The sequence below is a fragment of the Rhineura floridana genome, chromosome 6, assembly GCF_030035675.1.
Source record: "Rhineura floridana isolate rRhiFlo1 chromosome 6, rRhiFlo1.hap2, whole genome shotgun sequence".
NCBI classification, from domain to species: domain Eukaryota; kingdom Metazoa; phylum Chordata; class Lepidosauria; order Squamata; family Rhineuridae; genus Rhineura; species Rhineura floridana.
In genome coordinates this window covers 3,984,698-4,055,049 of record NC_084485.1, presented here as the reverse complement: position 1 = coordinate 4,055,049, position 70,352 = coordinate 3,984,698, and the positions used below count along the sequence as shown (strand labels likewise).

Genomic DNA, 70,352 nt, shown 5'->3' with positions numbered 1-70,352 from the left:
AAAAAGGATCTCCACAGCCAAGAAAGCAACCACCACTTCTGCCATCAGCAAGAAGCTGGTGAACAGGTAACCCATGTAAGTACCAGTGGTCCCACTGTTTGTTTTTAAAAGCCAGAGGCCCAACTTCCCCCCCTACCAAGAGAGTAGAACATTGATTCACTTACTCTGAATGAGCCTTTCAGGCTGTCTAAATGAGGCATCCACACGAGGGGCTGTATTTTCTGGTTTGCTGAGACCATTGATTTGTAGATTGAATATACCACCCTCTCTCTTGAATATTAAGGACATTATTTTTTCTTTACAGTCAGTGAGACAAGTTGCACGAAGTTCTTCAAGTCACAGTTCAATGCTAATGAGTACCTTGTTGCAGTACTGGCACTTAATTGCCATGAGTGAAGAAAACCCACAAAGATATATATGATGAAGCAAAGGGCATCAACACTTTTACAGCAGCTTCAGACAAGTCCAGGCATTTATCTCTCACCTGCATCCAAAAACAGTTCTTTGCTGTGTTACAGCATTGCATTTTAAGTTAAACATCACTTGAGAAGTCTATCATACTTTCCTTCATTTGTAGCATTTTACATATAGAACAGGGGTGGCCAAACTTGCTTAACGTAAGAGCCACATACGATAAACTTCAGATGTTTGAGAGCCGCAAGACATGAACAAATATTACACGTTTTTATTGTTACATGCACATTTTGTTACAAAAATTTTATATAAATATTAAGAAATATATGTACGTAATAATATTTATTCATGCATGTAGTTTTCAAACTGTTAATTTGTATTAGTTTCAATAATCACAAAGTACACGTCATATATATACCAAATGTTTTCAAAATCCTGAATGATTATTGTTTTAATTGAGTATATTTAATACGGTAATGAACTACGGAAACATCTAAGAAAAATATGCAAATAAAAGGGGTAAAAACATATTTTAATGATATTTATTAGTCTTAGTAAATATCTGGTCAAAACATGGAGGAAAATATGTAAACCAATAAAATTAGAGATATTTTAATCAGATACCACCTTACAAAATTATAGTCTTATCATAATATTTTAATGACACAAACAGACATTGCTACAATTTTCAGGCTATTTACTGCTAGTAGAGGTCTTATGAGTCTCCATCTTGGCTGTGAGTCATTGAAAATCCAGCTGATATGTTGTCAAGGATGTATGAATTAGCTCCATCAGGTGTTGCTTGTAAGGATAGCACGATGCTTCGACCTCACAAACTTCATTACAGAGTACAGTGATTCACAGCGGTATGTTGTGCTGAAAATTGAGATGTGTTGCACACTGGTTTTCTTCAGTTCAGGATATTTTATTTCTGTAACTTGCTTCCAGAACTCAATTGTAGACTGGGATTTATGGATCATCTTTAGACCCAGGTCCTCTTGTAATTCTATTAGTTCCATTTCAACAGCAGATGATTCTGTAACCAGAGGTTCAAGAATTGGACAACCATCATTGATCACATCAACCATGAACGGATTTACAAAAAGGCTAAGCAGGGTTTCAGCTTCTGCAAGTCCTCAAACCTGTGTAGGAAATTATCAAGCAGTCCTTGTAATTTATCTTTGTATTCTTCCAGTTTGTGGTCTTTTATTTCAATATCAGGGAATGTATTTACTCTCCTTTTGAGAATGGGAAAGTAACTGAAGTTTCTTGACAATATGTCTCTTTGAAAAACTCTTATTTTACTCTGAAAGCTGAAAATTGTCTGAGTAAGATCAGAAACAATCTTATCCTTCCCCTGGAGTGCAAAGTTGAGAGTTTGTAGATGATTCATTATATCAGTAAGGAACATTAGATCTTGTATCCATTCATCATTTTCCAGTTGGGAATAGAATCTTTTCTTTTCTTCAAGAAAAGTAATAATAGGCTCCAACAGATCCACAAACCTACTCAAGACCTTGCTGGTTGACAGCCACCTCACAATGCAGTAGAAAGAGACATCACTGGGTTTATCTTCAAGCTCCAGTTCTTCAATAAAATTTTTGAACTGTTGGTGGGTCTTCCCATTTAAGCGTATGAAATTGACAATTTCAAGAACAGATTTCATAACATTTTCATACTTGAAGTATCTGGCTGCCAGGTGTTCACGATGAATAATGCAATGAAGAGGGAGAAACTCTGGAAAGCTGGGATCATTTTTCTTAAGTGCAATTAATCCTGCATTTTCCTCCACCATTGCAGGTGCTCCATCTGTTGCAACACTGACGAGTTTATCCAGTGGAATATCAGCATTTGTTAAGGCTCTGTCAAGTGCATTTTTAATGTCAACACCACGAGTTGTTTCTTTTAGTGCCACTAGGTCCAACATCTCTTCTTTCACAGTTACATCAGAGGAAACATAACAAACAAATACCGCCAGTTGTGGGTTGTTTTGTATGTCTGTAGATTCGTCAAGAGCTAAGCTGAATGCAAGGGAATTCTTTAAATCATTTTGCATTTTGCCTGCAACATCAGCACTGATCTGGGAGATACGCCTCTCTGTAGTGTGGCATAAAGCTGGTGTTTGTGCTATTAGTCGCTGAATTTTTGTGTTATTTGGATCTAACACTGCAACAACTTCAGCTAAATTCTTCTTAACAAATTCGCCATCAGAATATGGGCGTTTAGCACGAGCAATATTCCATGATATAACAAAACTAGCTTCAGTCGTTGTATCGGCTTCCTTACTGAACGTTGTCAACAGTGTCTGCTGGCTATTTAGTGATGATTTTAACACAGTTAACTTGTTTTTCCGTAATTCTGATTTAGGTGGATAATCAGACGAAAAGTTTTTGTGATTTGTTTCATAGTGGCGTTTCAAGTTACTGGCTTTGTAATGACTGAGTGACACATTGCAGATAACACAAAGGTTTACCTCCTTTAACGGTGAATGCAAAATCTTCCTCCCACTCTAGGTTAAAATTTCTGCTTTCTTCTTCATACTTTCGCTTCCTACAATTTGATGATGCCACCCTCCTTCACAAAATTTTCACAGACACTTCTAAAAAAATTATATGTCAAAGCGCACATTATATGTCAAAGAGCCACATGTGGCTCGTGAGCCGCGGTTTGGCCACCCCTGATATAGAAGAACCAGAATGTCTGTCTACAAGAGAAAGTGAATTTGTCATTATTGTCCTTTATGATCTTTTTTGTGTGTGCATGTTACTCTAGTATTTCCCACTTAGATTTCTTGTCCCAAAGAATCTTATTTTTACTGTGAAGGATGTCTTTAATTTGTAAGATTAGCACTTTAGATTCGTAACCTCTATTCCCACTGAGTGTTTGCAAGATCTGGATTAGAACTATTTGTCAAAATCTACAGAATATACAATAAAATTCCATGATTGTGCTTCTTTATAAGGATCTGTTTTTTATTTTTTAAATGTATATTATTGAAATAAACATACAAAGAACACAACTTAAAACATAAATAAAATTCACTTCCACAGACTGACAGGCATGAATCACTATTAAATTCAGAATAAATGTCACCATTTTTACTGTTACTAGAGCATAAACAAAAGACTTGGTTCCATAAAGCAGTGAACTGAGGTTGCACAATTTCATCATTAGTTTTTTTATTCACGTACTTTGCAAAATCAAACCATTCTGATCCAAAACTATCCTTGTTAGCTCCTCTGGCCAATTTTCATTTATTTGTCAACTTTTCAACCAAAATTATATCCCAAGCCTTTTTTACACCAGTATTCTTTTGTAGTTCCTTATAGATCCTTATAGATTGCTGCCATTAAAATATGATATATCAACACTTTAATTGTCAAATTCTTGTTTGAGAAAAATGTTTAATAAAGCTAAAAACAATTTGGCTCTACATGTTCTATAGTTACATTCTCAATTTCATGAAAGGCTAAATTCCAGAAATACTGTGCCTTTGAACATTCACACCGCATAGGATGATATATTCCTCTCGCCATACAACCATGCCAACAATCTGGAAAAAGGTTCTTGGTTAATTACAGTATTGAAAGGTGGTATGTTACCCATTAAAACTATGTGCAAGTTTCTTTCATGGGCTGAAATTTATTTCAGAACTGGCCATACTTGAACTGAATTCGAGTCCTCATCATTAATTGCCATACCACCATCAGTCTTCCAGATAATCTTTAGACTCTTCATTGTGCCCCACAGCCAAGTCTAGAAAAATGCTGTGTAAGTTAGAAATCAAACCCTTTTCACTATTTTTACATCTACATAAAAGATCCTCAAAAGGAGTCAGTTCTCAAAACAAAATAAATCATAGCTACATATCAAATGATGGGGAAGGGAAAATATATAAGATGGATTTTCTTGTTGATTGTATTTGGGGGGGGCTTCCATCTTTAACTGGTTGTTAAATAGTTTTAAACTTTAATCTTCAGCTGAGGTGGAATCAGGCAACCAAAGAGTTAAATTTCCAATGTATCAAGCTTGTCAGTACCATAGCAACGAAAATGGCCAATTAGGGCCCATAAAAGATGGAAGCTTCCAAACCTCAGCTGTAAGAAATTTGTTTTATAAACTGGGCATTTTTGGCCTTGGTTCACAGGTGGTTTTATCAGACTCATAATTTAAAAGCCAGGAATTGCAAGTCACTGTTTGCCGGCATGGTCTAATCAGCATGTACACTATAAAACTCTGAAAGGGATTTTTACTCTGTTTCATCAGAGCTACTTTAAACAAGATGGAGTCGGGCAGGCTAAGTGTTCTTGACATGCTCCTCCCCCAAAATAGTTTGAACCCCATGATTATGACAAACTTTCAAGGACTCCTGCCATCTGGTAAGGAATTAACCTAATAGCTACAGCTACCCTTAACTCAAATATAGAAGCCCAGGGAGCAGCAGGTGAGCGAGCCCGAGGACATGGAGAGGGAGACAACACTGAAGCAACAAACAGCTTCGCTGTAATAAATGCCTGTCGCCCTTCTGCCTCTTGAGAACTGCCGCCTCCGCTAACACCACCTCCTCTTTCTGGCGGTGCAAATAATGATAATGTTTCTATTTAATTTAATTTTTGTATATTGTATTGTTTATATTGTATATTATTGTATTTTTATACCTGTGTTTATTTTTCTTGTAAGCTGCCTTGAGGGCCTTTTGCCAAAAGGCGGGGTATAAATAAACTTAATAATAATAATAATAATAAAAATTCTAAGACCACCACCATTTAAAAATACTGCAACTTAAAATGCCCTAAAACCACTATGAAATATATAAAAGTGAATCTACAATGCTATTTTAATGAGATAAGATATGCAGAACAATGCCTAAAACATAAGTATAATCATACATCAAAATAGAAGGTCAAAGCCATAAAACAATCTAATTGCAAAACAAATGCAAAAGCAATACAAAAATGGCTATAAACTGGCAGATACTGACAGAAACATACCTGAATCACATAACAAAGATTGGTTTAATCAGCAACATGGGCTCTTGACAGAGCATCAGCAGCAACATTATCTTGGTCCTTAATATGGGAAACTGAAAAATCAAAATCTTGCGAGACCTACACACCACCATAGGGGCTTTGGGTTGGAGTTTTTCATTTTCGCCAGTCAACACAATGGTAAATGGTTGGTTTGGAGTTCAAATGTTCTGCCTAACAGATAAGGGCACAATTTCACAATAGACAAACATTCCTTGCCAATAGTGGTCTAATTATTTTCATAGGACAAGGCTTCCTACTCCAATAGACAATAGGGTGCAATTCATTATCAGTACCCTTTGAAGCAACTCAGCTGCCAGACCCACTTCTGAGACATCTGTCTGTAAGACCAAATTGTTGTCAAATTGAAGGGTTTGCAGTATTGGCTGACTCATCAAGCAGGCCTTAAGGGCCTGAAAAGCTTGTTGATATGACATTAGAAATATATTGTCTTCCTGGTACATAACATCTTGGATGTATAACTCTGATGAAGTCCAGGAAAATCTCATTTTCAACAGTAGAATACAGAAGCATGGCTCTTAATGTGTACTCTATAAGAGTTCAGTTCTTTGCAGAACCATTACACTTTTCGGCAATTTTGTGAAAGTTGACAAACGTGTCAGTGGAGAGCTGTGTGTGATTCAGTGCTTGTCTGATCTTGTCTGAACCTTGTGGATTGTTGTTACTGGTGGATAATATGCTATGGTTTTGTATGTGAGCCAGCTTCCTTGGTTGCAAGAGTTCCATCTTACTACTTGGAACACATGATTTCAGAGTGCTCGAACTGTCTGCTTTGGGGGATAATGAATTTTAATATGCCTTCATTTTACCAAGGTCCCAACCCACGTTCCTTGTTTCTCAAGCCTCACTTTCATAAAGCGTTTTCTACATACAACAACAAACTTCTCTTCTTCATCATGGGTGAAGGATTTTCACACGTAAGATTTTTGATGCATTGTTCAATCCTGTTTTGTCACTGTGGTCTGGCCAAGGCTGCTACCATTCAAGGGTTGCATAAGTGGCATATTAGATCCTTCACACTGATTTTGTGAAGCATCCTTCAAAGTTTGAACAGCAGGTATAATTTGAATGTCTGTTTGCTGATATTGAACACCACCATGTGAGATTTATGGGTGTACATCTGCAGACCTGTTACAGAGCTGTTGTATTTGAATATGTGTGTGTTGTTGATGAGGATCAGTTATCGTCTGTGATTTGCAGTTTGGTGTGTTTGTTAACTCCTCCTCTGCATCCGAGGTACAAATCTTATCCTTTGTCATTGAGTAAATGCTGTTATTTGCTCCTGACATATCATCGACAAACTCAAATGTGCATTGTTGAACCTCAAAACCAACAGGACTAGCAGCCTGGCAAATATTTGTAGAGGTGGTGGGTTTATCATTATGGACATGGTGTATGATATCCTTTGAGAAATCCAGTCTTACTTCTGTCAAGAATAGCTAACTTTGGTCAAGCTGAAATGGGTCAACCAGAGAGAATTCTGGGAGTCTGTGGTTCCATAGGACACCCTACTGAGATCTGTGGCTTAGTGTCAGACAGACAATTTGCAACCTTGCAAGAAGATGCAACTGAACCTTAGCTGTTATCCCTTATCAGCTTCCTGAGATCAAAAGTCAGGAAGAGGGGGTGTTGTAGATCAGGACCCCTGGGTGAGGCTTTCTAGCCCCTTATCTTCAAAGGCTTCAAAGAAGTGGATCACGGCAGGGGCGGAATATGGCTATTTGCCTCCCCCCTCCTTGTCGACCGATAAACTCCATAAAAATGAAGGATGCTCCTTCAGTCTTTGTTCCCTATTTCCATCTACTCGACTCGCTTGAAGTTTTATAGAAAAAAAAAGCCATTGGGAAACCAGGCTATTCTACTGTAAGTATAGGACCTTAGTTTAGCTAGATCTTTGTTATATTCTTTGTCTGTATTGAACCTCTCACCTTTGTTACCAATGTACCTCGTGTAGCCCGGCTGAGGGTGATTAGCTTTAAGGAAACAATTGCTGCTCTCTTTTGAATATACCGTTCTATTTCTTTTAAATAAACTACTCTTTTATAGATGGTGTGTGTTGGCTTGAAACGAATGATTCTAAATCTAGTCTTTGACCGCTGGATGCTACTGATTACTGTTGATTAATGTGGGTTAATACTCTTAGGACTCACATAGGTCTCCGAGATCCCCTCTCTCAGAGAAAGTAACCAGGAAGAGGGGTGGTGGCAGAACTACCGGGAGTTTGGGTCTGAAAGGGAGAAGGATTTGCCTGGGAAGCAGAGACCCAAAGGAGTTGGGACTGTTCTCAGAAGCAAAGAACCTGCTTGGGGTGCTGAGGGCAAAGGACCCCAGGGGGACAATTCTTTGACAACTTCTACTTCAGTGTTTTTATGCTTGCATGGCAACAGTCTGGTTGTTTTGGCTGACCTCGTAACGGTTCTCTGTGCAGCAGGCTTCTTTCTGCAATCTTTGTTACTAATCCATGGTGGAGCATTCTTGTGGCATAGATGATGACAATCCTGCCATGTGGGTTTGTTTCTGTGCGGGGCATTTTTGCATCTATGACATGTTTCATCTTTTAGTTCTTAAAGTCCATGTATTTCTTGTTGAGGGATTTCCTGTATGCTCTTGATAACAGCAGAAGCCATTGTAGAAAATAATGAACAAGAAATAATGCTTATTTGGCTTTTGTAGAATTTGCTTGGCTTAAGGAAAATAAAGACAATACCGGTGACTTAGTGAACATTCCATAGGCACGTACTTTGCTGTTTACATAAGCTGGCCTGGCTATCTCTTTCTTTGTGTAAACTACCTTGGCTTGCAAAACCGGTTTTGCAAGTGCTTCAAATGGCACCGAGTGAAGAGACAACGCCTGTCTCAGGAATGTGGCCAAGAGCCAAAAAGACCTTATATGGAAAAGATCGGGAATAAGGAAGTAGGCTGAGCAGGCAGTTAATGTATGCATGATGTATGTGGTGCCAAGGGTATAAGACCTGGCTGCGACCAGGGAGGGGCAGACTCGGCTTTGTTCGTTTCTCCACTTGCAAGTGCTTCAATAAAACTCTGGCTTTACTTTTAAGACCGTTTCATCGTTCCTTGAGTAATATTGAAACCTTGTACTTGGGAGCGGATCCTTGCCTAACAATAAAACGAATATTGTGGGCGTTTGTTACAAGTGGCGACCACGAAGGGACAGGCAATTGAGCGCCCCACGGCGTTCCGGGGCGACGTGGCCGAGCGGAAAGAGCGCTCCGGGCCCCGTTGAGGCCTGTTCCGCGTGGCTGACGGGCGTGCCGGGGCGCCGGGGTAAGCGCCAAGCCTCTCCATAGAAATCGAAACGAGTAAAGCCAGACTTCGGAAGGGGTAAGTCGCCCGGAACAGGGCCGAAGAAATTTGTGAATGTAAGAGTGTGTATGAGGTGTGCATGAGACGGGACGAATCCTAATGGTTATCCCGAAGCGAGAGCGGACCGGCCAGTAGTGCGTTTTCTGCGTCCTCGCGAGAGGCCGGGCCACGACAGCAGGGAAGCGCAAGTTGTCTGTCCTTTCTGTTTTCGTCCGTAAGTCCTTGTCTGTGTTCTGAGAAAGAAAGAAGGGGAACCAGGGACCGAAAAAGGGTCACTTGACAAGGGAAACGGGGACCGGGAGGGTCACCTGATAGTTACAGACAGACAGGGTGGGTTTTTAGCACCTGAAGGACGAGCGTTTCGTATTAGACACCAAAATACCCCAAGCATGGGACAAGATGCATCGAAAGCCGTTGCCAAAGGGACAGCCCAGAAGACGAAGCGGAGGGGTGGGCAGCCTTTAAAGGGAAAACCGGGTAAAACACCGCTTGAATGTGTATTGAGTGATTTCTTGAGCTTCAAAATTGGGGTTGTTTCGGCGGGGGGTCCGGTACCAACACCGGAGAAATTAGAACAGTTTTGTCTTATTGATTGGGTGGAATTGGGAATTTCGTGGCCACCGGGTGGGACTTGGGACAGTAAGAAAATCAGTCGCCTAATATCCACTCTGTATGATGCCTTACCAGAGACGGCCGACTCTTGGCATTATGCAGAGGGGTGGAGGACAGTAAGCCGTAATCCGCCAACAGAATGTGCGCTGGAAATGGTCATGACTCAGTCCAAAGGGGAAAAACCTGTCCTGCCGGACAGCGATGATTTTAATGATCTGGCCATTAGGAGGAGGGTCGTGGCACCACCGGCACCACCTGAGGGTGCAGGTGAGGGCCCGGCTCTAGCTCTGCCCCACCCCCCACAACAAATAGTGCCCCCTCCGCAGCCACCACCAGGGAACCCGCCTCCCTATGCTGACCAGGCAGGGGCTTCACCACCAACTGCCCCGCCTGAGCACCCCGACCAAGCGGAAAGAGTGCGGGAGGAGTTGGCTCGGTCCCGACAGTTACGGGAGGAGTTGGCTCAGACCGAAAGGGAACGTGACGCGGCACATGAGAACATGTTAAGACTCTATGAGAAATTGGCAGAGAGGGAACGGGAGGAGTTACCCGTGGCTACTGCAAAGAAAAGACAAGAGCTGATAAATGCTATAAAGACAATGGAGGATCCCATGACATTAAGAGGGGGAAAGCAATACGGGAGGAATAGATCCAACTCAGTTTCGGAAATAAATTTTGTGGCACCAATGAGGGAGGTGTTGGATGCAAATGCCCAGGTCGCGTTTGTGCATGCCCCATTTTCCACTTCAGATTTATTTAATTGGAAAAACCAAATGCCAGGGTTACGGGAGGACCCAGATAAACATTACCAAATGTGGGACTCCATTTTTGCCAATCACAACCCCACTTGGGTGGATATACAGACACTTTTGAATATGCTGTTGACACAAGAGGAAAAGAGCCTCGTTCTTTCCCAGGCAAGGGCGGAGGCAGCCCGAAACCAAAGGACAGGAAATAATGCCACTGATCTGGCACCTGAAGTGGTCCTCCCTATAGCAGATCCTCGATGGGTACCTACCCCCGGTGAGGCACACCCACTGTTAACCAATTACAAGAGACTCATTCTTTATGGGGTGAGAAATGCCATACCGAAGCCAATGAATATGGCCAAATTATACCAGGTGCAGCAGGAACCAAAAGAGTCACCCTCTGTGTTTTTGGAAAGATTAACCACCACAATGCGGAAATATATGGCCTTAGACCCAGATTCGGAAGACAATCAGAGATTGCTGATTACTCTATTTATTGGTCAAAGTTGCTCGGATATTAGAAAGAAGCTACAGAAGATAGAGGGAGTGATGGGCATGCGTATGGGACAGATAGTAGAGATTGCTTACAAGGTATATGTGAATAGGGAGGAGCAAGTGAAGAAGGGAAGGTTAGGAAGAAAGAATACGGTATGATGGCAGCCGCAATTGTGGAGGGAGTTACCCACGCCACTCAAGGTACGAGAGGGGGGTATGGAACCCCGAGACACGTCAGTCAGCGGGGAGCCAGGGACCGCCCCACACTACAGAAAGACCAATGCGTCCGGTGTTTCAAAAGGGGCCATTGGGCTTGGGATTGTAAAGTAAGGACTACGGAGAATCGGGAACGGGGAGCTGACCACCAGTTATGGCAGGAAGGCAAGAGGGCAGAACAGCCAATGCGGAAAGGCCCACCCAAGGAAATGGCGCAATTTACAGAAGAGTATGATTCTGAATGAAGGTGGACGGGATACAAGGGGGGTCCGCAGGCAGAGCCAATGCTAAAGTTAACAATCGATGGAAACCCTTTACAAGGGCTGGTTGATACGGGCGCCTCTTTCTCAATGATGCCCTGGACCTGTTCCCGTCAAAAGATACCCCTTACGTCTCAAGTTGCCACCGTGATGGGAATAGAAGGCAACAAGCAGAAGATACCCGTCTCACAACTCCTAGCCGTCAGGTTCCATGATAAAGGAACAGAGTTTAATCATCAATTTTTGATATCATCTGAATGCCCACTCCCCATTTTTGGACGAGACATTCTAAGTAAGCTGCAAGTCCGCATCACGTTCCAAGACAATGAATTACACGTACAGGTCCCCAAGCGGAACAAATGTGCCTTCCAAATGGCACTTGCAGGGATAAAGGAAAAGAATGTCCAACAGGAGCCTCTCATGATTCCCAATGTACACCCAGACGTATGGGCAAGAAAAGACAATCCGGCCAGGGCAAAGAACGCTACTCCGGTCCAAGTACGATTGAAGCCCAGATCCGCCCCAACGCCAGTAAAGCAGTTTTCCCTAAGGGCTGAGGTCCGACAAAGTCTACATAAAATGATCGTTTTGTTTTTGGAATATGGATGGATACACCAGACCACTAGCCCACACAACACCCCGATATTCGGAGTCCCCAAGGAACGACGGCCGGGCCAGTATAGGCTAGTCCAAGAGAATTGAGAATTATCAACGAAAAAGTTCTGGAAGATGTGCCTGTTGTACCGAATCCACACACACTGTTGTCATATGTCTCCTCTCCCCCCCACAATGATAATAAAAAATGTCCCGTGAAGAAACCAGATTTCCCCCCCCCATCCTTATGATGCTACCATACATTTTTAGGGGGAGTTTGCCACCAAGAATCTCCTATCCTTTCCCAGCCCACAATAAATAGGAACAAGTCTGGCCTATGAAGAAGCCAACTCTGCTCCACCCCCATGCCAGCCAAACATGCTTTTGGGGTAGTTTAACATCATGCCTCTCACTGAAATGGCTAAATATATCTGAGCATGCTCAGAACCAATGTATGATGCTAATATACACTATCATGGGGCTGTTCTTGATGCAGCCTACACTCCTCGTTGACTCCTCCCTAATTTGCTACAGTAGCTGAGTTAGAGAGGCCTTCTATGAACAGACAGCAGGCACCTTCCTAGAATGGTTGATAAACAAGCCAACCAAGCAGAGGGACCTCTTTGCCATAGCTACTTTTGGATTGGCTATAAGTGGTGCAGAGAGCTGATTCCCCAGAGAACAGTGAATTGACAGAAATGTTTGCAGTGCTTCTCCTAGCTAAAATAGAAATATAAAGTATGTGCAAACTAAGAAATGTGTGCCTTGGAGATTTTGTGCGGATTTTTTTTAAAAAAAATTGCAGAACATTCTCGTTCTAAGGCCTATTCTCTGCTAGCCACAACACACCAGCTTTCAGTGATTACAGGGAAAATTTCAAGCAGGAAGCTAAAGATGCTCCTGGTCCCTTATAATTTGTGTAAGGAAAGGAGCTCACTTGTCCCCTTCTTGGAAGTAATCCAAACAAATGGCCAGCAAACAAACTAAACCGTATGATGTTTCTCTGCAGGAAGGTTTTTTTCCTGTGTGGTATACTGATTAATCATCTTTTTATGAAGGGGGCAGCTAAAACTGGATTTGGGGATGGATACGCATGGTTATGATTGCACTATAAGCTATTTATATGGCACGCTGCTCAACTAATGCTTCCTATCAGCACAAGGATTTCCACTTGTGCTGCAGACTTTCCCCTGCGCTCTCCCCAGATCTCCAGAGGGCTGAGGTAAAACCAATAACAGATTTATGTGAGCAGGGAGGGGAAGAGAGAGGAAATGTAGTGCTATCATCAATTCCACACATGGACACTTTGCCCCCACACCCAAAAAAAGACGTGGGAAACACATATTGGAAGAAAGGTTATATTTATTAAAATATAACACATGGAGGAACTTCACTCCAACTAAAACCAATTAACCAATTAACCTACATCAGAAAGTACGGGCAGGTGAGTATTTCTATTAACTCTGGTATGAAAAGTCTCTTCAGATCCCCAGGCATCTGTTGCAGATACTAGCTGTAGGTTCCCAGCCAAGGAAGTGGTATAATGAGTCCCCCAATTGCTAGGTAACTCTTGGGTATGTAGTATGTACCAAACATGCACACCAAGGCCCCACTGTAAACACTTGCATGTTTACATGCAGGTGTGCATGTCAGCTTGAAAGGGGCACACCCACCCACAACCCCCAAGGCATAAAGCACAGGGGTACCATTAAGAGATGCCCTTCCCCAAGAATACTTCAGTATAGCTAATACATAATTCTTCCCACTTACTTCACCTGCCCATAAGCCATGCCTCGTGGGCCAACTGAAACCACACCTCTCCACTAAGGCCAGATTAACCCCTGCAGTATGGTGAAGTAGGCGAAAAAGGATTGGATCAAATCAAGGACCCAACCAAAAAGATCCTACATAGTCCCTTCAACAGGTGACTGGCCAAGCCCACACTACTTATGGGAGGGAGGGAGGGAGGGTGGGTGCATCAAAAGCAAAAGAAGAGGATGTGGGGGGGAAGAGCTGGCTTATAAGCAGCTCAGGGCCCCCTCCTATTGGCCTACCACCCAGCATGTTCCTGACCACCACCCCTCCCTTTAGGAGAAAGCAACCTCCTGAACCCTTTTCTGAAGGTGAGGGGTGAGAGCAAACCTGCATCCCCTCAGACACAGGGAACATAATTGGCCCCACACCCAAAATAAGAGTCAGAAGCTGCGTATTGGAAGAGAGGTTATAGTAATTAAAATATAACACATGGAGGAACTTCATTCCAACTAAAACCAATTAACCTACATCAGAAAATACAGACGGGAGAGTATTTCTACTGTCCCTGGTATGGAAAAGTCCCTCCAGACATCTGGGCATGTATTCCAGCAATTGCTGTGGATTCCCAGTCAAGGATGAGGAATAACTGAAGCCCTCCTTGCTAGTAACCCTTGGGTAGGTACCCAACATGTGCACCAAGGCGCCACTGTAAAGTTTTCACCAAGATGTAAATGTCAGGTTGAAAGGGGCAACCCCCCAGGTACTCCCAAAGCATAAAACACTGGGATATCACTAAGGGGTGCCCTTCCCCCAATAATGCCTTAGTATTCATAGTCACCTCCCTGTACCCCATGCCATAAGAGGCGAACAGCGCCAGTTTATTCACCTCATCCCACCAAACGAAAGAGGTCATGCAGACCCATCTGCAAGTCCTCCAAAAACAAATCACAGCCCACAGGGGAGAGATGCACACCATCATCTCTGTACAGCTGCAGGGAATCATGGTGAAGCTGGTCATGAGGTAAATAAGCCCATCCCATTGCTAACACCATCTTACGAACCATTCGATTCACCCCCCACCTTGCCCTGTCAATCTTATTAGGATGAATAGTTCCCCTCCAATATCTGCGCTCCAACATGGCAGACCAGACCACAAGCAGATTGCGCTTAATCCACTGGAGGTCATGTGTCACCCTGTGCAGGAGATCCAACTCCGTCCGCTGGACAAAGTCTTTCTCCCGCAGATGAATAAGCAAAACATGGGGTAGGCCATTATTACATGAAACCCTGCACAAAGTAGGAATAAGTTCACCCCATAACATACCACGCTTTTCCTCCCAGGAGACCACTGCTCTGCCAGAGAGACCCAGCTGCACCCCTACTGTTGTTGCACTGGCCCTCTGGCATGCCCAGAACAGTATGGAATGTCCACACAGCACAACTGATGCCGGGTTTGGAAGCTGACCTATGCTTGCAAAGAGAAAACCAAAAATTAGGGAAACAAACGCAACATTATAACCTAACATGGGCCTTGAACACTACAGATTGTCATCTGCCAATGTAATGTTGTGGAGGTAAGCCCACAAGGACTGCAGCATTAACTGCTCCTATTCAAAGCAAGGATAAACCATAAACAATCAGATCATGCGCAATATCCAGCAAGGGTCTCTTATGTATAGCCAAAACAGGAACTGTGTCAGGCCAGACCTGTCTTGGTGGAGGAACAAATAACCCTGGCCTAGATGGTGACTACTATCTACCCTATCTTCTCCCACTGGCCTTATAGGGGTAATGCATCAAAGCCACAAGCCCGGATGCTCTTTACCCCAGTGCATAGCTGGACCCTGCAAGGATAAGCTTGATTCATGACCCCACATACACTGGGTTGACCCAGTTAGGACAAATGAAATCCAGTTTTTTCATTCTACTTGCTTCTTTATACTTGGTCTCTCCTGCTCCTTTGTCTTCACCTCACTTTCACAGAATAAAAAGGTGAAGATGTCCACACACTCTACCCTCCAGATTTTTTCCTCGGTAGGCTGCAGGAAATGCAGAGTAGGGTCATCTCCCTGGGTGTACACCCCAGAAGGGAGTGGCAGTGATGCTGACTGGGCCACGGCCGCTGGCAGAGGGCCACTGACCACCATAGTGTCACCATGGCAGACGGCCAAGTCAGCTGAGACTGCAAGGGTCCCAGAGCACACCTGCCGTGTAAATAAATTGGGAGTAGTTACCAGCAGATCCCAACCCCCCTGGGCTGCATTCAGTGCTGGAGTTGCCCTGCCCATCTACATGACTGCTAGCAGCACTGCTGCAATTGTTCTTGGCAACTCACGTGTGCATGTTGTGGGAGAGATCAGCAACATAGGATCTTGCACAGCTGGAATCACCGGGAAGATGGGAGGGACTACTGTAGCCTGAGCAGTGGGAAGCGTTGTCACCTGAAGCACATCTGCAGGAAGTGGTATAGTTGATACAGTGGAAAGCTTGGGGGTCCCCTCCTTCTGCATCTGCTTCCAAAGCAGTAACCCTGGCAACCAGATCTTGCAACACATTAGGCTTGAACTTTTTCATTGGCCTTACCTTGCTAGATCCCGCCCCTGGGTCAGAGGACCCCCTCCTATCCTTTTCCAAAGCCTCTACCCGCACTGTCAGTGCCCTTACAGCAGCCAGCTGTTGAGGAGGTTGCCGATTAGAGAGCTGCCTCACCACCTTTATACCCTTCTTCTGTGTGGCCTTCCTAGAGAGCATGCTTGGAACTACAGAGCACCACAACACACAGGAAAATCAATAAATGGGAGAAAGAACAGCAGGGACAGCACCCCCACCCCAAGGAAGAGAACTAAAACACCTATGAGCCTTGACCAAGCACTTGACACCAAATGATCACCCCAGGACTGGTTAGGCAGGACCCAGGAGAATAAAAAGGGGTAGACAAAGCCTTACCAAACCCTGTAGGTTGCAGCACTGTTAAAATTAACCGGGGGGGGGGAGAGAAATGAAGCCTACTATCCTGATTCACACACACCAATGGGATCCCCTAATCCAGGGAGCATACCCCAAAGTGTCCACCCACTATGCGAGGAAAAGTGAACTGGCGTGCAACTGCAAAAGGCATTGATCTTTATATTTACTTTTAAAAAGATAACAACAGCCTTCTTCCTCTCTCTCCCTTTTTAACAACACAGAATCCTATAGCGCTCTTAAGGGTTACCAAATGTATTTGGGCAGGTATGAGCAGATCTATGGAAACTAACCTAAAGTGGGAGGAAGGACTGAAGGCTGCGATGTTGTGCACACCATTTACCTAGGAGCAAGCCCAGTATCATACATTGGAAGGAGTCAGAACAGACTGTGAAAGGAAGGAAGGAAGGAAGAAGACCGAAAGAAACAAAACAGCAGGGCTCAGAGTGGGCTATAAAGCCTGTTTGGGGCTTTTTAACATTGGCGTAAGCGTTGGCCCCGGGATTGGAGGGGGTGAATTTCAAATACTGGACTGCCCCTTCTGAGGAGAGATATTTTGCCAAGTGCTCAACCCACACATCACTGCGGCTGCTGGATGATTGTCTCTTTCCCCTCTGCGCAGCAGAGGCCGGTCCCTTTAGCCATTGAGTGACCTTGCATTGGTTTGACCTGTCTCCCCAGTGCAGACCACCTGCGGCTTTTCTGAGCCTAAAGACCGACAAAGAAACTCTAGGCAGGGCAGCAAAGGAGCCTTGGCAAGGATTCAGCAGCAGTGGCGAAAACAAAGCAGCTGCTGAGCGGGCGGCTTGGAGGCCCTGGAGGCTTCTTGGCCATACCATTGTCCGAGATGGAGAGAGGGATGCCCCGCTGGTGGAGCGAACCATATCCATTTTCCAGTTCAGCTTGGTTGATGCGATAAACAAAGGGACCGATTTTTAAGTCAGAGATTGCAGACAATTTAAGAGCATAAAACCTTGGGACCATGGGCTTTGCTCGGCTCCGGATCTCCCCCCCCCTCTCTCACACACACACTCACACACACTCACACACACACACACACTCTTTTAAAATTTAAAATCGTAAATTTTTAAAACTTTGCTTACAGGACAACTCAGAAATCATACATTTTGATGGCTTCCATGTAATCGCATTTTCTTTACTCAAATGCTTCCTTGAGCTTCTGGGCAGTTAGAACGCGGGAAGGGGATGGGGAGGGTGAGGAAAAAGAAAGAACTCCTGGTTTCAACTGCGCTTGCGTAACGTTATCATTCACTGTAATGCATTTTTAATCAATTAATTAAAAATAAGCCATGCTGTTTTTTTATACTTTAAACGTACTGAAGATTAAGCTCTGTGTTTAGGGCAAGCTCAGGGATTTGATGGAGATACTTTACAGTCATCTCTGATTTTTAATGAATGTCAACAGATTATGAGAACTTCTGAAGAAAAAAGTCCAAACTGCTTCTTGTTTTTCTCTCTCCCGATTTTCACTTTAACTTGTGAATTCTCCGTGGGGGGGTTGTGTATCACCAAGAACACTTTCAGGGTTGTAGAGCAAGCGATTCTGAATCCAACAGTATAAGACTTGTAAGATTTTGTTTTGAATTGGGACTATACAAAGCACCAGAAAGGTGTGGGGGGTATTTTCATTTAACATGGTAGAACATGAAAAATCCCTACTGGCTATAGTATACAGCCACTCTTGTGGCTGTATAATAAATTACAATTACTGTTACATGACCCCAAAAAGGAATAAATAACCATTACAATTACAATTGTTCTGAAAGGAATTGATTACTGCTACTCAAAAGTAATCACTACAATTACACTTTAAAAAACCTAGAGTGTCTACAAGGTGCTGCTCTTGGCTGCTGCACACCTAATTTGCCTAAAACAACATTAAAAATAAACACACACACACACAGAGGTTGTAGAATAATTTTTTTTATCCATAAGATAGCAGTGGTGGTCTCTCTGCTGGGAAGGGAGGCAGGAAGGGAGGCAAAGGCCACTACTCAGACCTTTGCACATCAAGCTAAGTGCAACCTACACACGCACACTCTCAGCCAGCAAGCATAATCTCTCTCACTTAACCACCTCCCAGACCCTGCCCTGCCACCAACTAAGGGACACTCACCCAAGCAAACATTTTCCCCTGAGATGCAAAAAAGTTAAAACACTGCAAATGCAGCAAATTAGCCAGGGAGGGCAGCAGAGGCCGCTTTGTGTGCCAAGTGCAAATATAGTATTCAAACACACACACACACTCACACACTGTCATCTTTCATCTCCACAGTTCTTTATCTGCATTCTGCTGCCGCCTCCTTCTCCTTAATCCATGTTCTTGCCCTCTGGCTCCTTTCTCCCTCCACTCCATTCTTCTCCACTACCATCCATTTTTTTAAAAAAACATTGTTTTCTCCACTCCACCCCGTCTCGCTCTTCAGCTCCTCCCTCGCCGCCTCCTACCCACCCACCGAGCACGAGGGAAAAAAGATGCTGCACAGAAGCCCAGTTTGAGGCACATGATTTTCATCCACAAATCAGAGGAGCAGAAGACTTCCCCTGCTCCCCCCCCACGTAATGCCCCAAATGCTGGAAACATTACAATTACTCCTCAATAGTAATAAAATTACTCCTCACTCTATTACATTCAAAATGTAATGGAATTGCCCACTAATTCTTAAAAGAAATAATGAATTACAAGTAATTTTTTTATATAACTAAATACTTCCAAGCTCTGGTAATACTATCAGAAATTGCATACTTACTTCTCATGCCGTTGCTGATGTCATCAATGGAAATGCAGCACTGATTTGTGAAGTACCTTGTGATTCAGATTACTGCTATGGTTGTGTTTGCAAGCCTACATCTATGCTATAATGTCGAGGCCTCCTGACCTTTGAGAGTACTGCAGCAAAAGCCATAAAATGAAAAAGTAGTAAAGCTGGACATCATCATGGGGGCAAGTCCTAAATTGTTACAGATGTAACCTACTTTCACATAAAATAATTTTAAATTCTTTTTGCTCATATCTACCTTTCATTAGATATGAACTGAAGCAGATCCAAGGCAGGGGGAAATCGTACTTAAGTTTCACACTGAGTTCATCGTTAACGAGTTCTCAGTCTTGTTGCTTTTATCTGACTAAAATTCCTTTCAAGTTGGGGACAGCAATCTTTAAGATGTCGTTCTCCTTATATAATACATCTCTCTACTATGTTTTATTTAAAAGGCACCAGAAAGATTTGTGAGACTTTTGAATGCCAGCATATCTTAATTTGAAATTCTAATCCTTTCCAAATGATCTCTCTCTCTCTCTCTCTCTCTCTCTCTGTGTGTGTGTGTGTGTGTGTGTGAGAGAGAGAGAGAAAAGCTCTCTGTGACATAATCAGTTGATATGTGTTCCTTCCATAATCTCCAGTAATCGTGAAAGGGATTGAGATTGGTATTCAATTATTATAAATTGATAACTTTTTCAGTTAATTAGTTATTTGTAACCATCTGTTTATTTATTGATTGATTGCACTTGTATACCGCCCCATAGCTGAAGCTCTCTGGGCATTTTACAGCAATCATATTATGCCATGAATTTGCTTTCTAGATGTTTCATTAAATAAATGTTTTTTGCTTTCTAGATGTTTTATAAAATAACATGAATACTTCCATTTAAAAAATATAAAATGTAAGCCAGCTAGAGCTAAAATACTGCATCTACTGAGAATATATTATCAACCTCTAATGCTTACACAACACTGAAGAACAGACCAGTTGTTAGTAAAAGGGTAATTTTCCAGCATTGTTCATCTTCTAGATGGGCTCCTGCTGGGAGGAAGGGCGGGATAGAAATCAAATAATAAATAAATAAATAAGTGGCAAATAACAAAATAAGTATTGGGAGTGGGATAAAGGAAGAGAAATGACATGAATAATTATATATAATTTCATATTGCCATGTTTAAAAAGGATGCAGTATTTTTTTAAATTAGTGAGTAACATATATACAATACTAAATATGCAAAATATACAAAATAATATTTACAAAAATGTGTACATATATATAGAGAAAAAAATTAAAGTACAAAAGGGAAAAAAAGAAATGAACCATAAGTTATAATTAAAAATGTATTTGTTTACTTAGCAATGAGAGAATCTTCTATATTCCCCTACACACACACACACACACACACACATATCTCCAGTATGCTATGTGGTTGTATATTATCTTGAACTTCGTTACATCAATACATTACAAAGGAACTGCATCTTTCAAAAAAATGATGATCTTGTTGCCTGCCTTCTCTGACTCCTTTCAAATTTGTTGGCTTTACCATGTCTCAGAGTTTTATTATCTACTCAACAATTTTTGAAGTTCTGACTTTTTTCCAATTCAGTGAAATGACCATCCAAGTTACTGGCAAGGGGTGAATAATAATTTCTTTATCATTAGGAAGTAGCAGATCTTTAACATCACAAAATAATAAGATCAGAGGATCCTAGGGGTAATCTATAGTCAGTGATTTTCTATTTCAGTAATTATCTCCATCCGGTATTTCTTTATTTTACTGCAAGTCCAGAAAATAGGTCATGTCCACATTTATGCTCTTACACCTCCAACAGGAATTATCAGTGTTAGTATGTATTTGAGCAAGTCTTGTTGGGACTAAGTACCAGTGGGAGATAAATTTATAAAAAAAATTATTTTAGTGTAACTCTAACTGTTGAGGGACATTTTGCCAAATCCAGCTCCAGGCATTAGACTATATTTATTGTCTAATTCCCATCTAGATTTTTCAATATTAATTGAAGTATCTAGATTTAAAGTAGTTTTGTATAAATGACTCAGCAATTTTTTTAAAAAAAATTGAACCATAAGTTCCTCAAAAGCACGATTTCCCCCCAGATAGGCCCATATTCATCCTAACTTTTCAAACTTAAATGTTTTAGTTGACAATACTAGAATATAGAAGGTCGGGATTGTTGCATTAAGACTTTTATTTCATTTTATATTTTAAAAACAAACTCATTAAAAACTTTTGTATCTCAATAAAACCATGTTTTTTCCATAATGAAATTCCCCAGAAAGGTCTCATTCTCTAGCTCCTCATTATCTACTATTGTTGTTAATGGAAATAATTTAATTTTATCTTTGAAAATGGACTGCCTTCAAGTCGATTCTGACTTATGGCAACCCTATGAACAGGGTTTTCATGGTAAGCGGTATTCAGAGGGGGTTTACCATTGCCTTCCTCTGAGGCTAAGAGGCAGTGACTGGCCCAAGGTCACCCAGTGAGCTTCATGGTTGTGTGGGGATTCGAACCCTGGTCTCCCAGGTTGTAGACCAACACCTTAACCACTACACCACACTGGCTCTTAATTTTATCTTTAGCTTAGACTAATTATCAAAAAGGTTCTTTGTGCAAGGGTTTGGTTTTATTATTTCCCTGTCAGGCCTAGTACAGTACCATAATGTATTTTCTGGACTTGTCAAGATAAATGACACGAATAATCATATACAATTTCATGTTGCTGTAACAAACGCCCACAATATTTGTTTTTATTGTTAGGCGATGATCCGCTCCCAAGTACAAGGTTTCAATATTACTCAAGGAACGACAAAACGGTCTTAAAAGTAAAGCCAGAGTTTTATTGAAGCACTTGCAAGTGGAGAAACGAACAAAGCCGAGTCTGCCCCTCCCTGGATGCAGCCAGGTTTTTATACTCTCGGCCCCATATACATCATGCATACATTAACCGTTTGCTCAGCCTACTTCCTTATTCCCGATCTTTTCCATATAAGGTCTTTTTGGCTCTTGGCCACATTCCTGAGACAGGCGTTGTCTCTTCACTCGGTGCCATTTGAAGCACTTGCAAAACCGGTTTTGCAGGCCAAGGTAGTTTACACAACAGGCCAAGGTAGTTTACACAACAGCGAGATAGCCAGCCCAGCTTACATAAACAGTAACGTACGTGACTATAGAATGTTCACTGAATCACCAGTATTGTCCGTGTTTCTTACAGCCAAGCATTTTTACAAAAGCCAAGTAAGCATTATTTTCTTACAGCCTCCTTTTTCCTACATTGCCATGTGTAAAACGGTGTGTGATGTTCCTGTATTAGTGTATATATGGTAAGTGCTGTTTGAATAGAAGATACATGGTAAGTGGAGTGAAAGAGGAGGGGGAGTGAATGGGCAGTAGAATGCTGGATGATTGGCTGAGTGTTTGGATGGCTGAGAGTATAAATGGAAGGATGACAGTTGAATCTGGGTGGATGTTAGTGGGTTGTTTTGGTGGGTTTTTGAGAGGAGATTGTGTGGAGAGTTGGTGGATGTGAGGAGAGTGTGGAGTTCAGATTAATACTAAGACCAGTACCTCAGGAATAGATGAAACCATATGCTTAAGTACCATTAGAAAAGTAATCTTGTTATCTCTGTTATTTAATAAATATATTTGGTTTACCAAAGGCCTGATCCTTGGCTGGGGTTCCACAAACCAGAAGGGAGGGTAAGGTAAATACCAAGGCTGAAGGGTAACAAATGGTGGCAGCGGTGAAGAGAATAACACCACAAGTATTCAGAGCAAACCAGATTATCTGCATTGATACAAAGGGATTGGGACATCTTAAGCACGCAGTCACAGAGGTAACCTGATAGAGAGACTCAGGCAGAGTCTCTGGGAATACGGGTTATAGGACGTGACTGGTGGTGCTGCCTAGCAGGGGGATCTGGTGAGGACTATGCTAGAGCGGGGAGAGAAACCATAAAAAAGGACAGTCCGGACTGGTGGAGTCCCTGGTGGTGCCTAGTGACAGGCAGTAACCACGAGCAGGTAGGAACCTGACAGGGAGAGCCAGGGAAGGGCGTCACATGGTGCAGTATTATTTTGAGTTTATTTATATTTTGAGTTTATTTAACTCATGTTTCCTTATGTGCTAGAGAAACAATCATGAACACTTTTAGCTATAAGAGTAAAAGAAATAACTAATTTTGGACCAAGTTCCACCCACCAAATTTGTGAAATTGTTGTTTTTCTGCTGCTTTTGGGGGCTGGAGAATTTTGGTGAGGTTTTCTGGATAAGGTGCTGCTTACCTTAATAGCAGGTAAATTAGGTATTGGGGAGTTCCTGTCTGGACTATTGTAATGTGCTGTATGTGGGGCTGCCCTTGAAGATTGTCCAGAGGCTGTGGCTAGTGCAGAATGTGGCTGCTAGACTGGTAAGTGGAGCAGCCTGAGGGACCATGTGACACTGGTCTTGAAAGCATTGCACTGGCTGCCAGTGAGCAACTGAGCCCAACTCAAGGTGTTAGTACTAGCCTAAAGCCCTAAATTGCTTGCAACTCTCCAGTACCTAAAATAACACCTTCCCCAGTAACAACCATTGTAGACCCTATGATCAGCAGGTAAGTGGTGCTGCCACCAGCAGTTGCTACTGACCCATGACAGGGCCTTTTCAGTGGTGGCTCCCCATTTGTGGAATGCCCTCCCCAGTGAGCCACGTCTGTCTCCATCATTATTGACTTTTAGGAGGCATTTAAAAGCATTCCTGTTTATTCAGGCATTTGATGACTGAAGGGACTGTTCTGGCAACCCAGAGATCACTAGATGGAAGAATGTTTTTATCTGCAATTATTTTTAATATGTTTTATTGTTAAAATGTTTTGTTGTAAATATGTTTGCCACCGTGGGCTCCTTTAGGAGGAAGGGTGGGATATAAATTTAACAAATAATAATAATAACATTATATGCAACTGAGGGATGTTATTCCTTTTTAATGTTTTTTTAACCTGCATGCCGCTCCCTGGCATCTTCCTACAAAGGAGTAGGTGTCTCAAGAAGCTGGAAAAAAGGTGGATTTTATTTTCAAAATAGCACAATGTGTTTTGTATTATTATTGTTTTAAGGCCTTCTTCAGGGGCTATAAAAAAGACACTACATAAGTACTCAATATTTAAAAACAAACTAAGTTGATTATATATAATAAATGCCTATGTATGCTTACTTAAATTGAAATCGGCAGAGATCTCTGTTAGATATGTCCCCCATTCACATTAACTGGTGATTATTACCTTAATAATATTAAGAGGTTACATTAAAAATATAACATTTTAAACTTTTTTTTTTTAAAAAAAACACCTGCATGCCACTCTCTCGCATCTTCCCTAATTTGAATCATGAGCCACTGGACCCCTTTCTCCCTCTCCCTCCCCCCCCCCTTACATACACACACCATTTTTGTTACCCACCCCTGGTCAATAGCTGTCCCTATTTTGCCTTTTGTGAATATGCTGACGATTCTTTTAATGTTGGCACTATCTGCACAAAATTTGCACAAGAATGAGTCAGGTTGCACCCAGGGCTCTTCCAGGCAACCTGTTCATTCAGCATTCATCCTGATTTGCTTGCATAGAGCTTACACAGTGGTTCACCTACACTGGGTCTTTATTGAGCATTGGTTCTGATTCACGGTCCGGAAACTACAACTGGTGCAGAATGCGGCGGCTCGTTTACTTACAAACAGCCGCCGCCGTGATCACATCACGCCAGTGCTATTTCATCCATATTGGCTTCCAGTTGTTTTCCGGGCCCAATTCAAGGTGTTGGTATTAACCTTTAAAGCCCTATACGGTCTTGGCCCAGTTTACCTGAAGGAGCACCTCCAGCACCACCAATTAAGCCACCCGACTAGATCAGCCACGCAGGGCCTTCTCTCAGTCCCACCAACAAAAACAGCTAGGTTGGTGGGGACTAGAGGGCTTTTTCAGTGGCGGCCCCCACTCTCTGGAACTCCCTGTCAGCTCTACACTGCGTCAGCAGTGCCGGTGGGGGCTGGAAATTCCTGGGTGGTTGGCAGGGAAGCAAAGTCCTTAGCCGGCAGGCTGGCCATAAATCTGCCAGGTCTAGGAGGAGGGGAGCTGATAAGGGCCAGGCTTGTCCGAAGCGTACTTGCTGAGTCAGGAGTCCAGAAGCGAGGTCAGTAGAGGTCCAGGATCAAGTGCCAAGGGGTCAGTCCAAAAGAGGTTGCACGGAAACTAGGAACACACAAGCCACGCCTGACGTTACAGTCAGCAACAAGCTGCAGCCAAGGTGTGCCTTATAAAGAGCAGGGTTGACAGCAGGTGTGAGCCCTCAGTGTTTGGGCCTTAAGGAGACAGGCCTGCCTCTCTTCTGCCTGACCTTCTGCTGTCTACGTTCTGCAGGTGAGGGGGGAGTATCCTGTGCACTGTCTGTGTCTGGCTGCAGGGCCTCTGCTGTATCTGGGGTGCTCTGCAGCTGAGGGGGAGAAGGAGCTGGATTCTCAGGAGGCTCCTCCGTGTCTCCTTCTGAGTCTGCTGCTCCTGGGTCTGCTGCTGTTACTCCCGAGTCGTCCTCATCTGAGGAGTCCTCTGATGGGGCCATGACACTCCCTCCCGTTCGATCTCCGCCATGCCCCTTCCCTAGATACATTTCGCCGAGCCTTAAAAACTTGGCTCTTTGGACAGGCTTTCGGGACCTCCGGGGTGGGCTAATTTTTTATGAGTGTTAATTGTTTATTGATTGCCCTACATTGTCTTATACTGCCGCTATTTTAAAATGATCGTTCTTGACTGCATTATATTTTATTTTGTATTGTATTGTATTTTATTGAATTTTAATGTGTACGTCACCTAGAGTGGCTTCGGCCAGATAGGCGACACAAAAATTAAATTTTATTATTATTATTTATTATTATTATTATTATTATTATTATTATTAAGGGCCCATTCATACCAGCCCCATCCAATCCCCCACAAAGTGTTAAAGCCTCTTTGACATGCTCTGGGCAGCTACTAAAACTAGAGTTAAATATTTATACGCATATATACATAGAATTGCTTACTCTGCATTTATTGATATATTCCCCATGCCCCCACCCATGCAATTGCTCATAAATTATGATACTTACAGCAAAGCTGAGCTGGAAGTTGCCTTATGAAAAGCCCTGTTCTCATGAATGCAAATCTCTTTTGCAGCTTCTGAACACCAAAGTCAGGATCATTCAGACCATGGTATTCCCGATCTCTATGTATGGATGTGAAAGTTGGACAGTGAAAAAAGCGGATAAGAGAAAAATCAACTGATTGGAAAAGAGGAAGGCCAAACAAGAGATGGATTGATTCTGACTTCCGGGAAGGGTGACTTAGCCTGTGCCTGCTTTTGAGACGGGCTCCTGCCTCAAAAGAAGCTTATTCAGATATATCAGTCAGTTTTTTCTTTTTTTTTTGACTGATTAAACTTCTCCCGGGTAGGGAGAAACGAAGAGATTAACCTCAAAGCCTATTTTTGTTGGGACGACCAGATCTCATTAATTTATGGGACGAGGTCCAGCCGACGAAGGTGGGACGGATTTTCAACAGCAAGCTCTATCTGTTAAAGCGAACGTTCATCTTATCTTCTAAGAGAGAACGCACTAACAGGCAAGCACCCTTCTTTCTATATTTTTCTTTTACTTGACTTAAATTGTTGCTGTTTAAAAGAGATTTGCCAGATTGATCGGTTTTTGACATCTCACTGGGGAGCCGTAACTTCTCTCTGCTACGCACTAATTAATAGCTTATCTCTGTTTTTGTTGCAAAAAGCTGTCCTGGATTTGCATTCTAAAGATACACACAGAAGAGGGATTTCTATTCCAGATTTTTATTTTGAAAAATATTATACTGTTTTGAGACTACTCTCTTTTTGGTCTATTTTATTTTGACGAATCTGTTTCTTGACGATTGCCATTAATTGCTTCGATCCTGGGAACTGCATTTTGTTTACTTAACTATTGGAGAGATAAGGCTGTCTGCTCTGTTTATACTGTGATGTCACCAAGTTTGGAGTATTAACCCAATTGTTGCTGAAATAAGAAGTGGTTTTCCTATATTTTTCTTTTAAAATGGCAATTAAGAAAGTGGCTGAGAATCTGGAAATAACTATGTTTCAGAGAATAATGAATGAGATTGAGATAACGAAAATTGAATTGAGTAAAATGAAGCAGGAGATTAAAGATATAAGGGTCCCTGTGAGAGAGGTGACCCTGGAAGGGGTCCCTGTGAGAGAGGAGACCCCGGAGATTGGAATAGGGGTCCCTGTGAGAGAGGAGACCCTGGAGACTGGAATAGGGGTCCCTGTGAGAGAGGAGATCCCGGAGATTGGAACAAACGTGGAACAGGAACAAGATTTGGAGTCTATGGACTTTAGAAATAAAATCTATTGTTTGGAACTCAATGTTATCTCTGAAGAAATTAATGAAGACTCTAGAGATAAAGTTATCAATGGCATGGATTATCTTCTGGACTGGAATGATGTGATGGAGCCCAATATAGAGAAAATCTATGGAATTAACTGCAGCCATGTGACAATGGAAAAACTTTTAAGAGATGACCCAGTGTATTTTGAAAAAAAGAACAGAGATATGATTTTACAGCAGTATTTCAGCAACTTATTCAGAATGGATGGCAAGAAAATATTTGGGATAGAGGTAATTCCCATCAGACTCTTATTATATGACTATGGCTTTGACAGCAAGATTATTATGGAATACTGATAATGGAAGATTGGATATTGAAATTACTGGACTTAACAAGACTACTGAAGATGGAAGATGGAAAATGGAACTAATAGAGATAATAGAACAATGGCTACTGAAATTACTGAACCTAACAGATTCTGATGTGATGGATTAATTGAAATGTTTATTTTGACTATGGTTATGACAATAAGATTATCATAATTAGTAATGAGATGGATTAATCGATATGCTTATCTGGAAAAAAAAAATTGATAGATATATTTCTTAAAGAATTGAAACCTCTCTTTGACTTTTTGTGGAAAGAATAAAGTAATGTTTATGAGATTTGATGACTAAGTAAGATAACTACTGGAGGAAAGTGATTTTATAATATGACTTAAGAGACAGGATTGCTATATATTATAGACTTATAACTGATTTGATCTTTGACAAATGGGAAGTCAATATTTTACTCTTTATTTTTTATTTTTTTTTTTTCTTCTTTTCTTTTTTTCTTTTTGTTTAACTATTTTTGATTTTGTTTTTTGTCTTTGAATGTTTTATGATTTTGTCTTGTATGTTTTATGAAAATTTGAATAAAAATTATTGAAAAAAAAAAAAAAAAGAGATGGATTGATTCTATAAAGGAAGTCACAGACCTGAACTTACAAGATCTGAACAGGGTGATTCTTGACAGATGCTCTTGGAGGACACTGATTCACAGGGTCGCCATAAGTCGTAGTCGACTTGAAGGCACATAACAACAACAGAATTGTTTGCATTCACACCATTGATTAGATACTTATTCCTGCCTCCAATCACCACCTTGAGGAGGAAGAAACAAGGGCCCATTATATATCACAGCTTTTTTTGTAGTCTGATGTGACAGTACATAGGCAAGTAAAGTACTTGGCATGTGCCAAAATGAAGGATTTCAGAATATACTGGTCTATTTACAGTTCTGTTAAAAGATATAAAATACTTAGAAACTCATGGAATCCATCAGTAGCTCACCTGCCTTGTGACTGTTACCTCGTCATGCTTCTCAAATCCTAGGGGACTCTGCTTCTTCTCAAAATTATCAAAGGTGATTGATACAGTAGCCTCAGTAATCCCAGCGTGGCTATTTTTGTAAACAAGATCTTGCAAGTTGGAAGCTCGCACCTGAAACGTATTAAAAGACCAATAAATTCCTGTATTTATTGCAGTGGAAAACGAATGGTCATGCTTGAGCTATAGGGCTGTGTCTAATGGTAACTTTATTAACATGCTATGATTCTACATGCATGCAGGCTTCAAAGCAGTACACACTTACCTGGAAGTAAGTCCCATTGAACCCAGTGGAGCTTACTTCTGAGTAGACATGAACTGGATTGCAGCTTTAGTTGGGAGTTGAATGTTTTGCCCATCAGTCACCATGTTTTACAAGCATGATGAGAAAAATACATTTTTAAGAGGTATGTGAGATGGATGACAATAAAAGTTAAAACGAGAATTATTGGCAGCAAAGACTTAGAAGGAAGGAGGGGGGAAGCCCTTTCCAGTTGCTCACAGAGAGCAGGGCCTCATGGTGAAGAACGAAACTTCCGCCTACCCGAGAGAATCCTACCCGGGTCCCTTTCGCGACGTCCTTCTCCTCCTTCCTTCACTTCAACTTTGGCGCGAGCGAGGAGGTCCCCAATGCTTCACTCAAAGCTGCCCTGCTCACTGCCTGCCTTTTTTCGGTATTGGAAGAAAGCGATCGAGAGAGTAACGGGGCGGAGACTAAGGCCTCTGACGTCAGCAGTGCTCCGCGTTTGCTATAAAGTGCTGCGGCCCAAAGAGAAGCGTCTCGGTCAGTAGGTGGCGATGATAGGTGTGCTGCTGATGTTGATTCGGCATTAAACGCCAAACGAAGCAGCAGCGTCTCTTTTACTTGAGGGAAATGGGGTGCTGTGGTTGGAGGCTTATATTAGCACAGACACAGATAATATATAATATGTGGGATTTTCTTTATGTGAGGCTGAATGGGATTTGTTTCTGAATAAACACGCCTGGCGCTGCGCTGTTAGTGGGGTGCACGTTTTCGTGGCCTAGTCCATGCTGTCATTCAAACACACTCAGTGCTCACTCTCTTCTATTATTATTTGCTAAAGCTGTCTAACATTTCTAACATTCAAAGCGCTTCACTTGCGTTACTGTAATTCTTGGAACAATCCTGTATATTAGATTAGCGTTGTTGATTGTCAGTTATCAAACCGAGGTTGTGACCCTAGTTATTGATGCTTATCCAGTAGAGGTCTCCAGTGAAAATCTTGTGACAATAAATACAGGTAGTTAAGAGGACATTTATTCCATTTTCTTTTAGTGTTACATGTTAGGTGATTGTTGTGAGACTGCCTGTCAGGTTCCTATATTGCCACCTTGGAAACACAATGAGGAATATTTCTGTACCACCTGTTATACAATCCTATTCTTAACAGTTTCATCAGGGATGTGAGAGTACCTTACGTTGTGAAGTTAGAACAAGTTTACTTTCTAATGATTTCAAAAGTGTCGCTTATGTTGAGTCTGCATGCTGCCTTTCCTCTCAGGTGTACAGATAGAGTTACCCTATCTATTTTCACAATAATCCTGTGCGATTTCATCTGAGGTGTGTTTTTTAAAAAACATATTTAAAGCATTTATATATAATTCTTCAGTTCAAAACACCACTGGAAATATATATTGGATGTTAAAAGCTTGGGAAAACAAAAAGGCCTTTGCCCAGCTCCTAAATGACATTAACCTAGGTGACAAGTAAGCTGCTCTGGGGAGAGGAGGCTGTGCGTTTTTCAGTGTTAAATAGCAATATTAAAGTTTCTGCCGTAGTTCTGATGTATTACCCAATATGTGTAAAAACTTCACATATTGTTATTCTTGCCCCTTAAGAAGCTCACCTGGTCATGATTGATCTCATCCACCCACGCATTGTTCCTGCAGTTCGAACGTTTGGAAGTAATTTTTGGCTGCTGGTCTTGTTTCCCACCACAGCTGTTTAAATGTTTACAAAGTTCTGTTGTCATGTTTTAATGTAGTTGGCACAGCGCAACAAGGCCCTTTTTTGTACGTTGGTTCTTGTATGGATGCCTTCATGTGGTTTCCCGCCCTGCACAATGTGGGGCATACCTACAATCTCCTTCCAACGCAGAAGAAGCGAAGGAGGGTTTCAGTTAGAGTGCACTTTCATAATAAACTTTGTTCTAACAAAGAAGAACTTGTGCTCTTCTCGTTGAATGCATAGCATTCCAACACCCGAAAGAGAGGGGAAGGAGGGGGGGAATGTTGGCAACTGGCCCTCTGCACTAACACAAACGTTTGACCACGCAATGGTGGCCGAGGGAGGGGTGCTCGGCAATGACACAACAGTTAGGCAATGGAATGGTGCCACAAATGATGTGAAACCAGGCCTCGGCAATAAGGCAGCACTTCTGGTCAGAGCTTGGAAAAGTTACTTTTTTACACTGCAACTCCCAGCAGCCCCGGCCAGCATAGCCACTTGATTGGGGCGATGGGAGCCATAGTTCAAAAAAGCAACTGGTCCAAGCTCTGGTTATGCTATTCAGCGGGTACCGAGGGAGGGGTCCCAAATGAGTTTTAAACGTTACTCAGCTATAATGCAACATTTTGGCAATGGAATGGGGTCCCAGGAAGTAGAGGGGTCCCAAATGACTTGAAACTAGGCCTCGGCAATAAGGCAGCAGTTATGCTCACAGCTTGGAAAACTTGCTTTTTAAAACAGCAACTCCCACCAGCCCCAGCAAGCATTGCCACTGGATTGGGCCTGTGGGACCTGTAGTTCAAAAGAGTAACTGTTCAGGGCTGTGGTTATGCCATTGAGTGGGTGCCGAGGGAGGGGTCCAAAATGAGTTGTGAACGTTACTATGTCATAACACAACAGTTAGGCTATGGAATGGGGACTGAGGGGGGCCCCACAGACTTGTTTTAACTGTTTAACTGGGTGGGAAGGGGAGCTGTGCCAAATACTAGCGCCACTTAGAGTACATTGGACCCCAAATTCTGCACTTGGAAGCTTACAGGCTATTGGTCCCCCCCCCTGCGGAAGCGTCCTGATCCTTCTTGAATCCCCCCCTTGAAATCATTAGGACCCGATCCTCGGTGCGTTTACTTGGAAGTAAGTCCTGAGTCCAATGGGGCTTCCTCCCTCCAAAGGAAGTGTGCCTATGGCTGCAGCCTAAGAAGGGCTTAGCTTTGGCTGGATCGGCGCCCTTGGGGATTTTTTTTTTTAACGCGATCCCGTGCATGTCTAGTCAGAAGGGAGTCTCTCACAGTTCAATGGGACTTACTCGCTAGAGCTAGCAAGATTGCAATGCAAAGTGGCTGGAGCGTTTGGCACAGGTAACCTCTGCAATCCTTACAACAAACCTGCAAGGTAGGCCACTATGGAGGATAGGGAGGCAGAGAAAATAATCGTTTCTCTGAGCAGCACCCCCAACCCAGGAGCCGGTGGCTGTGCTAAGCCCTTAAACCCTAACCACTGGCTCACGGAGTCTCCGATTCTCAACAGAGCACCAGCCCTAGGAGACATGCTCAGAGGCTTCTATTTTAAATGCTCAGCCCTTGTGAAAGCAGGTTTGGGACTGACCCCTTGCGTTAAAGTCTACTATTCCCATTTTGCGGATGTGGAGGGGGATTTAGGAAGGAGTGCGTTTCCCAAGGTCCAGGCTCTGTGTCTATAGAAAAGACAGGATTCGAACCCAGGACTCCTTTTAACTCAGTCTTCTATCCGCCCCTCCGCCCTTGTTGGCCTTGTAGAAGGTAGTTTAATTCAGTTCCACCCCACCACACCCCTGGTAAAACCAGGCAGCTCCAGATCGCTGCTTTTCTCGAAAGTCCTGGATTCCGACTTCAACCTCTGTTAAGAACGCAACTTTTCTTTGTTCGGGCGAAAGGTCTACAAATCAAAAGGGAAACGCGTGGGGAGGGGAGGGGGGCGTCTAAAGGGTGCCGCTCTGTCTGTCCCAGGGTCCTGGAAGAAAGCTTACCTGGACAGCTCAACCCTCCTAAATCTGCTCTCCCCTCCGCTGAACCCCCCCCCCCCAAACTTTGCATTCAGCCCAGCTGTGAATTATTAATACCTAGCGCTGGGAATATTTCTGACAGTGCGCTGGAAAATGATTTTAGGATAATTACGGTCCTTTCTCTGGCTATATATGCAAGAAAACTAGCCTAAGGAGAGGGAAGAATGAACTATCCTCTATTTGGAACTTCTCTCTCTCTCTCTGTGTGTGTGTATATATATATATCAATATAGATATATTGATATATATTGATATCTGCCCCACCCAAAAAGAAATCTGTGTTGCCATTGATACTGTATACAGTTTGGTTCTGGACATCCATAGGTACTTCCCCTCTTTAAAATAAAAGGTGCTTTGGGGATTGTTTTCCCCCCAACAGGCACTTGTAGTGGCTGGGTCCCTAGAATCATCCCTCTCTCGGTGCCCTCCCAGGAAACACTCATTTCAAGACCTCTTCCCCAGTAGTGCAGTGGCAAATTCAGAAGTGCAGGGTCCCTTCATGTTAGTCACAGCCATACCCCCTCCCACCTCTTTTGCTGTTGGGTTGAGAATGAGATCCTTGTTAATGCCTTCTCCCTCAACAACAGACATCCCTAGGAGCCAATAAGCATGAAAAGGGAGAGTGTTAGCTATCGAGAAAAGTCTTCTCGGTGGCTAACTCACCTCCTTTCACTCTGATTGGCTCCAATCAGCAGGAAAGGACAAGGAAGCATGTTAGAAGACTCTTCTCAGCAGCTAACATACTCCCCTTGTATGCTTATTGGCTCATATGACACTGGAGACATAGGGACCCTGCTCCCAAAAAGGTAACGGTCTAAGACACCCACAGTACAGGACAAGGAATGGGCTCAAGTTACAGGAAGCCAGATGTCAACTGAACACCAGTAAAAACTTCCTAACTGTTAGAGCGATAGGACAATGGAACCAATGACTTCAGGAGGCGGTGGGCTCTGCAGCACTGGAGGCATTCAAGAGGCAGTTGAACCTGTTGGGTATGCTTAAATTTGGATTCCTGCACGGAGCAGGAGGTTCGACTCGATGGCCCCTTCCAACTCTATGATTCTATGATTGTACAATTCCATGAACCCCTGCTCTAGAGTAACTTCATTAAAAGCAACAGGGCTGCTTAACAATGTCAAAAGTGTGGATCACCTTCCGACCAGGGGTGTAGTCATCCTGGGTCTCAGGGGGGGTCCTAGACCCTTTACTTTTTTGGAAGCAGGGTCCCAATGTCTCCTATGTCTCCTGTGTCCTATGAGACAATCAGCATGAAAGGGGAGTGTGTTAGCCACTGAGAAGAGTCTTCTAACATGCTTCCTTGTTAGACAATGGAGTTGGGACTGAGGGAGGGTTCCAGAAAGCAATGCTGGGCTGCAGGACCCACTGAACGCATGCAAGTTTGGGGACATAGCACATGGGCCCTTAGCTACTGGGCGCATAGCAAGCCAGCTTTGCTCACAACGCCCTATTTTTATGGCAGCAGCCTCCATGTGGCATCAACAGCTGTAAGTACATTGTAAGTTTTTGCACTGTCCTGCAGGTGTCTGGGCGCTAACCATTATTCTTCCGGACCTACCTTCCGGGATTTCCTCCAACACCTCTTCCTCTCCTGAGGATAGCGGGTCTGCTGTTGTGGGACGCACTGTGGGTGGAGAAGGTAATTGTGAAATCACAGCCAAATGCTCATCGGCATGACCGGACAAGCAGTGCGTTGTGCACCACCTTGTTTTCAGGAAGCCTGCAGGCAACACATTCATTACTGGCAATAGTGGGTCAATTCTCACATTCCCCTTGCCCACACATGAGGTGAAGTCTGAGGCATGCACTGTGGCCCCAACACAGGGCAGTGTGCACAAGTGCAAAGTGGAGCGCAAGCAGTACACATTCCCTGCAAAAACAATTAACATTGGGTTAACACCTTGGATCCGTGTGCTTGCCATCAGGCCGCCGATGCTCCCATGAAGGACGCCCCCCTCCTTCCACAAGCTGTACAGTTCCTTGAAATACTGCGGTCTCTTGTGGGGGGGGCTCCTCTCGATGCCTCCCTGGCATTAAAAAAGTCGGCGTTCAGCTGCTTGAACCGGGAACAGACTGAAGTGTGAAGGGCTTGTTCAACCATTTCGGATTAGCACAATAACGCTATTCCATGAAAGCACAGTGTAAAGGGCTAGCCGTTTTGGATTACCACAATAACGCTATTCCATGAAAGCACAGTTGAGGAAAAAAATAGAACCAAGGATGCAGTTGTAGGGGAAAAATTTAATTCGTGGCAGGCTATAACAAACTGACATCCTAGAAACATCGGAACAGACTGGTAGACCTGCTGGGCTAATATGGTGCTGTAGTGGCGGATACCATTTAGCGCAGGTGTTTTTTGTGTGGGACGAGAAGCCTGGCTGCAGCGGGTTTGTTTCCCGCCAAAACCATGCATCCCCGCTCGTCGGTTACAAGTTCTGGGGAACTTCTCGCTCCCTGGCCGCGTCCCGCCGAAGGTTTTCCCCTCCCCGTTCACTAGTGGTGAAGAGGCGTGCGCTTCAGCCTTTTTGGCGGGCTTTGAAAGCCACGCATGATTGCTTTCCTTTTGCTGCCTGCCGCCCGTTCACCAGCTGCGACAGACAGCACTTGCCGGCGTATTGAGGGCGGTGGCGTAGAAATAGTGAAAGAATGTGGGGGCCACTAACGATGCTTTTGCCGAGGGCGCCGCATGGGCCACTTGCGGGCCAGCACCCCCCCCCACTTCCCAAACCACAGATAATAAAACAGACGTGTGTGTGCATATCGGTGACGTTTATTTGGGAAGTGCTGGAATCAACACAGCTAAAGGTTGCTCTCTATTATATACCGAGCAATGGCAGCTCTAACAGCATTCCCCCAGGATACATTTGAGTTGTCACTTCGCCGGGACTGCTCCTCATATGCAGGTAGTTCCAATTGGTCAGACACGTCAATTTCCTTGTGGAGAATGTGTCCGCGGCTCTCGCAGATGTTGTGCAGCACAACGCAGGAAGTGACAACACTAACATAATTTTCTTCAGCCACAGGGAGCCGAGCAGTGAGACGTCTCCATCTTGACTTTAAACGCCCAAAACTTCTTTCCACCACATTTCTGCAGCGGTTGAACACCCGGTTGAAACCCATCTGGAAATTGTCTAGATGGCCCCCATAGGGCTTCATGAGCCAACGGTGCATTGGGTAGGGGGCATCAGCAAGGATGAGGGGAGGAACCAGGACACCCCGGATAGTTATGCTGGGATTGCCAGGAACGAACAGTCCGGCATCCATCGCTTGGAAGATGGCAGAATTGTGGAAAACAAAAGAATCGTGATTCCGGCCACTCCAACCCACCTCGATGTTAATGAAACGACCAGTATGGTCACAAGTCCCTTGCAGTAAAATGGAGTAAAAACCCTTGCGGTTGATATATTCCTCTCCCTGTCCCGCTGGAGCCATTATCGGAATGTGACATCCATCGACCACCCCAACCACCTGCGGGAAACCCATTTTCAGGAAGCCATTCATAATCTGGAAGAAAAAGGGGTGCAAGCTTCAGTGTGGTGCCGCTTTTCCGATTTCGCACTACTCCAATCACCATAACAGTGATACTACATGCCAAAAGTAATTGCAGGCAAACTTACCTCCTGAGGATTTCCAATATTGACAGTTCTGGACAGAAGAACATGCTCTATCGCAAGGCAGACCTCCACGACAATCTCCCCAATGGTAGACTTTCCCAGTCCGAAGTTCACCGCCACCTCCCAGTAACACTCCATTGTTGCCAGCCACCACACAGCAACAGCCAGCCTCTTCTCTACTGGGATGGCACTACGCATGTTGGTTCCTTGTCTTTCAAGATGGGGACGAAGGAGATCAGCCGTTTCGTACAAGGTAGCCCGAGTCATACGGAAGTTGGCCAGCCAAAGGTCGTCGTCCCAGTGTTGCAAGACTTCGGTCTCCCACCATGATCTTGCACAATCACGAACCCAAACCCCTCGAGGGATATTTCCACCCAAGGCGTGTTGGGCCATGGCCGCAAAAGTTTTCAAAGAGGATCTCCCACGTTTATTGCGGTCCTGAAGCTGCTTGCAGCTTTTCTTCCATATTTTATGAAGCAGCTGGAAATCCTCCGCCTCCCGTTCTTGCTCCACCGAGCGGAACTGAAGGAAAGCATCCCTCAGCTGGACAAGGCACAAACTTAAAAGTCGTACGTGGAGCTGGACTAGAGCCAAAAACACCGTGACCTCCATTCCAGTCAAATTCAAACTTCCGCGCTTCTGTGTTCAACTGATGAAGCGCATGCGCACAACTGATAGACTTGCTAGGGATAGAGGAGGTAGCCACCGCGACCGGAAATCGGCAGTTTACTTCACTTCCGGATAAGCGCACTTGCGCCATTGTCCTGTGTGCAAAGGGTGTTAGTGCACGTGTTCACCGAGTTCGGTCCCTCGCTTTACGTTCCTGTGGTTCGCCTGGCGGTGAGTTCCGTTTTGCATACCCGCTATCCCAATGCCCCTCGCCGCAGCCAACCTTCGCTCCAAGAAGCACATGTGGGGTTCCTTGCCGGGAGCACCGCCTCGAGGCAGGCCATCGCATCGCGCCCAACCGCTTTGCACGTGTCCCATCCTTCTGCATGCCTATTTTGTGGACCTCCTGGGTATAGTGGATCAGGGCCGTTAGCAATCCTTCTGGTTTCTGAATATATAAGCTTAACGCACAGTCGCAGAAACTTAAGGAGGAAATGATAGTCAAGAGGGTTACGGTTAGGGTTAGGAATTTGGAATATCCCAGCTGTTTGAAAAAACCTCCCAGAACAGTAGCCATCTTAGGACCACTCCAGGCTAGTGTTTTATTGGGAGTGTATCCTGCAACTTGTGCTTGACACGGTAATAGTGCATTAGTGGTGGATTTATTCTACTTCAGTTTGTTCTGAGACACTTCTCCAATGCTACCCCATTATTGCTGTCCAGAGGGGCTACAGCACAACAAAAATGGGGCAAAAATAAACTGGAACATCTGTGGTATGAAAAGTTACAGGATTTCAGCAGGAAATTACAGGGAAAAAAGAGGCATCAATAATTAAGTACTTAATGGATGCAATGCACATTTTGGCTGGTTAGGAAGAAATAGGACTGGGTATATACAGTATAAGGGATACAGTACAGAGCAGTGAAGAAATGAAAGGCCTCTGCTTTGAGGTGCCTACAGCAGAGAACAGGGAGGAAGATTGGGGCAAAGAGAGGCAGGGAAAGAATATACTTTCAATCCTGTTATACTTATGCTTTGAATCAGTAGAGGACGAGAACTACAGGATTGTGCCAAAGAGGTACAGAGGTATGGGTGCAGGATGCTCAGATGTATAAGATGGGCTCCTGCTGGGAGGAATGGCGGGATATAAACCGAATAATGATAACAAATAAATCATGAAAGCCCCTGCTGCATCAGGCCAAAGGCCCATCTAGTCCAGCATTCTAGAGCACAAGAGCACTCTCCCCTCCTGGGGTTTCCAGCAATTGGTATTTGGAAGTAGAGCATAGTCATCATGGCTAGTAGCCATTGACAGCCTTATTCTCCATGAATTTGTTTAATCCTTTTTAAAGCTGTCCAAAACAATTCCTCCATCTACTTTTGTTTGCATGCCACGTGCCATGTTTAAGTGAAGGCGAACATATAGTAGGGAAGGCTGCCACCCCCGCTTCCATCTGCAACCAAGCCCAGTCCAGAGGCAGGACACGTTGCCGCCAGTGGACACAGAAATAACACTGCAGAACAGCAGGATGCAACAGCCAGGCCTCTTCTCGCCACATGCTGCGGTCAAGGAACATGTGGGTGTCACTGTGCAGCAACATGAGGAGGAAGAAGAGGCACGCCAAAGCATTGGTAAGTGATCAGGGGGGGCTAGGTTCATTTGAGTATGTACTACAATGGCAGGACCATCTTCTGGGCGGCATCGCATCCTGCAGTGCTTGCAATTGCTTCGGACACTACCGCTAACCTGGCATGTCACTCAATTCACAGATCCCGTCGTGCACCGGGTCAAAGTGCTGCACTCATCGGCAGTACGTAGTGCACACCGAAGGAGAAAGAAGCGAAAAACATCACGTTCTGCACTGATTCTCCAGTCCATACTGGAGCAGCACAAAGAGGCATCTCGGCAGCAGGAGATAGTGGAAGCAGCCCGACACGAGGACCTCATGATGCTCATGAGGGAAAACAATGACCTTGTACGCCAGCGCATGTATGACATGGACATTCGAGCGGCTGAGGGGAGGCATGGCATAAACCTAGTTTTTGAGAAGGTGGATGTCATCTTCTCCTCTGTGGCGGGGATAGCGTCTAATTTGAATGCACTGTCGAACGCCCAGCGGTAAGTTACCAGTGGTGACTCACTGTTGCATCAGTGTAACTAACAACCGGTTCACCTCGTCTTTCCACCAAGTTAGGATGTGTTGGTTTTGGGTTGTTCAAGGGAAGTATGTATGGGAAGTTCCCATGATGTGATGCTGTGTGTCACGTTCATTGCACTGGTTATGTTATTGTTATGCACTTTAAAATAAAACTTCACATATTTCACCACCTGCTTTACTTTAAATGTCTGAAACCGCTATTCAATAGGGATAGGTATGGTAGACTCAGAGCTGTTGTGGTTCCCTTACATGGCATACACACACCCAGCTAAGCAGCCCTGTAACTGTCTAGACTGTAAAGCAGCATTAACAGTGCAATAAATACGCTGTTATGGTTACCATTAAAAAGTCCACACTGGTGGTGGTTGTTTTAAGAATTTTAATGGAAACCTTAAACATAACTAAATAATACTTTTATTAAGAGGGCAGGCAAAGCGGAGAGACTGATGGGGAGCACCCCGCTCCTCACTGCTCCAACATTCCAGGCGGTGGCACGTCAGCTGGACGAGGCTGGGTTCCCACGCACACACCCTTGAGTGGTGTTGTGCCTGTAAGAGAAAAAAAAAAACAAATATCCACATAAGGAAGGTGCTGGAGCAAGTGGACTCGGCCCTATATGTCAGCCTGCCAGTTTGCCTTAAATAGGCTGCATTTCCCCAACACAGACATTTGCAATTCACACTGGCACTTTGCATGCAACTGAAACGCTTAAATCACAGAACAAATGCATAATCAGTCTGGATGAAAATGCAGGCAAATTCACATTCTTTTCTTTCTATGAGATAAGAAACACCAGCGGCATGTTCAGCACACCTGTAAATGACTGCTTGATCACCACAGCGCTAGGTGTGGATCAGAAAAGATGAAGGGCAAGCAAAAGATTTTCACAAAAGCAACAAACAAGGTACATAAGATCCTATTGGGGACTACACATGCAACATTTAAAATGATATCTTGATCCCCTGTTCCATCTCCCCCACATTTAGGGAAGACACCCTTTCAAGATAGACAGAAATTAAATTTCCATTCGTTCCAGTTAACCAGCAGTAACCCTAACCCCAACACAAATCGCACAACCAGTGTAACTGCAAAAGGGGAACGGTGGAAGGGGTGCAAAACTTGCAAAGACAGATTGGGCTACTTACAAATCACACGCTAGCGCTGGTCCGGAGCCTGGCCTGTCAACTTTGAGGCGCCCTGTTCTGCCTCCACAACACGCAATCTGTGGTGCAGACCAGGAATCCACAACGTCTCCATCTTTGTGATGGTGTTCTGTGTGGACTTCCGATGCTCCTCAAACTGCTGACCTATAAATGCAGAGGAACAATAGGCATTGTTTGTTGTAGCCACGTGCACATTGCGTATTGTTCACATTACAAGGCAGAGCATGTTTGCACACATTAGACGATGACCAAAAAACCCAATGATTTGGGCCAAACACATGCATGTAATCATAAGAACATAAGAAGAGCCTGCTGGTTCAGGACAGTGGCCCATCTAGTCCAGCATCCTGTTCTCACATTGGCCAACCAGGTGCCTGGGGGAAGCCCGCATGCAGGACCCAAGTGCAAGAACACCTCACCTTGGGTGTTGATTTTGCTATCCATGATTTCCATCATGGCCATTAAATCCTCCAGACTGGTTGTCTGGGTGGACTGGGGCAGCATGGTGGTCTGCGTGGCGACGTGCGCGACGCGGGGCAGCATGGTGGTCTGCGTGGTGACGTGCACAACACGGATGGGTTCATCTTGCAGCGGTAGCGGTCTGGGTGGTTCTGCCACGGAGGGCCCGGCTGTTATGAAGAAAACGGAGAAAGCATCATTGGTAGACATTTCCCACCACCAACTGCCATGCTGCCCATGCCATGACTTGACATCATCCCTGGTGCGTTGTTGGATACCCTTGAGAAAAGTGCAAGGGATGGGATGGTGAGATGCATTAGCCTCCAAGCAAGTCACCTAACCCATAACCGTCATAGGGACCATTTTAGAACTGTCCTGCATGCAGCTGGCCATGAACCAGTGTGATTGGTGACCTACCTTCTGGCTCTTCCTCCACCACATTGTCCTCTTGTTGGATGCCCTGTGCGTGAAGGGAATTGTTAAATCACAGAATAATTATCATTGACCTAACATGACATTCAGTGAATTCCCAACCACCTTGTTTGGAGGAAGGCAACAGGAAAGACACACACTGCTAACTGGCGACATTGATTGTATTTTCTGTTACGTATAGAATGTATTATCTGGCCAGATGTCCAGCCACTCTGGGCGACATACACAATAGGAATAAATCTAAAATTAAAAATCTAAAAAACAATGAGGATAACATCTAGCCCACCCCAAAAGCCTGTCTGAAGAGCAAGGTGGGAAACTCATAGGGCACTGCTGCCATCCCAGTTGTCCACACATGTGGAGAGGTCAGAGGCATGCACTGTGGCTCCCCACATCTGATCCACTCAGCAAGCGGACATACCTGGACAGTGGGCATGACAACAAAGCGGCACCCAAACTGTACACAGTCCCATCAAACTCAATAAACATAACACCTTCCCCACAGGAATGTTTGAGACCATAACTTACCAGCAGGCCGGCGATCCTCCCACGAGGGACGCCCCCCCTCCTTCCACAAGCCGTATAGTTCCTTAAAATACGGCGGCCGCTTATGGGGGGGAACCCCTTGGGATGCCTCCATGGCATTGAAGAAAGCAGCCTTTAGCCGCTTGAAGCGCGAGCGCACCTGCGCCGTGGTGCGTGGGAACCCAGCCTCGTCCAGCTGACGTGCCACCGCCTGGAATGTTGGAGCAGTGAGGAGCGGGGTGCTCCCCATCAGTCTCTCCGCTTTGCCCGCCCTCTTAATAAAAGTTAGGAGCAAGCGCAGCTCCTCCCTGCGCCAATAGCGGCCTTTGGTCGGTCTCCCCGCTGCCATTATTGCCGCGTGAGGATCCCGCTCCTGTAGGCCGCAAACACGCTGTCACGAGGAAGAGAAAGCGCTCCACATGCGTGTTCCACAACAATAGAGGCCGGCACTCTGACCTCCTAGAGAGCCCGGCGCACACTAATTGTGTGAAGGGAACCTTTCCAAAGTATATGGGAATTGAGACGTTCGTGTATATAAAATGGAGTGTAACAGGGCTGTTTAACCGTTTTGGATTAACGTGATTGCAGAAATGCAAGAAAGCATATTTGTGAAAGCAGCAGAAGGAAGGGGAAACTGGTAGGGGAAACACAAATCACTTTTGTGCCCCAATTATGATGTACTTGCTGGGGCCTATAATGGCTGCAATAGGGAGTGTTTGGCAAGCCGAAAAGGGAAATATCCAAGAAGCCGCTTGCTAAATGGAGTAACTTTTCTGCTTTACCACGAATGCACATTTCTGCGAAACTTGCCAAGCAGCTGCTATAGGTGCTTTGTCACAGAGCTATAGCCTTTTCCCAATAGCAACGGAATTAGCTGCGATCCTGAGTTATGGCTGACTTTAACCAGAGGGAGTGTTTGGCAAGCCGAAAAGGGAAATATCCAAGAAGCCGCTTGCTAACTGGAGTAACTATTCTGGTTTACCACGAATGCGCAGTTCTGCAAGACTTGCCAAGCAGACATGGTGTTGTAAAGTGGGGGACACCGTAACCATAGGTGTTGTTTGTGTGCAATGAGAAGCTGGGTGGGCTGTGGTGTGTTTTTCTCCTTTGTAGCCGTGCAGCCTCGTAAGCCGCTTCCCGCTCTTGGGGCACCCCCCCATCCCCAGAAGAGTGGCTGGACAGCTTCCCCCCTCTCTGCTCATCAGCTGTCAATCGGGTTTGTGTGAGGTATTTTGGCGGGAGGTTTGAATCCCCTGAGTGAATTCCTTGTGCTGCCCGATTCCGGCTCATCAGCTGTGAAGCAGGTGTGCTCACGGCTTTTAGGGGGGAGGTGCGAATCCCCTGCCTGAGTGGGTTCTTTGTGCTGCCCGCCACCCTTTCATCAGCCACCTATGATTTTGCCCAGGGCCTCACAGGCTACGGGAGGACTCGTGGCTCCCTCCTCCAAATTTGATTTGGGCCATGACCGCCAGCTTATGCAAACGGGAGCCCCCTCACCTCCGCTAACTCCATTGCGCCCACAGGAAATTCAAACTTCCGCGCTTCCGCGTTCAAGCACGCATGCGCAGAACTGATAGCAGTGGAAGGGGAGGGGGGAGCAGACGTCATATTTTCCCAATGAATCGGATGTGTCATGGGCATGGATAGGAAAAAAGCGAGAAGATGCCGCATGTTCGGGGCTGCGTGTGCGGCCGGTAAAAAAGCGTGTTTTTCATATCAGCAAAAAGCGGGAAAGGAGCGGGAAAAGGGGCAAGTGAGGACTCTCAGCTGACAGAGTGGGTATGGAACACCTGGATTATCCCGCTCTGTCTGGATGAGCCCGTGGACCGGGTGTTGGACTGAGGAGAGGGTGGATCTCTGGACACACTCCTGGATGGTGCTTTGTCCTCCGTGCCATTGGCATGGTGGTGGGGATGGTGATGATGGTGCCGGTGGGAAGCTGGTAGCAGGCGTTTCCAGGGATGTAGCGGAACCCTGCCGAGGGTTCTCTTGGGCAGATGTGCCTCTGGGAGGTGTGCGGGTTGTGTTGCATGTTTGGTTGGGGTTTTCGTTTTCCTTTCAAATGCTGCTTGTGAGTGTCACAAGTCTTAGTGGAGTGGGGTAGTGGCTGAGGCCCACCACTCTTTTGTAGGATAGTGTCTAGAATAATACAATTATTCAACCTAAAAAAAAATTATTCATCCTAACCCTAACCCTTTCAGTAGATTCAGTTAAATCCAGCAATCAAATATATATATATATATACTCACTCGCTTAGAAAGCAGAGGAGTCTTTGGAGACGCAGCGGCTTTGAGGGATGCACACCACACACAACTCTGAAAAGGAAAAAACAGAGGTGGGGAAGGGAGTTTTGATTGGCTGCCAGCATTTGTGGTTTACTGCTCTGCAGATAGGCGGGTGGCAAGGCCACCTCACAGGGCTGGACAGTAGTTACGTACACATTTCATGGACAAGCTGGACTGAACAATAATAATAATCATTTTAATTTATTACTCAGCGCGTAGTTAAACTATGGAATTTGCTCCCACAAGATGCAGAAATGGCCACCAGCTTGGACGGCTTTAAAAGAAGATTAGACAAATTCATGGAGGACAGGGCTATCAATGGCTACTAGCTGTGATGGCTGTGCTCTGCCACCCTAGTCAGAGGCAGCATGCTTCTGAAAACCAGTTGCCGGAAGCCTCAGGAGGGGAGAGTGTTCTTGCACTCGGGTTCTTGCTCAGGGAGTGGCAGATGAATAGGGCAGTGGCAAACAAGCTTGGGATCAACACCTGGGCCTGCTGAGGCCCACCGGGAGCTGACACTAGTCACTGCAGCATCCTTCTTATTTTTAAAAGCATTTAATAGACATGGGGTGGCTGGCTGGGCATGTACATGGTTACAGATCTTCATTTTTTTTTTTTTTAACCTTAAGATATATGTTATCATTTTTCTTCAACAAAATGGGGCTTTACCCCCAATAAATGTGTTTAGCACCAGGGCACCAGAAATAAACTCCCATTTTATTCCCAGACTTTAGAACGTTGGTATTTGACAAAGAGGGCCTTGCCGTTGTGAAGAATTTTGTTCAGGTTGTGACGACGGAGCAAGCGGTCAAAATGCATGGCCAGCTCGTTGTAGTCCATATTGTTCTTGATGATATGGTCACAGTGCTCAAGGAGGATGGCCAGGCACAGGAAGAGCACAAATGGGTTGCCTTTGCCAAACTCCTGTGGAGGTGGGAGGCTAACTGCAGGAGTAGACTGGCTTTCCTCATTGCCATTGGTCGAGGAGGAGGCAGAGTCTTGAGAGGGCGAGGTCAAGGCCCGGAGGGATGGAGCAGAGAAGGATTTGGCCACACTAGTTGTCTGGATTAAAGGATCCTGCTCACTGCAGCAGTCCTCATCCTCCTTGACTGAGCGCTGAGATCTGGGTGATGGGTCATGTTCTGAACTGTCCTCATGATGAGTGCTATCATACTCCCCACAGCTAGATTGTGTCACTAGCGTCTTTTCCTCAGAAACTGCTCCCTGGCAGGGCTGGTCCCCAGCTGCCTCAAAACTGCAAGCTGGACGCAACATGTGTCTCCTTCGAACTGGCTGGCTGCTGTCTCCAGGCCTGGCCGGCGGGCCCACCGACTCCGAGGAAAGGAGCTCCAAGTGACCTCCAGCAGGCGCGAGGTCTGTCTTTAGTTCAGAAGGGATTAAGCAGACTGGCTACCAACATGCACCTCTTTCTTGGGTCCTATGGGGCTCGTTGAAACGAATACTGCAAACACAATTACAATGTTTGTTTTATATATATATATATATTTAAACAATAACTGAAAGGAGCATAACACCATGTATGCCAACAGAATATATCATATATCTTCTTAACATAATAATTCCCAAAGTCCAATGCATTCAGCAAGACATAATTGAAGAAGTCGCTTGCAGAAAGTCCAGTAGAGAAAATTCAGAAATTTCCAATTGCAAACTTCAAAGCCCTAAATAAAATATAATTTAAATTCAAATACATAAAGCCACAAAAGAATTAATTTACTCTTCCATCCCCTTTACACACATAATTGTAAAACCCCATTACCTAATTCAAGGTGACAAGGGCCTAGTCCTTACTCCCTGGCATTCACAGCTCCTTTTCTCTTCAGCTTCCTCACGGTTTGTACTCAGCTCCTTAATACAATCCTTCCATAAGGTTTCTCCACCCACTGGACCAAACCAATATAACCCATAGGGGTTACCAACACACACACACACACACAGAGATTTTACCTCAGAAAGTACCACATTTCGTCATAGCTCTCCATACTAAAGGAAAGTCTTGCTGAACCAGCAACATGACTCCTTTGCAAACTGACTGAAACGTGCCTCTGCTTTCCAAGGCCTGTTCAGCAACAGCCAGAGAGGGAGCCACGTGCCCTTCCTACCGAAGGAGCACTGCATCCGCAAGCGGCTGATTTAGAGAGAGAAGCAGCTACAGGCAGGCGATTATGTAGAAAGTCATGCGGAGACGCTGGGCTTCCTTTTGGAAGGAGGGAGATGGGAGAGGCACTTTTCAGATTGGGAGGGGGCAGAGTTTGGCAATGCGCTGAGGAATCGCTCAACACCCACCCTAAGTCAATTGAGAGGGCCTTGGGCCTACTTCTCAAAGGCCTCCTATTCTGAACAGTGTGGTTTATATCAGATGCTCTTGGAGGTCGTTGATTCATAGGGTCACCATACGTCGTAATCGGCTTGAAGGCACATAAATTAATCTCAGATGTCTCCTATTTTGCCAATGTTGTAAGGTAGGCGAACCTCCCCCACTTCATGATGAACCGGGGCTGTTCCTCTTGCACGATTAATCTTATATCTCTCTTATTAGGTAACTAGCTTAGTGGATTGTGGGAATGGTGTAGGCATAATTTAATCTTGATGTCAGCAAAACGTTTGACAAAGTCCCCCGTGATATTTTGATAGCATGCAGTCTTCATCCGAGGTGGGCGACCTGTGGCCCTCCAGATGTTGCTGAACTCCAGCCCCATTGGCCCCAACCAGCTTGGCCAATGGCTAGGGATGGTGGGATTTGCAGTTTAACAACATCTGGAGGGCCACAGGTTGCCCACCTCTGGGCAGGTGATAATACAGTCGGGTAGTTTCTACAGTGGGTTGGAGAACCCAAAGAGAGCTCATCCGTTGTTCCTCATCAAACTGGGGGAAATGTTCAAGCAGGGTTCAGTCCTGGGACTCAACAGCATCTTTATTAGCGACTTAGATGATGGTTTGGACAGAATCCTTGTCAGATTTGCAGATCACACAAAACTGGAATGGGGTTGCTAATGCCTCAGAAGACAGGAATAAAATTCAGAATGACCTTGGCAGAATGGGACTTGGGCCAAAACTACCAAAATGAAACTCAGCAGAGACAAATGCAGAGTACCGTTGGATGTTGTACTCATGGAAAGAGGGGCTGGGTGAGTGAGTGAGTGAGATGTTGATTGCTTGAGGGGGAAAGGTTAGCTTCTAACGCGTAGTGCCTGCACTCTTGTAAGCTGTAGCCAGCAATGAGGGCTAGAAGCTGGTTGTGTTGAAACCAAGGAATCATCCATGCCCTGCACCATATGGAACAGCCATGCTTGGAGTTTTGTACAGCTGGATTAAAGGGCAGCAGTGAGCATTAGGAGTTACCTGGGATGGGCATTCCATCTCTTATTTCTCAGCTGGTCTTTCTGAAGCTTGTCGGATTCCTTTGCCAAGGTTATGGTTTATCCTCAGATGTGCAGCCATCCTGCCTGATTAACACCACACTGATTTGGGTGGAGGATCTGTTTTGATGCAGTTGCAGTACTTGTGGCTGGGGTAGCCCTTGCCAGTGTCTACTCTTACTGAAGAGGGCAAATCTTCCTCGGCAGCAGTTTCTAATATGAGTGCCCAGATAACCTGTTTTGGATTAGCGCAAAAAAAGTTTTATGAAACTCAAAAATAATTGGCAAAAACATTCAAAGAAGTGTGTGGAAGGGTATAAAGGTTACGTCAACAGAGGACTCTGGTACCTCATTGTGCAGTGATCTGCAGCAGCTTCTCTCTCTGGAGTAGGAACATCTGAGGTGTGTGTGAAGATGACAGAAATCTACACTAGAAGGGCAGAATAGCTAACTCTCACAGTTTTTCCTTGCAGTACTACAGAGAATGTTGCTGTATTCATCTGGGAAAACCTCCAGAAGTGCCTTCCTAAGGGGACTCTTTATAAAGTCAAAGTATACGAAACAGACAAGAATGTTGTTGTTTACAAGGGAGAGGAGACTGTTCCTGAGAAATGAAGACATTCATATCTTGATGCCTTTGAACTGGTGCTGGAGAAAGAACCCAATCAGTCAGTGGATTAATGAACATCATCTGATAAGTGTAGCCATCAGACATGTAGACTGTCGCCGGTTTGTTAAAGATATTCTATAAGAGAAGGGGATATTTTATGCAGTTCTATGCTGTTGGAATTTGCTGCTGGTTTGATGTTTTTAAGTCAAAGGGTCCCATTTTTTTTCCCCAAACAGTGAAGAAGATATAGTTTCTGTGTTCTTTTGTATCTGTATCCATTTAGATGGCACAAGAGAAGATTCACGCCTTTTCAAAATTCAGAGTTCTCACTCTGACTGGCAACAGATTATCAGTCAGAGGCAGAGAAGGTCTTTCCTTTCACGTGCCACCTGATCCTTTTATCTCAGGAGTGGGGAACCTCTGCCCTGCAGGCCCAGTACAGGCCCCAGTTTGGCCTGCAAGGCCATTTTCCCCAAATCAAGGCCACCTCTCCCACACGATGTCATACGTGGCATCAGGCCTGGGGCAGTTAAGGACGCAACTCCAAAGGAACAATCGGGTGCTTAATATGAGCTCCTAATTGCTGCTTGGCAAATGGGGCTCATTGACCCTGCCAATTAAATGATTAGCACTGACAGCAAGCCCCACTGGGATTGGCTGCACTATGGAGCTTGTCGGGAACTGCGTAGTGCAATCAAGAGGGTTTGCTGCTAGCTGGAGACGCTGTGGATTAAACTTGGGGCCATCTGCATGTACTTTTCCATTTTATCCTTACACCAACCCTATGAAATAGGTCAGGCTGAGAGACTGCGTTTCGTCCAAGGTCACCCAGTGGGCTACATGGCTGGGTGGGGATTTGAACCTGGCTCTTAGTCCAACACTGTAAACCAATGGTGTTGGAAGACAGGACTGCACATCTTCAGACTGTGTTTGTGTGTGGGGGGAGAGGAGGATACCAATTTAATTGGACCTTTGCGTTAAGAAAAGAAAGCAACACCTCCCTGTCTTTTTATGGAGCTTTTTATGGAAAGGGATATTTGGAGATGTGATTTTGCCATGCATCATTTTTTCAATTAACAGAGTCTAAAATTACAATTAGCATGGGGGGGGTTGTCACGAAATGTTTTGAGTTATAAAGGGGGTCCCATACTCATAAAGGTTGGGAATCACTGTGTTACAGGAAAGGTGGGACATAAATGTAAGAAATAAATAAATTTAAGCCTGCTTCTTTTTGAGTTCCATCTGTTTATTATATGATCATTCTGGGCTCCTCCAACACCACAGCTGAAACAGGCTCCACCAGCTCGGTCAGAGAAGCTGCTGGGCAGCAGGTTGGACAGTACACCAGCAGCAACCCTAGTTTACTGTCTCCTTGGCCCAACACCAGATGCAAGCCCTCACAGCCAACTCCAAGAGAGACTGGTTTCCTGGTGACAGAGATGGAAATTCTGTAGACCACAGCAACTCCTCCCCCCCCCCTCCGTCCCTGCAGCCTGTGCTGGTGTTGCACCGAGTATCTAGATGGGCAAAGCTGGGTCAAATCAATTCCTTCCACCTCACCCACCCAGGTCTCAGTAATGCACACCAAAGTGTGGTCTTATTGTGTACTGATCTGGCATTAAACAACAGCACACACAGGCCACAGTTGCTCATCTGCTGGGCTCAGCAGATGAGCAGTGAGGAACCCGTCCATGAGAGGAGTGGGAACGAGGCGTAGATAGCCTTGTCCTCACCTTCTATGGTAGTTCACCACCTCCCCATGGCCATACCTCCCTCTACCCATGTTCATTGAAATTTGAGTGGCATCACCCATGTTCCTCCTTACTCTTAAACACCTAATATGGACACCGCAAGAGCCTACCTACTGGAACCAGTTATCCCAGTAGGCCTCTGAGAGAATTGGGAACAGTCAGACCCACTCAGTAACTTTCATACAGGGTATATATATTACCCCCCCCATCTCACACCCAGGGAGGGCCAGCCTTCTGCCAGTTGCAGACTCTTACTCTGAAGACATCTGGCAATTTCTCCTATCATTCAGTTTACTTCACAGGCTCTCACCCTGTGCAGGAACTACACATGCAGCATATGCCCTCCCCACTACCAATCTCCTCTAGATTGGTCTAAAAAAAAATGGAAGAGGGTAGCACCTTCACCCTTGGGACTCCTCAAAGACAGCTGGGCTTTTATGCCCCCTGACACAGCCAGGAGCTGATGCAAGAGGCTGCAAGATTGCCTGTACCCTTTCTGGAGCCAGGGCCAGGCAGGGGGTCCAGTTGCAGCATGGATTCGTATAATGGCATGGCCATATGGGCTGTTCTGTTTTCAGTCCCTTTCCTAATGATCCCCAACATAGAATTTGCCTTTTTCACATTCCATTAGCTTGTTATTATTTATTTTATTTATTATTTATTGTGGTTTTGAATAACAGTCAAGCCTCTTGGAAGATTTGGTCCTCCTGACTTTCCATTCCCATTTTTATCACCTCCTCACTTTTGGCAAGTTTTGTCTTTTGAAGTCAAAAGTGTATTGGATCTAGAAATGTTACCTCTTTGTCATGACATGAATATGCACGTGCCCAGTCTATGTGAAGGTTGTTGAAGTCACCCATTACTTCAACATCTCCTCCTTTGGATGCTGCCCATCTCAAGATCACCTTGGGCACATACCCCAGCAGGACAACAGTATGTCTCCAGGACTAAATGACTTGTGGGGACTGGTATTTACCACCCGCAGGGATTTTGTGGAGAAGTGTGCCTTTTTGGGGGGGCAGGGGTGTTTCTACTTTGATTTTTTGTCATCTTTAACATAGAGTGTCATCATGCCTTGTATGCCCTTCCTCCGGAATAAAGCAGCATGGAAAAAAGGTCCAAGGGCCACATTTCAATTCTGGGAAACCTTCTGAGGCCCACATGCCAGTGATGGGTGGGGCCAGAGGCAAAACTGGGTGGAGCGATTAATGTAAACTTCATTGTTCTGCAGTAGCTGGTTTCTACACAAACTCACCCACCCCTTTTGATTCTCTATCCTGACAAGCAAGAAGCATCAGTAGAAATTCAGAAGTGCAGAATCCCTTCGTGAGAGTCACAGCCATGGCATGCGCCCTTCTGAGATTATAGAAAAATCTGGCCAGGCTTGAACAGTGCCTTGTGCTTCTCTATCATTGTCAGAAATATTGCTTGAATTACTGAATTCCGTGTCTACACATTTAGCTCCTGCTGCTACCAAACTGCGTGAGGATCTAGATGGGATGCTATCCTCAGGATTCACTGCAATTACAGAAATCTCACTCTCTGCAACTTGGCTTTCTGAAGCAAGAACTAGTAGGAATTCCTTTCACTCTAAGTGGCTCCAATCAACAGAAAACAAGGAAGCAAGTTGGAAGACTCTTCTCAGTGGCTAACATACTCTCCTTTCATGCTGATTGGCTCGTAGGATGCTGGAGACTCCCCCCAAAGTAAGGGGTCTAACATCCCCTGAACGACTACACCCGTGCGCATGATCAGAGTTCAAACACACATCTGCATTGGCAATCTGCCAACTCCTCAAGACACACCTGTTTAGGTATGCTTTCCCTGCATTTGAACATCTGCTTTTAACTGGTTAGACTGTTTATTTTTAACTGTTTAAATTTTTGGCTTTTCACTGGTTTGTTTTATTGTATATATTAATTAAGGAGGTTTTAATTGAATTGTAATTTGGTATTTTGTTATGTATGTATTTTATAATCGATTTTATGTTGTAAACCGAAGGCATTTTGGCATATAAGTGGTGCATAAATCAATTGATAAATAATAAAAATAATAGCTATCAATATCCATTATCACTCTCAATCAATATGTCATAACTAGGGTTGCCAGGTCGGAACCATCCAAAAACCTGAGAAAATGGGGGTGGGCCCCAGTGACATCATGGGTCGGGCCCTAGTGACATCACAGGGCGGGCCCTAGTGACATCATTAAACATGATACATTGTATCGACCACATTTGCTTGGAGCATACCATTCAAAAAAAAATTCTCTGATTGGAGATTAAAATAGAAATCTTACCTAAAATAGGGTGTTCCTAGGTCCATCTGAAGTGACAAGGTCATTCTTTCTCACAAGCTTAGGGTGATGCAAAATGGAAATGGACTGCCGTCAAGTTGATCCCAGATAGGGTCTTCATGGTAAGCAGTATTCAGACAGAGGTGGTTTACTATTGCCTTCCTCTGAGTCTGAGAGGCAGTGACTGGCCCAAGGTCACCCAGGGAGCTTCATGGCTGTGTGAGGATTCGAACCCTGGTCTCCCAGTTCGTAGTCCAAAACTCTAACCACTACGCCACGCTGGCTCTCTAAGTTAGTCATGTCTATTAACTTCAAAATGTATACTCTAAGCAGGCCTAGAATTAAATACTACTCTATTAAATTAAAATTTATTGTTTATTACTATACAAGATGATATATGGATCTGTTAATTCTCCTGGAATTTCACACAAAATCCCAGCCACATACTTTTTACTTCAACTAAAAAAAAACCTTCCAGAGGTATTAATAAAGCGTACTGAATGATAAACACCTTAACTGTGCATCAACATAAAACAGCTAATGTGCTAAATAAGAGTTATTTACCACATTGGGTCATTTAGATCCGATACCTTGGACATACAGAGTTTCAGCCTCTCACCTATTCACTTTAATTGGTGTGTAGGTGAATGCCTTTTTAGGAAATTCCTTGCATTAAAAAACCCAAAAGAGAAACAATGGAAGGTAGTCAAACCACCACAGAAAACACCACCCCTTATTGAATACGTGGAATAAGAAATGATGAGGTGCGGGGAGACTCTCTCTCTCCCCCAGAACACACACACACACCCCTCTACCTACCTACCTACCTTTATTTAATAATAATAATAATAATAATTTAATTTTTGTGTCGCCTATCTGGCCGAAGCCACTCTAGGCGACGTACACAATTAAATTCCAGTACAATACAATTTAAAATACAATTTAAAATACAAGCACTACAGTACAGTCAACAATAAAGAATTAATAGCACCATAAAACAGTATGTAATCAACAGGCATTCAGTAATAGTGATAAGAAGATTAGCCCACCCCGGAGGTCCCGAAGGCCTGTCCAAAGAGCCAGGTTTTTAATGCTCGGCGAAATGTATCCAGGGAAGGGGCATGTCGAAGATCGAACGGGAGGGAGTTCCAGAGAGTGGGGGCCGCCACTGAAAATGCCCTCTCCCTAGTCCCCACCAACCTAGCTGTTTTCGTTGGTGGTACTGAGAGAAGGCCCTGCGTGGCTGATCTAGTCAGGCGGCTTAATTGGTGGTACTGGAGGTGCTCCTTCAGGTAAACTGGGCCGAGACCGTATAGGGATTTAAAGGTTAATACCAACACCTTGAATTGGGCCTGGAAAACAACTGGGAGCCAGTGTAGCTGAACTAACACCGGCGTAATGTGATCACGGCGGCGGCTATTTGTAAGCAGACGAGCCGCCGCATTTTGTACCAGCTGTAGTTTCCAGGTCGTTTTCAAGGGTAACCCCACGTAGAGCGCATTGCAGTAGTCCAGTCGAGAGGTGACCAGGGCATGTACTACTGTTGGCCAGTAGTGCTATCTATGTGACTCACAGACAGAGGTTTTGCAGAGAAAAGGAAACCTGAAGAAAACGGGTTAACTTGAGCAACAGTGAGTGCCAGAGTTGTCAAGGCCAGCAGGTGGTTGGCAAGGGCAACTGCTCTGATAAGAGCAGCTCTCGCAGAAGCTCTAGTGTGGGGGAAAAGTTGTATGGAGAGAGGATTGCGTTTGAAACTTATTGTCAGTAAAAGACTCTTACAAGGTACTTTGCCTGGTCTGGATTATTTCTGGTTCTGCACAGCTCCAGAGTCGCTTCTCTGGACCGTACCAACGCACATGCGCCAACAGGGGTTATGGGCCCAGCTTATGGTCCAAAGTAAGAGGTTCTGGTGCTGTTTGGATCCGTGGTTGCAGAGGAAAGAAGCAGCAAGAAAGAGGCAAGTAAAGAGTGGACAACATGGCTATAAACCTGTCATCCGGGATGCTGATGGAGAGATTGAATGCGGTTAATTACTCCAGTTGGAAATGGAGAATGAAAGCAGTTCTGGTCAAAGAAGATTTATTTGACGTGGTGGAAAATCCCCCTCCGGCCGCTCCATCAGCAGCGTGGACGAAGAAAGACGAGAAAGCGAAGGCTTTTATTACTCTGGGGCTGTCTGATACACAATTGTTGCTAGTGAGTAATGAGCCGACATCTCATCAAATGTGGGAAAAGCTAAGAGCCGCTCATGTGCAGCAAACCACAGGAAGCCGGCTGTGTTTAGCGCGAAAACTATATCAGATGCGTTTTACTGATGAAATGACTATGAGTGAGCATCTTGCTGAATTTCGTCGATTATTTGGAGATCTTCAAGATAGAGGAGTGAATCACAGTGACATTCAGATGGTTTATATACTGTTATCTTCATTTGATCAAAAATGGGACACTTTGGTTACTAGTATGGAGACGTTGCCAGATGGAACTTTAACTCTGGACTTTGTAGAGCAAAAACTGCTACAGGAATGGAACAGAAGACAAGAAAGTAAAAGGACTGAGTTCAAAGAGGCTGAAGCTGCTCAACAAAAGTATCCAAGAAACAGGTAAGAAAATAAAATATGTTATTTTTGTGGGTCCCGAGGACATATACAAAAACAGTGTTTTTTGCATCTCAGGGGAAAATGTTTGCTTGAGTGAGTTGGTGGCAGGGCAGGGTCTGGGAGGTGGTTAAGTGAGAGAGATTATGCTGGCTGGCTGAGGGGGGGGGTTGCACTTGGTTTGGCATGCAAAGATCTGAGTAGTGGCCACAGCCTCCCTCCCCACTACCCTTACCAGCAGAGAGACCACCATTGCTATTTTAGGAATAAAAATAATTATTCTATTACCTCTGTATGTGTTTGTTTATTTTTAATGTTGTTTTAGGCTACTTAGATGTGCAGCAGCCAAGGCCAGCACCTTGTAGGCTTTTTTTAAAGTAACTGAAATGTAATTGTAGTGATTACTTTGGAAGAAAAGTAAAGTAATCCGTTACTTTCAGAGCAATTGTAATTGTAACGGTAATTACTACTTTTTGGGCCATGTAACTGTAACTGTAATTTATTACTTTTTAAAAGTAATCTTCCAAGCTCTGGCCAAACTTTACCCTCCCCTTATCTAGAGGGCACCACATTGGCTACCTCTGGCATAATGGCTGGTCACATATAAAAGGCTGAATGTGTGGATTAGGATTCCTAATTTATCACACAGCCCGAATGCTGCGGCTGTTCCTGCGACTGGAGGATGCAAAACTAAAAACAAATTCCCAATTATTCTTTTGCACTGTGAAATGTGCAAAATGTGCAAATTAACTGTAAGGGCCGATCTCTGGTAGGGAGCAAAGACACTGAATAAGGGGCTGCCAGTCAGAGGAGGCTGTATTGGCCCAGATGGAACAATGGTCTGACTCTGCACAAGGCCGTGCCCTGTGCTACTCCAGGGAGAACTGGCCCAGGAGGAGCAGCACGTCATGATGACAGGAGGGTGTCCTGGGATCAGCTTGCCCTCAGGTAAGAATACAAGCAGTTGGGTTGGGTCTTCCAGCCTCCTTAGGCTAATGTCAGCCTCTTATCTTGCCCTGAGCTGCCTCTCAGCCAGCACAGTACCTGCGGTAATGATTCCACCACCTCAGGGAGTGAGACACAGGATGCCACACTGTAGAGTATATCCAGTCTCAGGCCAGCATTCCTTTCACGAAGGAAAATAATTCTGCAGACACTCAGAGGCACTTAGGGTGCGTACACACCATATATTTAAAGGATATTAAAACCACCACCCCCCAAAAAAAGAACCCTGGGAACTGTAGTTTGCCCCTCACAGAGCTACAATTCCCAGCACCTTTAAGAAGTTACAGTTCTTAGGATTCTTTGTGTGGGAGGGGGGATGTGCTTTAAAGGTATAGTGTGTAAGCAGCTTCTAAGGAACAACTGTATAAAAAAAACCCTAAAGGGGGTGGATGGGAAGGTGAGTTTTTCCACTCTCCTAGCTGGATGCTGAGGACTAGCAGCTTTGAGTTCCCTGAGGTTGCTGGATTCTGCACCCTGGTGCTGATTCTGCCTTTGGACTGTGTTTGCCTGCTGCTGCTGCTGCAGCTGCATCCTTGCCACTCTTTCCCCAACAGCACATTTGCAAGCAAACATATTTTCTTAAAGACACGCTGTTCACAGCATGCCTCTGGTGTTTCCTTCTCCAAAGGAAAGGAACTTGCCTTCAGTAGTTGCCCTGAGCTTTGCATTGCTTGCGGAAGCAAATGCTGCAAAAGTGACGGAGGAGAAAAGGACAACGAGGAAATGACAACATGATTAATTTGATTGGACAATCTGCCAGCAATTTATACTGAAGAACCGGTGGGGACAGGGCAGTTGGCTAACCGGTGGCCTACGAATGGATCCTGCCCTGCTGTGGTTATTATGTTTTCCCAAGGGAGGGGAAAACGCTCAGTGATGATGATTTTGATAGCACCACCCATATATTTTTTAAATGTATGTTTAGGATCTCTCCAAAACTGGGTGTTTTTGCAGGTGTTTTCTGCAAGATGTCCACACACCATTCCACTTTACTGTTTTGCGATGCTTCCCCAATGTTATTGCTGTCTGGACGGGCACTGTTGCACTACAGCACAACACAAGCGGAACAACCCCCGCCCCCCCCAAAAAAATATGTGGTATGAAATTTTACAGGATTTCAGCAGGAAATTATGGGACATGCACTGATTGGAAACAAAGCATATGTCTGCTCCGAAACTTTTGCAAGTGCAACAGTATTGAAGGCAGGATCATGAATAATCACCCCAATAGCGTCACGAGCGCAAATAATAATGAATGCACAATAAAAAAAACTTCCGGGTCATTATCTGATTAACGCAGATACCACTTCATATTTCAAAGAAATCTCTTGAGTGGTTTACAACATCCTTAAAATGTCACAATAAAATTCAAATACAAAAAACATAATAAAAATCCACATTTATGAGCGGCACAGAACAATCAGATAAGGTATCCTCTTAAACATCAGTGTAAATAAACTAAAACAATTAACATACGGGAATCATAATGTGTAATAACAGCTCCAAACTGCAGAAATACAGCAGAGAACCAGCCCCCACTCCCCAAATAGAAAAGCAAGTATTTTATTTATTTCTTAACCTTCTGCTTATAGGTAGCACTCTCACTTCTGTGGCTCTTTCCACATAATAATAATAATTTATTAATTGCTTTCTACACAATCTCAAGATGATGTACAATATAATCCGCAAAAAAACAGCTAAACACACAAAAAAGCAGATATTTTTAAAACAAAACAAAAACAATCCAAAAGGATTGTCTGCCAGATTTTAAATGTGGATATGATGGACATTTGGTTCCAGGAAATCTGAGCCCTTGTTCTGATAGGGAAACTAGCAGAGGCTATACAGGAATGGAGGACGCATAAAAAAAGCAGACAAATTTTACTCAGTTTGGTTCTCTTTTATTAGTTATGCTGCAACTAAGGAACATGGATAGGCCACTGGTGACCCACGGTGAAATGTGGAAGGGCACCTTTGTTTGATGAATGACTAGCTGATAGTTTCTTGTATTTTTCAACAGGACGTTCCCCTGGAGGGAGAGAGTATTTAGTTTGTATTTCATCCCTTGTGTTTTGTTTCTTTTTATCTGAAAAGCATTTTTTTAATTGACAGATAAAGGAAAGTATTTCTTCACGCAGTGCATAGTTAAACTGTGGAATTTGCTCCCACGAGAGGCAGTGGCAAACCACCAACTTGACTTTGAAAGAGGGTTAGACAAATTCACGGAGGATAAAGGTGCCAATGGCCACACTCTGCCTCCATGGTCGAAGGCAGAATGCTTCCGAATACCAGTTGCTGGGAACCGCAGGAAGGGAGAGTGCTGTTGCGCTCAGGTCCTGCAGCCCCCACAGGTCCTGCGCTCAGGTCCTGCTTGCAGCCTTCCCGTGGGCATCTGGTTGGCCGCTGTGACAACAGGATGCTGGACTAGATGGGCCACTTCCCTGACCCAGCAGGCTCTTCTTGTTTTCTTCTGACACCCATCGCAGAGGCCCATTTTTCCAGCTGGGCAAGCTTGTCAGTACAAAAGTGTCTTCTGGAAGAAGCAGATGGTGGGCGCCTGTTGCATCCTGACAGGAATGTTGTTCCACAGAATGGAGTAGCCACATGCAAAGCCCTGCTCTGCGTTACTGTGGAGTGAGCCTTCTGATATCTTGCAGGGGAAAGTCTTCTGCAGACTGCAGTGACCTACTGGGCATGTAAGGGATAAAACGTTCAGAGTTCTGTTCACACATAAAGGTGGGGGATATATGTGGTATCTTACAGACTTCAAAAGTGGAGAAGTCCCTGCCCCATGGAGCTTGCAATTTATCTTGGGGAAATCAGGGAGGGGGTGGGGGTAGAGAGAGATTAGGGTCATGAAGGGCTGAGCATGAGGAAATGGTGTTACTTAGCTGCTGTTGGGAGTGAGGATGGACACGTGATGCTAAAAGCATTTATCCAAAGTTGGCACACTGGCTTTAGGCAGCTCTGCCTTGCAGGTTTATTTTTTCAAAAAGCAAAATATATTCCAAAAAGCCCTATACAGCTTGGGACGAGGGTACCTGAAAGACAGTCTTACCCCTTTTATACCCAGTTGATCACTGTGCTCTGCAGGTGAGGGCCTCCTGCAGATACCATCTTATCAGGAGGTCCATTCCGCACAACATAGGAAACAGACCTTTAGAGCAATGGCACCTAACCTTTAGAATTCCCTCCTCTTAAATATTAGACAGGCGCCATCTTTGTTATCTTTTCGGTGCCTATTGAAGACCTTCCTCTTTCAACGAGCCTTTTAAGTTGAGACCTTATCCCAGGCTGTGTCTGTGTTGGAATTGCTTTTTAAGATGTCTTTAACCCTTTTTTAAAAAAACCTTTAAAAAAAATCTTCAAAGCTTTTTAAAAAAATGTTTTTAAAGTTGTTTTGTTTTAATGTATTTTAATGTCTGTTTTTATGATGTCTTAAAGTGTTATAGTGCTTTTGTTTGCCGCTCTGGGCTCCTGCTAGAAGGGCGGGTATAAATCAAATAATAAATAAGTAAATAAATAAAATATGAGTCTGCCAAGAGAGAAAAATGGAAGGCGGAAGGCAGCTCAAAAGCAAAAAGCTACGTGAGGAGCTCTGGGCTCCCTGAGGAAACAGGCAAGGCAGAAGCCACAAAGCCAGGCATGGCTGCGGTAGTGACCCCGAGTGCAAGAGGCCCTCACTTCCCCTGAGCTTTCTGCCTTGTGGAGATTAGCCCTCAGCTGGGTGGGCTTGAGTGGCAGCCGGAAAAGGCAGCCCAGCACCACATACAAAGCATGCACACACATGCTGGTATAGTCAGCCTTTGTACGCACCAGGAAAGCATTCATGCAACCCTCCCACCCCACCCGTCTCTTCCTTGCACGTTGAAGCTGCTTCCTTCCCCTCTAGGCCAAGAAGGCTACTGGCTTGTGGTCTCAGCTCCTCTAGTGTTCAAGCCACCCTTTCCCCTCTAGTTTGAACCTGCCATGTGCAATTTGAGTGTTGGGGAACGAGGAAGAGACACAGGATAGGATCATAACAATGTAGCACTTACACATAGCTTGGTCTGAATACTTCATGATCACAATAATCTTTGCAAGGTAGGCTGGTGTTTTTATCCCTGCATTACATCTTTTTGCGCAAGGTGAACTTGAGAGACCTCCTTACCGTTTATATCATCATTTAATTGGCGATCACTTGTGGCCACGTAAGATTGTCTTCCGAGATAAGGTTTTTAACAGTGGGTCTGTAAGTGACTGTGGAGGCCAATTCTGGATCCGCACAGCCCACAGTGAGGACATAGGTTTCCAGATGGAAGATGATCGCGATGAGGATTTGTCGTTCCTTCCGCTTAGCTCGTTTGTCCCTATCGCCCTGTATCCGTGCTTCTTCGAAGTCCATAGCACCTTTGATAATAGCCAACCTCTGTTTGGGAAGTTCATGGGCCTTCTTATATACCCAGTATATAACCTCTTATATACCCAGTAGGTCACTGCAGCCTGCGGGAGACCTTCCTCTGTGAGTTCCAAAGGTATTGGAAGCCCACTCCACAGTAACTCAGAAAAGGGCTTTCAGTGTGGCTGTTCTGTCGAGATACAACAGGTGCCCAACACCTGTATTTTCAAGGAGATACTTTTGTTCTGACAAGTGTTCCCAGCTGGATGAATGGGCCTCTGCCATGGGTGTTGTAAGAACATAAGAAGAACCTGCTGGATCAGGCCGGTGGCCCATCTAGTCCAGCATCCTGTTCTCACAGTGGCCGACCGGATGCCCCAACAGGAAGCCCACAAGCAGGACCTGAGCGCAGGGCCTGCGAGAGGCAGTTCTTGCTAAGTTCGTGGCAGAGGTGCCGGTCCAGCCCGCCAAAAAAGTGTGGCAATTGTCCGAGGCAGCTGGCTTCGGTTGCTGTGAAAGTGAAGCGAATTGTTCATTTTAAAAATTTATTATTGCTGCAATACATTTAATTTACTCTCAAGCTGCCAAAATAACTGAGCCACCGTGGGTGCTCTGCACTGTAGATCAGTGGCAGAATATGTGGTTCCCAGGTTCTATTCGCGGCATCTCCAGGCAGAGCTGTGAGAGTCTCCTGGCTGGAAACCTGGACGGCTGCTGCCAGTCAGTGGAGACAATACTGAGCTGGATGGGCCAAGGGTCTGACTCCCTGCAAGGCATCTTCCTGCGTTCCTGTGACTTGGGGTGAAGGGCATCATTTCCTCCTTTGCCTGAAGCAGGAACTGGAATAACAGGGCCCAACAGTAAGGGTCAGGTAAGGCCTGGGCAAAAATAAAGTATAAGACGTCTGAAGCAACCGACGGACGATGCTTCACCTATGGCTATCATGACTGTCTCCAGCCCTCCAGACGTTCCCAGCTCCCACATCTAGAGATGCCAGGGTGGAATGGCCCTCGAGATAGTCTGCATGGAAAACAGGTGCTCAGCACCAGTCAGGTTTCGCTTCCCTCCCTCTTCCTTCATAGAAAGAAAGCCTCCGGCAAAATGTTACATGTCCTAACTTGCAACTGTAATGTTATTTCTAACTACTCCGACGTTTGATCTTAATCTGACATTGGCTTGCAGATGCATGGACCATTAAGGTGTACCTGTAGAAGCCGTCCCACGACTTTGGGTCACTCTTGGTCCTGCCCTATAGCCAAGACGTAGCTTTCAATGCTGATTTAGTTTTTTTAAAAGGAGCCAGCAGTCATAGGAACACAAGAGACTGACTTATACTGAGTTTGTCCATCTAGCCCAGTATTGTCTACACTGACTGGCAGCGGCTCTCCAGGGTTTCAGGCAGGAGCCTCTCGCAGCCCTACCTGGAGATGCCAGTGGGGATTGCACATGAGACCTCCTGCATGCAAGGCAGATGCTCTGCCCCGGAGCTACAGCGTTTCCCAAAGTCTTCTGCTTCCCCCACCCCCCAGGATATCACACTACTAGCACTGCATTAGGGGTGGTGTGCTAGTATAATACTTCCATAAAACATAACGTTTCCGCCACCCAGGCCCAGCCTTCACACACACACCCCCAAATTTTGTCTGGAAAAGCTTTCAGCCTTGGAGAAGCCCTCAAAGGAATGAGGAAGCTCTAGTCTACAGCACCAAGGTGCTGTACAGGAAACGTGCTCAGGAAACATTACCCCCCCCATTTTCCGTTTTGGCCTGTAAGACAGTGCAGGGGCCCAATTTGTAAAAACAAGGAGACGCTTTGAAGCCGGAGTTTAATTTCAAATGTCCTTTACTGCCATTCTGCAAAGGATTGCATCCAGCCTTCTCTAACCTGGCTAGGTTGTCCCAGTCAAGCAAACATAGGCAGAATGGAATGCAGTAATAACAGCATTACTGATGGGGCTCCCCATTTCATCCCCTCCAAGTGCAACCCGCAGAAATTCACCTGCAGCTGAGAAACTGGAGAGGTGCTCGCCTAATAGAGCAGCCTTCACCAATATGGTGCCCTCCAGAAGTTTTGGATGACATGCTTGCTGGGGCTGGTGGAAGTTGTAGTCCAAAACTTCTAGAGGGCACCAGGTTGGTAAAGGCTGTGATGTAGGGTTGCCAGGTCGGAGCCATCCAAAAACCTGAGAAAATGGGGGTGGGCCCTGGTGACGTCACGGGGCGGGCCCTGGTGACATCATTAAACATGATACATTGTATCAACCGCAATTGCTTGGAGCATACCATTCAAAAAAAAATTATCTGATCGGAGATTAAAATAGAAATCTTACCTAAAATAGGGTGTTCCTAGGTCCATCTGAAGTGACAAGGTCATTCTTTCTCACAAGCTTAGGGTGATGCAAAATGGAAATGGACTGCCTTCAAGTTGATCCCAGATAGGGTCTTCAATAAGCAGTATTCAGACAGAGGTGGTTTACCATTGCCTTCTTCTGAGTCTGAGAGGCAGTGACTGGCCCAAGGTTACCCAGTGAGCTTCATGGCTGTGTGGGGATTCGAACCCTGGTCTCCCAGGTCACAGTTCAATGCCTTTAGGGAACATTTAATCTCGCTTACTTGCTTCTGGCAAGAAGGGATTATGTGCCCTCAGGCCAGGCCATTATTGGAAGAAAGGAGCTTAGTGTTGCAGAGATGTTAGATGGGAGCGCAGATGGATGCCCCTGAAGGCAGCAACTGTAAACATGCTTATTAAGGAACTAAGCCCCATAGAACTCAATAGGACTTACTTCTGAGTAGATATGGTTGCAGCCATGTTAAACAAATTAAACCAGAACTATCACTAGAAGCTAAAATGATGAAACTGAGGTTATCATACTTTGGACACATAATAAGAAGACGTGATTCACTAGAAAAGACAACAATGCTGGGAAAAACAGAAGGGAGTAGAAAAAGAGGAAGGCCAAACAAGAGACGGATTGATTCCGTAAAGGAAGCCACAGACCTGAACTTACAAGATCTGAACAGGGTGGTTCATGACAGATGCTCTTGGAGGTTGCTGATTCATAGGGTCACCAAAAGTCGTAATCGACTTGAAGGCACATAACAACGCCTTCTTGCCTGCACTATCTAAAAGTAACGTTTGTAGGGATGAGAGAGCTGTTTTATGGCACCAACTATCCCAAATAAAAGGCACAATTCAAACCATGTCTGCTGCTACATACATGCTTTAATCTGCTAGCCCATAAGAGACTCCCATGAAAGCACTATAGTCCAGGAGGCCTCCACCTTAGAAAGTGCCCCCACTACATTCCAGATCAGTTCCAGCCTTGGGAGGGGACAACTATATTAATAGGTTGCTCATTGCTATTGTTGAGTGGCAGATGCCTACACAAAAGGCATCAATGTGCCAATTTTACAGTAGCATTAAGTTACTACTAACAAATAATGCAGCAGAGTTACAACACCAGGACTGCACACTGCTGCACCCATGTTACTGCTCCCCATATTGGTGTCTCCAATAATCCCTTTAGCTGTTTAGCAGGCAGGCGGGTGTTCTCACTTGTAATCTGCATTTCAGAAGATCATTAGATCCAGAAGTGTAAGCTCCGAATCTTGCATTAAGATCCACAGACTACAAAAAAAAATTCATTCATTCTATACCACGATTCAATCCACAGCCTAATCAATTTGGACAGATACTGAGATGGAAGGGGTATTTAAAAGCCTAAGTCTGTGGGAAAATTCTGCTAACGTCTGTATGCTGTAGTCCTTTAATCCAAATACTCTCTTAGTGTCATGGATATTAACAGAACTTGCTAAGCAAGTTACAGCATGAAGTCTTTTTCCCTGCAAGAATGAGATTTTGTAGGAGGGGAGAAAAAATGACAGGAATTAAGAGATTTCGAGGGGCATGAAAAAAACTGTCATCTCCTACTGTGGCCAGGCTTATCTGTGCACTGATGAACACTCTTCTAGTTGACAGGGCCTTAAATGTAAAAGCTGCTCAAAGCAGCTGTGGCCTAATGAGCAGTTTTAGCAAACAGCAAGGAACCTGCTGGTTAAAATATTACGAAGAATTTTAATATGGGAAAGGCTTACAGGGAGCCATTATCTAATATCTACATTTCTTAAATTTGGTTAAGCTACTTGACTCTACCTTTCCATTTTGATTTTTGCTTTGTGAAACCCAGCGAGGTTTAAAAGCTTGCTGTTACCAAATGGAATTTCTGCCTGCCAAGGTTGAACAAATTTTAAGAATGGAGATGAGTGCATTACAAAAACAAAGTAAAATACAAGAACCAGTCATCATCATATTAAAAAAATACAACATTATACATTAAAAGGCCTGGGAAAATAAGAAAATGTAATATTGGCTACCAAGCAAACTTATCTGGAGAGGAAGATCTATAAAGAGGGTGTCACAACTAAGAAGGCACCCTCTCTGGTCACCACTTGCTTCACCTTGTCATTTCGTAGTAATATTGTGAATTTACAGTGTAGCTTTTTAAAACTTAGAATTCTGAACCCAGGAATAGATGTTGCAGTAGGTCAGTTTGAACAGTCATTTGAGACTTCATAAACCCATGTTTTATGAACCTGGGAATGAGCATCCATTTTTTAAAAAATGTTAATCTTTATTAAGTTAAAATCAGCACAATGTCCAATTCGTTTTTACCTTCATTTATCATAGCAGGGGAACTGGCTCTGAGGCTGCCATGCCGCATGGGCGCCGTGTCGGCAGCGGTTGCTAGACGCAGCCGGTTCCCCTGCTCTGGAAAGGAGCAGCGTGGCGCCGATGAGCGGGAGCGGCCGCGATGGGGCTGAGGAGTCTGTGCGTGCGGTCGTTCTGAATCCGGTTGCGGGAAGAAGGCCGCTGGTGGAAGGAGCCGGTTTGAGGCCGGGTCGTTTGTAGGCCGTCGCGCAGAGGGAGAGAGAGAAGGGGGGGAGAGAGATTTGTCTTGAGTCTGCTGTACTTAGTGAAGCTTGAGTCTCCTGTATTTAGTGAGCGGCCTGCCAGCCTCAGCCGGTTCCCCTGCTCCGGAAAGGAGCAGCGTGGCGCCGATGGGCGGGAGCAGCTGCGATGGGGCTGAGGAGTCTGTGTGTGCGGTCGTTCCGAATCCGGTTGCGGGAAGAAGGCCGCTGGTGGAAGGAGCAGGTTTGAGGCCGGGACGTTTGTAAGCTGTCGCGCAGAGGGAGAGAGAGAGAGAGAGAGAGATTTGTCTTGAGTCTGCTATATTTAGTGAGCGGCCTGCCAGCCTCAGCCAGTTCCCCTGCTCCGGAAAGGACGGCCGGCCGCTTCACTAAATACAGCAGACTCAAGACAAATCTCTCTCTCCCCCCCCCCTCTCCCTCTGCGCGACGGCCTACAAACGACCCGGCCTCAAACCGGCTCCTTCCACCAGCGCCGCGGCCTTCTTCCCCCAACCGGATTCGGAACGACCGCACGCACAGACTCCTCAGCCCCATCGCGGCCGCTCCCGCCCATCAGCGCCACGCAGCTACGGCCTCCACTCACCACCCTCACTTCTGTGGCCGGCGGGAGCGTCCAGGCTCTGCTGCACAGGGGGGGCCGCGGCGGTAACTCAACTCCTCCTCCTCTCTCTCTGCAGTCCCTCCCTCAATTACAAAGGGCGGGGCGGGAAGGCGGCCAGCCACAGCCTTCACGCATGCGTGTGTCAATCACGCATGCGTGGCTGAGCCGCATGCTGAAAAGCCGGAGATTAGCCTCTTTAAAGGAACTATGGCCGGAGGCCGGAGACGGCCCCCTTTTGCCGGAAAACCGGAGACCTGGCAACCCTACTGTGATGCAGCAATCAAGGCAAGCAGATGAGTCCACGCATCCCGTTGGGTAGAGTGACACAATGGACTATTGTGGCCACTTGCAAGAATAATAGGGTTGTTCAAGGATTTCAGAAGACTAACATTAAAGAAGAGTTTTAAAGCCATGCCTGTTTGGAAATTCCTGGCACGCAGGGGAAATTTAGGGCACCAGCTCTCCGGAGACAGAGAGAGGGGGAAGAGTGCGGGGAGGATGTGGCACCAATAACCTCCCTTGCTTGACCCTAGAAATCTTGCCCTGGGGAAGGGCTGTCATTTAGTGTTAAAGCCCTGCAGTTAGGGCAGGGAAAGGTCCTTGCCTGGAAAACCCTGGAGAACCTCTGTCAGCCAGTGTTGACAATACTGGGTTATATATGCAATGTAGCTCTCGGTAAGCTTCCTGTCAGCGCAAGAATGTCTGATTGTCCAACGGGACCTCCCCCCTCCCCCTCTTCTACATCTGTTCTAAGGGTTTTCCCCAACCCTCTGGAGCAGGTTTGGGGACATGCGTTGGGGTGAAAGGAGGGAGAAGAGAGTCCCATTGTGGAGCGGAAATCCTTGCGCTTATGGGACCAGGTAACTGAATACTGCCCACTGAGTTAGATGGACCGGCGATCTAGCTTGGTCTAAGGCAGCTTCCTGGGAGAAAGGGGCAAGGCTGGCCCAGGACATTTGGCTGCCTGAGGCAAAGGCGAACATGGCACCTCCTCCCCTGGCCGCCAGCCATTTCACATACAGAATCTGACCAAACTGGCATTTGAACCTTACTTCCAACACAGGAGTGGACTTTGAGACAGTTGTTATGCGCCTTCAAGTCGGTTATGACTTATGGCGACCCTATGAATCAGCGACCTCCAAGAGCATCTGTCGTGAACCACCCTGTTCAGAGCTTGTAAGTTCAGGTCTGTGGCTTCCTTGATGGAATCAATCCATCTCTTGTTTGGCCTTCCTCTTTTTCTACTCCCTTCTGTTTTTCCCAACATTATTGTCTTTTCTAGTGAATCATGTCTTCTCATTATGTGTCCAAAGTATGATAAGCTCAGTTTTATCATTTTAGCTTCTAGTAATAGTTCTGGTTTAATTTGTTCTAACACCCAATTATTTGTCTTTTTCGTGATCCATGGTATGCGCAAAGCTCTTCTCCAACACCTCATTTCAAATGCGTTGATTTTTCTCTTATCCGCTTTTTTCACTGTCCAACATTCACATTCATACATAGAGATCGGGAATACCATGGTCTGAATGATCCTGACTTTGGTGTTCACTGATACATCTTTGCATTTGAGGACCTTTTCTAGTTCTCTCACAGCTGCCCTCCCAAGTCCTAGCCGCCTTCTGATTTCTTCACTATTGTCTCCATTTTGGCTAATGACTGTGCCAAGGTATTGACAAGTTCAATGTCCTCATTGTCAACTTTAAAGATACATAAATTTTATGTTGTCATTACTTTAGTCTTCTTGACGTTCAGCTGTTATCCTGCTTTTGTGCATTCCTCTAACTTTCATCAGCACCGCTGTAAATCATTACTGGTTTCTGCTAGTAGTATGGTATTGTCTGCATATCTTAAATTATTGATATTTCTCTTTCCAGTTTTCACACCTCCTTCATCTTGGTCCAATCATGCTTTCTGTATATGTTCTGCGTATAGATTAAGCAATAGGATGATAAAATACACCCATCTCACACCCTTTCCCATTAGGCACCAATTGGTTTCTCCATATTCTGTCCTTACAGTACCCTCTTGTCCAGAGTATAGGTTGTGCATCAAAACAATCAGATGCTGTGGCACCCCCAATTATTTTAAGGCATTCCATAATTTTTCACGATCTACACAATCAAAGGTTTCGCTGTAATCTAAACCACAGGGTGATTTCTTTCTGAAATCCCTTGGTCCGTTCCATTATCCAACATATGTCTGCAATATGATCTCTAGTGACTTACCTTTCTAAATCCAGCTTGGACATCTGGCATTTCTTGTTCCATATTTGGTAAGAGCCTTTGTTGTAGATATCTTGAGCATTACTTTACTTGCATGGGATAGTAAGGCAGTAATAGTTTGATAATTACTGCATTCCCTGGGATCCCCTTTCTTTGGAATTGGGATATATATTGAACACTTCCACTCTGTGGGCCATTGTCTAGTTTTTCGTATTTCTTGACAGATTTTTGTCAAAATTTGGACAGATTCAGTCTCACTAGCTTGTAGCAACTCTATTGGTATGCCATCTATGCCTGGTGATTTGTTTCTTCCCCCAAGTATTTTAAGAGCAGCTTTCACCTCGCATTCTAAAATTTCTGGTTCTTCATCATAGGGTTCCTCCATGAATGAATCTTCCATCCTGGCATCTCTTTTATAGAGGTCTTCAGTGTATTGCTTCCATCTTCCTTTTATTTCATCTCGGTCAGTCAGTGTGTTCCCCTGTTGATTATTCAACATCCCTACTCTTGGCTGAAATTTCCCTTTCATTTCTCTAATCTTTTGGAACAGGGCTCTTGCTCTACCCTTTTTGTTGTCGTCTTCTATTTCTATACAATAACAATTGTAATAGTTCTTTTTTGTCTCTATGTACTAGTCGCTGTATTGTTGCATTCAGGGTTCTAACCGTGTTTCTATCTCCTTTTGCTTTCCTTCTCTCTTTAATCATTTGAAGAGTTTCTTCAGTCATTGAGGTCTTTCTCTTTTTGTTTGTGACCCCCACACCCAGGGATTCTTCACCCAAGGGTGGCTTGACAGGCTGTCTGACCTTTGGCTAACGCTTTCCTCTTTCAGGAAGCCTTTTGGGTAAACTGTGGTTTTCACCAGTTCAGGTCATGGGTTTTATTTTTATTTATTAACTATTTTATTTATACGCCACCCTTCCTTCCAGCAGGAGCCCAGGGTGGCAAACAGAAATATTAAAAACACTTTAAAACATCATAAAAAGACCTTAAAATACAATTAAAACAAAACAACAATAAAAACATTTAAAAAAACCTTTTAAAACATCTTTTAAAAAAAGGGTTAAAGGTATTAAAAGACATATTAAAAGCAATTTTAACACAGATGCAGACTGGGATAGGTCTCAACTTAAAAGGTTTGTTGAAAGAGAAAAGTCTTCAAAAGGCACTGAAAAGATAACAGAGATTACGCCTGCCTAATATTTAAGGGGAGGGAATTCCACAGGGTAGGTGCCGCCACACTAAAGGTCCGTTTCCTATGTTGTACAGAACAAACCTCCTCATAAGATGGTATTGGCAGGAGGCCCTCACCAGCAAAGTGCAGTGATCGACTGGGTATATAAGGGGTAAGATGGTCTTTCAGGTATCCTGGTCCCAAGCTGTATAGGGCTTTGTACACCAAAACTAGAACCTTGAACTTGTCCCGGTAGCAAATGTGCATCCAGTGCCGTTCTTTCAGCAGCGGAGGGACAAGTTGGCGATACCCTGCTCCAGTGAGCAGTCTCGCCACCGCATTTTACACCAGCTGCAGCTTCCGCACCAACCTCAAGGGCAGCTCCACATAGAGCGCATTACAGTAATCCAGCCTGGAGGTTACCAGTGCGTGGACAAGAGTGGTCAGGCTATCCCGGTCCAGAAACAGCCGCAGCTGTCTCACCAGCCGAAGCTGGTAAAAGGCACTCCTAGCCACTGAGGTCACCTGGGCCTCTAGCAACAAAGATAGATCCAGGAGCACTCCAGGCTACGGACCTGCTCTTTTAGAGGGAGTACAACCCCATCCAAAGCAGAAAACTGACCTATTATCCAAACTCAGGAACCACCAACCCACAGCGCCTCCATCTTGCTAGGATTCAGACTCAGTTTATTGGCCCTCGTCCAGACCACCACAAAGTCCAAGCACCGGTCCAGGGCTTGCACGACCTCTCCTGATTCAGATGTTACGGAGAAATAGAGCTGCGTGTCGCCAGCATACTCCTGACACCTTGCCCCAAATCTCCTGACTGCTCCCAAGGGCTTCATATAGATGTTAAGCAGCATGGGAGACAAGATGGTACCCTGCGGCACCCCACAGCACAACTGCCAGAGGGCTGAAAGACAATTACCCAATGCTATTCTCTGAGAGCGACCTTGGAGATAGGATCAGAACCACTGTAAAACAGTTTCTCCAATACCCAGCTCACCAAGTCAGCCCAGAAGGATACCATGGTCAATGTTGTCAAAAGCCGCTGAGAGATCAAGTAAGAACAACAGGGTCGCACTCCCCGTCCTTCTCCCGATAAAGGTCATCCATCAGGGCAACCAAGGCCGATTTAGTCCCATAAC

The 70,352-nt window shown here is 44.8% G+C and overlaps 2 protein-coding genes and 2 long non-coding RNA genes across 9 annotated transcripts; all 4 read right to left on the bottom strand.

Annotated features, from left to right (window-relative positions):
- Positions 1 to 28,681: 28,681 nt before the first annotated feature.
- Positions 28,682 to 29,784, bottom strand: LOC133386962 (uncharacterized). Its single transcript, XR_009763324.1, has 3 exons — positions 29,537 to 29,784; positions 28,957 to 29,106; positions 28,682 to 28,767 (listed from the first exon to the last, which is right to left on the bottom strand). It is a non-coding gene; the product is annotated as an uncharacterized LOC133386962 (long non-coding RNA).
- A 6,035-nt stretch (positions 29,785 to 35,819) lies between these two features.
- On the bottom strand, positions 35,820 to 37,587 carry LOC133386491 (uncharacterized). The gene is made up of 3 exons (XM_061630147.1): positions 37,561 to 37,587; positions 36,638 to 37,177; positions 35,820 to 36,524 (listed from the first exon to the last, which is right to left on the bottom strand). The coding sequence occupies exons 1-3, from the start codon at positions 37,585 to 37,587 to the stop codon at positions 35,820 to 35,822; spliced, it is 1,272 nt and encodes a 423-aa protein (XP_061486131.1).
- A 2,190-nt stretch (positions 37,588 to 39,777) lies between these two features.
- Positions 39,778 to 65,891, bottom strand: LOC133386956 (TBC1 domain family member 25-like). 6 transcript variants are annotated; one of them, XM_061630785.1, is made up of 8 exons: positions 65,791 to 65,886; positions 64,951 to 65,454; positions 47,631 to 47,882; positions 44,232 to 44,297; positions 41,443 to 41,485; positions 40,986 to 41,195; positions 40,549 to 40,710; positions 39,778 to 39,951 (listed from the first exon to the last, which is right to left on the bottom strand). In XM_061630785.1, exons 3-7 carry the CDS (start codon positions 47,646 to 47,648, stop codon positions 40,559 to 40,561), a joined length of 489 nt encoding a protein of 162 aa, XP_061486769.1. In that variant the 5' UTR covers positions 47,649 to 47,882; positions 64,951 to 65,454; positions 65,791 to 65,886; the 3' UTR covers positions 39,778 to 39,951; positions 40,549 to 40,558. The 6 variants fall into 6 exon arrangements, with proteins under 6 accessions (XP_061486769.1, XP_061486771.1, XP_061486770.1 ...); XM_061630786.1 differs by lacking the exon at positions 47,631 to 47,882 and having other exon boundaries at positions 39,779 to 39,951; XM_061630787.1 differs by lacking the exons at positions 41,443 to 41,485; positions 44,232 to 44,297; positions 47,631 to 47,882 and having other exon boundaries at positions 65,791 to 65,887.
- LOC133386958 (uncharacterized) lies at positions 57,791 to 64,912 on the bottom strand. Its single transcript, XR_009763322.1, has 3 exons — positions 62,609 to 64,912; positions 60,052 to 60,789; positions 57,791 to 58,589 (listed from the first exon to the last, which is right to left on the bottom strand). It is a non-coding gene; the product is annotated as an uncharacterized LOC133386958 (long non-coding RNA).
- Positions 65,892 to 70,352: the final 4,461 nt, after the last annotated feature.

Excerpts from the sequence above, each read along its gene's own strand:
- LOC133386491 (XM_061630147.1), bottom strand. The coding sequence starts at position 37,587 with ATGGCCTGCCTCGAGGCGGTGCTCCCG. Across the intron at positions 37,178-37,560 it reads GCCTCGAGGCGGTGCTCCCG|CTGAGGGATGCTTTCCTTCA; the intron begins GCAAGGAACCCC and ends TGCCTTGTCCAG. Across the intron at positions 36,525-36,637 it reads ATATTGGAAATCCTCAGGAG|ATTATGAATGGCTTCCTGAA; the intron begins GTAAGTTTGCCT and ends TTTTTCTTCCAG.
- LOC133386956 (XM_061630782.1), bottom strand. The coding sequence starts at position 45,542 with ATGTTGCGTCCAGCTTGCAGTTTTGAGGCAGCTGGGGACCAGCCCTGC. Across the intron at positions 44,298-45,031 it reads GAACAAAATTCTTCACAACG|AGTTGTGTGTGGTGTGCATC; the intron begins GCAAGGCCCTCT and ends TTTCCTTTTCAG.